The 72,089-nt window shown below is 39.2% G+C and overlaps 3 protein-coding genes across 3 annotated transcripts; 2 read left to right on the top strand and 1 right to left on the bottom strand.

Moving 5' to 3' along the window:
- The first annotated feature begins 18,860 nt into the window (after positions 1–18,860).
- Positions 18,861–23,070, top strand: LOC124114884. Its single transcript, XM_048392082.1, has 7 exons — positions 18,861–18,936; positions 19,372–19,497; positions 20,154–20,288; positions 20,555–20,671; positions 21,445–21,579; positions 21,895–22,011; positions 22,456–23,070. The coding sequence occupies exons 2-7, from the start codon at positions 19,429–19,431 to the stop codon at positions 22,468–22,470; spliced, it is 588 nt and encodes a 195-aa protein (XP_048248039.1). The 5' UTR covers positions 18,861–18,936; positions 19,372–19,428; the 3' UTR covers positions 22,471–23,070.
- Positions 23,071–27,353: 4,283 nt separating this feature from the next.
- On the bottom strand, positions 27,354–32,524 carry LOC124114877. Its single transcript, XM_048392081.1, has 7 exons — positions 32,348–32,524; positions 31,879–32,085; positions 31,321–31,542; positions 30,156–30,505; positions 28,685–28,778; positions 27,799–27,878; positions 27,354–27,469 (listed from the first exon to the last, which is right to left on the bottom strand). The coding sequence occupies exons 2-7, from the start codon at positions 31,964–31,966 to the stop codon at positions 27,443–27,445; spliced, it is 861 nt and encodes a 286-aa protein (XP_048248038.1). The 5' UTR covers positions 31,967–32,085; positions 32,348–32,524; the 3' UTR covers positions 27,354–27,442.
- Positions 32,525–54,697: 22,173 nt separating this feature from the next.
- On the top strand, positions 54,698–67,007 carry LOC124114883 (SCO-spondin-like). Its single transcript, XM_046475680.2, has 18 exons — positions 54,698–54,705; positions 55,137–55,227; positions 55,923–56,108; positions 56,290–56,472; positions 56,801–57,007; positions 57,580–57,771; positions 58,501–58,686; positions 58,869–59,051; positions 59,380–59,586; positions 60,160–60,351; positions 61,081–61,266; positions 61,450–61,632; positions 61,980–62,186; positions 62,760–62,951; positions 63,687–64,033; positions 64,442–64,535; positions 65,485–65,564; positions 66,734–67,007. The coding sequence occupies exons 2-18, from the start codon at positions 55,161–55,163 to the stop codon at positions 66,776–66,778; spliced, it is 2,937 nt and encodes a 978-aa protein (XP_046331636.2). The 5' UTR covers positions 54,698–54,705; positions 55,137–55,160; the 3' UTR covers positions 66,779–67,007.
- The last annotated feature ends 5,082 nt before the right edge of the window (positions 67,008–72,089 follow it).

Raw genomic sequence — 72,089 nt, 5'->3', positions numbered from 1 at the left:
ATTCTTGAGACTTTTCGATTGTAAATATCTTTCCTGTTCCCATGTTCAAACACCCGCTGTAATCAATAACTTTCAGTGACCATTCTCATCATTTTCACCGTTAATTTGCATTTTACGCCAAGTGGGACTTATTTCGTTGTAAAATCGAAGCTTGTTTTTCTCTGGTGTTGACATTTCAAATTCATTCAACACTGGTTGTTTTCGACATGAACGCAACTTCTGTTCGGTTAAAAAACGAAATACAATGTTGGTACGTCTGTGCTGTCTGGGTTTTGTTTGACATGAATTATTTATATTGATATTGATATTGGATATTGACCGGACCGCACCTCTAGCAAGAGGTAAGCTAATGTGGTTTAAATAATATGTGATTCAGGTAGCAATAGTTACAAATTATTAACCTAAACAGACAAGCCAATATTTACATTTCCGTTTAATATAACGTGTGTATTAGTACACCGAAAATGTTTAACAAACGATACTGAAATGATGACGTGTTAATTAGGCGAGACATTTAAAAACAATATGCAATATAAGGGGTTGAAGACCTTTTTAAGTTGATGACAAGTTAAGTTGAGTGCACATACCTTCAGCTATATCAGATTATTCATTTTGTTATCTTTTCTAATACCCATGTCGAATATTAATCAACGGACACACGCAACCGTTTGTATTAGGATGATTGTATTTAAAACATGAATACTTTTGACAGACGACTTTTGTATCTGTAAGACTGAGTTTAAATAAATGAAACGGGGATCAGCAGAAGACTGATTATTCTGATAACGTCCAGTAATGTCATTCGAGTTGTTGAGGTAAAACCAGTAGGAAGTAAGACTACTAATGTCAGACAAGTTGTAGAAGTAAGACAAGTAGCGTCATACTAGTTGCAGAAGTAAGACTAGTAGTGTCATCATTGTTGCAGAAGTAAGACTAGTAGTGTCATCATTGTTGTAGAAGTAACACTAGTAGTGTCATACTTCTTGTAGAAATAACACTAGTAGTGTCAGCATTGTTGTAGTAGTAACACTAGTAGTGTCAGCATTGTTGTAGAAGTAACACTAGTAGTGTCATCATTGTTGTAGAAGTAACACTAGTAGTGTCATACTACTTGTAGAAGTAACACTAGTAGTGTCATACTACTTGTAAAAGTAACACTAGTAGTGTCATGCTACTTGTAGAAGTACCACTAGTAGTGTCATACTACTTGTAGAAGTAACACTAGTAGTGTCATACTACTTGTAAAAGTAACACTAGTAGTGTCATGCTACTTGTAGAAGTACCACTAGTAGTGTCATACTACTTGTAGAAGTAACACTAGTAGTGTCATACTACTTGTAGAAGTAACACTGGTAGTGTCATACTACTTGTAGAAGTAACACTGGTAGTGTCATACTACTTGAAGAATTAATACTGGTAGTGTCATACTACTTGTAGAAGTGACACTAGTAGTGTCATACTACATGTAGAAGTAACACTAGTAGTGCCATACTACTTGTAGAAGTAACACTCGTAGTGTTATACTACTTGTAGAAGTAACATTAGTAGTGTCATACTACTTGTAGAAGTAACACTAGTAGTGTCATACTACTTGTAGAAGTAACACTAGTAGTGCCATACTACTTGTAGAAGTAACACTAGTAGTGCCATACTACATGTAGAAGTAACACTTGTAGTGTCATACTACATGTAGAAGTAACACTAGTAGTGTCATACTACTTGTAGAAGTAACACTAGTAGTGTCATACTACTTGTAGAAGTGACACTAGTAGTGTCATACTACACGTAGAAGTAAAACTAGTAGTGTCATACTACTTGTAGAAGTAACACTAGTAGTGTCATACTACTTGTAGAAGTAACACTAGTAGTGTCATACTACTTGTAGAAGTAACACTAGTAGTGTCATAATACTTGTAGAAGTAACACTAGTAGTGTCATACTACTTGTAGAAGTAACACTAGTAGTGTCATACTACATGTAGAAGTAAATCTAGCCGTGTCCTACGAGTTGTAGAAGTAGGACTAGATTGGAAATACTTGTTGTAGAAGTAACACTACTAGTGTCGTACAAGTTGAAGAAGTAAGACTAGTAGTGTCATACTAGTTGTAAAAGTAAGTCTAGTACTGTCATACAAGTTGTAGAAGTAAATCTAGTACTGTCATACTTGTTGTAGAAGTAGGACTAGTACTATCATACTAGTTGTGAAAGTAGGACTAATAGAGTCATACTAGTTGTAGAAGCAAGTCTGGTAGTACATACTAGTTATAGAGGTATGTCTATTAGTGTCGTACTAGTTGTAGAAATAATACTAGTAGTGTGATGCTAGTTGTAGAAGTAAGACTAATGGTGACATACTTGTTGTAGAAGTAAGTCTTGTAGTTACATACTAGTTGTACAAGTAGGACTAGTACTGTCATACTAGTTATAGAAGAAAGTCTTCTACTGTCATACTACTTGTAGAAATAACACTAGTAGTGTCATACTAGTTGTAGAAGTAACACTGGTAGTGTCATACTTCTTGTAGAAGTAACACAGGTAGTGTCATACTACTTGTAGAAGTAACACCGGTAGTGTCATACTACTTGAAGAAGTAACACTGGTAGTGTCATACTACTTGTAGATTATGTAGATTACATTTCTGATTATGTGTATCCCCGTGAGCTTTGAATCACTTCAGCACTCGACAGTCGCGTGAACCCGGTAGCATCGCGTGAATCACTTAACAGTTATTAGAACTGAATACTACTACTATTACAACATATCATGTATATAATCTCTCATTACTTGGTCTAGTCAATCAAGCTTGATAAGGATGTAAGAATCTACATTCAACCGTCGATACATGCAATAAAGTTGTTATCGATAGAGTTGTATGTTTTATTTTTTACTCTTTTACTCACAAACTTCTAGATTGTCTATCAAACTGTTATTAACCTGATTTGACTGTAAGAATTGTTATACCATGGACATTATTTGTGCCAGTAGATACAATTCATTCACTCTGTTCAGGTTAGAATAGGACCCAAACAACCTATGCTGGTCGGACAAGGCAACTACATGGATCGGGTGGTCAGGCTCAGTCATTGGTTCACAGCGTGTCATCGTGACCCGGGCAGCGTGGGACGTTGGCGGATGGATTACCTGCTTCAGCAAGCATGACTCGCGAGAGTTTAACGGGCTTCGGTCATGCCGTACACTGACGCATGTTACATGTGGCTTCTCCGGTCCTTAGGCAAGTAAATATATGTACGATTAAAGATTTATTATTCTAAAAATGACCCCCATATATGTGAAATTTCTTCGCGCCTTTAGCACAGGGGTCAATGCAGAGCACTCTGTCAAAACGTTACTGATGCCACATTGTACACATTATATAATCGATGAACCTATTTTAATGCGTGACTGTTGCAAATTGTAAAGACAAAATGCAACGGGTAAATCATTACATGAAGTCTTTAACAGTATACTGGTGATACAGATGTAAATCGTTCATGTTCATCGGGGGATGTGTAACCTGCAAGTGGGGTGAGGTGAAATGGGGTTTAACGTCGCGTTTGAGATTCTTACACTTATATATCGACGTGCGTGCACACAGTATACTGACTCCGAGCCGACCAGTCCTTGTTTTAGCCCCGTAATGCCGAGTGCCAGACAGGGTAACAACAAGTAGGTCTTTTGGTATGACGCGGCCGGGGATCGAACCCCGGACCTTCCGCTGTCCGGTCTACCACTAGACCACGGAGGCTGTTGCCTGCAAGTGAGATTAATTGAGAGATAGCGAAATGTTTTAGTGTTTGTCAGGCCAGCTGACTTGGTTGGTTGATACATCTCACCGTATCCCAATTGCAGCACTCAGCAATATTCCAGCTATATGACGGGGGTCTATAAATAATTAATCTTGACCAGACAATCCAGTGATTGACATTATGAGCATCGATCCACGCAATTGAGATCGATGACATGCATCAACCAAGTCAGCGAGCCTGACAACCTGACCCCGTTCCACCGTCATATAACTGGAGTGCGTTGGTAAATATCACATCTAAACTGCGAAGAGACGACAACACGTATACACGTATTATAATTCAGGGATCGGCCGTCCTCTAAAGCACCGCCTTAAGATGACACTAGACACACTCATTATTTCTAAAGATCACCACAACAGAAGCAAAGTTTTTCAATAAAATGTACGAAAGCAAAATTTACAAGTACCTAGTCTTCAAATGAAAAGGGTATTACGTTTCAAATAGATAACATTGTTTAGTCGGGATAACCCCCCCCCCCCCCCCCCCCCCCCCCCCGGGATACCCCCCGCAACCAACCCCCAACCCCCAACCCCCAACCCCACACACAGCCGACCCGACTGCAGTTAACGTTATCAATATCCATGGGTGTACTCGTTATTGAAGAACCTCCCAGATACGAACCTATGTGACGCTACTCATAGGCAATTGATCCCACCTGATATAACATTGTGTTTGGGTAACGTGACCCATTCCTTATGCATACAGCATTAGTTAAGACGATCTTCCGTGTGGATTTCACCTGTCACAAGATTGCACATTAAACAAGTTTTCACGATTACTTTGTTTTGATTTGTGTGATTTGGGATTAACTCTCTGGACGCTTAAAGCTGAAAGAAAGACTGAAGTAACGCAGGCCGTCAATATTTATCATATCGGTGAATCAACGTTTTGTTTTTCACTGGTAATAGTCCGACAGTGTTATGGACACCATTTTTAAGGAATTAAACATTGCTATAAACTGTATAACAACACGGGGGTGGAGATTAAGCAAGTGCAACACAGACATGTTCAATAGATTACCAGGTGTTCTTTACTCATAGTACAGTTCTACCACATTCTCACATTTTGTTAGAGGGGCGGTCGGGTAGCCCAGTTAAAGCGTTCGCTCGTCACGCCGAAGACCCGGGTTCGATTCCCTACATGGGTACAATGTGTGAAGCCCATTTCTGGTGTCCCCCGCCGTGATATTGCTGGAATATTGCTAAAAGCCGCGTAAAACCATACTCACTCACATTTTGTTAGTACATTTACAGGGTTTGCACATGTCACACGTAGGTTTTATGATGCACGAAGCACTTTATACTTGTTGAATATGTTTCACATTCCAATTAAATTCATCAGTCAGCCTATTGGTAAATACTGAATAGACTACAATCTACAAAGAATTACAGAGTATCTTCTCCGAGGAGAATAATGTTTAAATGCTCCGAGCCTTGACGGTGGCCTTTGCTTATTATTTCACGAGGAAGCATTATCGGAATTAATGAGAACAATAACGTGTGTATAGCTACCAATTGCAGAGGAATAGTTTCAAATGTGTAATTGCAGTTACTATCGTTGTAACAGCGGTTCTCCTAGAAATCACCACACAGCCGCTATTGGAACCGACAACATCGGCAACCGAACACATTCTGTCATATCCGTTAAATTCCGCATTTCGCCGAACTACACTTCCTGTCGTTAACCTGTGAGATCCGGGATAGATTAGGTCTTCAGTATCCCATGCTTGCCGTAAAAGGCGACCATGATTGTCGTAATAGGCGACTAACGGGATCGGGTGGTCAGGCTCGCTGACTTGTTTGATGCATGTCATCGATCCCAATTGCGTGGGTGGGTTCTCATGATGTCAATCCCTGGTTTGTCTGGTCCAGACTAGATTATTTACAGACCGCCGTCATATAGCTGGAACCAAACAAACGGACTTCCTGTCGCCACAGTGCGTGAAACATGGCTGACAGTAGCGAAGCAGGGAAACGGAGAAGTAAACGCATGGTTTCAGAGAATGTTACAGAGCTATGATACTAATACGCCTTCATTTTTAACCCATACAACGCTTCCTTTGTTCAATAGAGAGCCTGTGTGCTCCACATATGTGTGATAACCTAATTAGTATCAGGGATTGAGGTGAAATGGTGTGCTGAATGCTTGATGGCCATGTATTTTATTGTTAAACAATGATTGTAACTATGTTTCGTTGGTTCTGTTAAGATTTGGTAGACGCTCATTGCATGTATTTGGGCAGTGATTAGTCGTCACTAATGTAGTGTCATATTGTAAGCAGTCGTCAGGAAGTTACTATATTAAGATGCTAGTGTTGTGTGTAAACGTCCGGTGTACCGCGGACGGTGATAGTGTGTTATAGAAACATGGAATGTTCTAGTGCCGCTAGACTGGTGAGTGCAAAGTGGCTCTTTGGACTTTATAAATAGTGGACCAAGAGCGTGTTTATACATCCCTCACACAATTCATCACATCGAAACCGGCTTTCTTGTGAGGATCGCTCATCATCCCCGAATCCTCGCCTAGGCCCATCTCGGAAGCTTGACCGCTGTCGCTGCTGGGTGAATATATACTATTTTCACTGATTGTTGCTATCACCACTGTATTTTGGTATTTAATACAGAACACTGCCATCATATTTTATCTTGCTATTGGATATTGTATTACCTCTCTATTGTGTACTGCTACTGTAATTGATGTGCAGTAACTTGTATTTATTTGTTAACCTATTTAATATTGTAATACATTTGTTGTTTGTATACCACTTGTTGGTTGTTTCTTGGTTTCACACCAAGTTCTTACGGTCAGATTTCTGGGTTGATGTATTGTTTCAATTTGGGAATCGACACGTAACAATGTCACTACATACTATATTCAACGAAGATCTTAAACATTTCAATAGAATCCCAATCAATATATACATTCAATAATTTTCTAATTCATCGCCTTTCAAATAAACAAAAAGCAAATAAAACCTGGCATCATCACAGTTTCATTGTGATTCATTAACACAAGCTACTGATATAGTCAATAATTATGGAAACGTTTTGTCGCGCTTATTTAAGGACAATGTAGCTGGCAACATTGATTTGAATGCATTAAAAAAAGAAGATTGTTCCGAGTATCAAACTATTAATGAAGACAGAGCGGATTTCAACTTCTCTTTCATTTAATGCGACGTTTCGGTGCAGGTAACAGGAGCTTATGAAAACTAGCACTTTTATATCACTTGTTTGAAATATCTAGTACTTTCTTCCTAACTCTTGAAATAAATCCCCCAAAGACTCGCTTGCAGTTTATAAAGTGCATTTGTCCATGCATGTATTCTTGTGTAAAGAAGCTCCTAGATACGAACCAATGTGATCCTATTCGAGGCAATTTATTACCCCAGCTGGTGTATGGCACAATATGGGTAACAGGACATGTTGATTGTACATACAGCATTAGTCACGACGTTCTTCTGTTGGGATTACATCTGTCATGTTCTACAGGTTGAACGTTAGTATTTTAGATATCAGGATCATCATAACATCGGATATGATATACAGAGGAGACAAACGTGGTACATTTGATGGGGGTTACGCTGCTCTTAATATTTCAGTTATATCATAGCGCGTCAGCTCAATGAAAAAGTAACGTTTTATTCGAAAGTCAAAAAGGTTTATCAGTTTGGAGAAATGCGCGAGCACGGCTGTAGATGTGAGAAGCCATGGGCAATCATAAGGCCGGATATGCAATTGGAGCCACAATCAGCAGATCCTCAGGCTGTTCGTCGCCATCCATGTGCATTTTTATTTTGATTCTTAAAAGTTATATTAGCTCAAAATATTTACCAACAGCCACATTGATGTCTAATATTATGTATTCTAACGAAAGATCCTTGAACCTCATGTGGTAAATGAGAGTAGCACACCTTTGTCCAAATGGACAGTCGTGAGAAATGTCCTCATGTGAATCGATGAAATCTTGTGTCGTGAATTGTTCCTGCTCCGAAATTGAACAAATGTGATAGCTTAACGATTATGACATCCAATTTCTTAACTTATAAACCATCTGCTTAGCCCAATGAAATCACATAGCCGACATTTCATGACCTGACACGATGAATCCATCTCCTCGTTGAAAAAAGGCTGGGCACATTTTGCCAGGCTTCTTCTTGCGAGAACAGCCTTTGGTCGAATCATCAGCTGATTATAAGAATCTTGTAAAGATTATTGTATGCTTATAACGAAATACGGTTATAACTAACTAGAATTAGTGGTCCACGTGAGTTCGTTATACCCGTAGTATACTGTACTACACTCGTCTTCGTTTTTCTAACAAATCGTATTTAAGGCTTTCGCTCGTCAAATACGTTTTAAAATACACTCGTCATATAATAAAAACGGTATCTAACGGGGACTCATTTAGTTATCTGTTTTTATCAACTTTTTTATCTTATACTAAGAATATACTTTTACTTTCCATATACGAACCCTAACGAGCAACCATTACACACCATTAAGGAAATAAACATTGTTGCACTTTAGTTAAACATGCACTCAGGATCTTAGCAAGCGCGACAGAAACACATAATCAATAGATTACTGGGTTGTCGTCAACACATACATCGTAACCACCACGCGTGTTAAAGGTAGTCAGAAGGGAGTATTTACACAATCAGGTTTTGTTAGTGCATATATAGGGATAGTCAAATTTCTATAATCATTAGAAAATAACTCATAGACTTTTAAACAATACGGATTATCTTTCCCATTGAATGAATTGTGAAATTTAAGAAACACTAAATGAAGATCTTTTCAGGTGTGGACGAGCAAATTATCCATTTTGTTCATGTAATAAATTAAGAAACTGCTTCGCATACTACGGAAGCGTAGTAGGGCCACGGTGAATTTTTTTTTCGTCTAAGTATCTCGTACGTAGGACTTACTATCTCCTACGTAGGACTAAGGATTTCCTACGTAGGACTTACTATCTCCTACGTAGGACTAAGGATTTCCTACGTAGGACTTACTATCTCCTACGTAGGAAATCCTTAGTCCTGCGTAGGACTCAATATCTCCTACGTCAGACTCACTATCTCCTACGTAGGACTCAATATCTCCTACATAGGACTTGATATATCCTACGTAAGACTTAGTATCTCCTACGTAGGACTTAGCATCTCCTACGTAGAACTTACTATCTCTTACGTAGGAGTCAGTATGGCCTAGAATCACTATCTCCTACGTAGGACTTAGTATCTCCTACAAAGGAGATAGTAAGTCCTACAGAGGACTTCGTTTACCTAGAATTACTATCTCCTAAGTAGAACTTAGTATCTCCTACGTAGGACTAAGTACGGACTAGAATAACTATCTCTTACGTAGGACTTAGTATCTCTTACGTAGGACTTCCTATCTCCTTAGTCGTACGTAGGAGACAGTGATTCCAGGCCATACTAAGTCCTACGTATGATATAGTAAGTCCTATGTATGAGATAATAAGTCCTACGTAGGAGATATAGACGTTATCACGCGAGAGTGTTTGGGAATGGTATGCCTTGGCGATCTAAATACATAGTGTTTATTCCTAATACAGGATATTTACAATCCCTAAACACACAAGCGTGATAACCTCTTTATCATATAATGTCATTCGTTAATTTTGTGCTTTTAAATCGCTTTCCCTCTCTCACAACATTACCGAAACATTGCGCGTTTTCCTGGAATGTGCGCGTTGATATGTATTACGTCACAGGGTAAGTGATGTTCCAGTCGGACAGTGACAGTAGCCAATATAGTTCCAACTGAAATCTGTTTCTTATACAGTTGCGAAGCAACATATACGCAAAACAACAGTTGTTTAAATTGCCTTTCGCCGCAATCCATCGGTCTGTCCGCTAAAGTCAAATTGAAGCTACTCTAACCCTTGTCTTTGAGACGTCACGGCCACGGTCAGACGTTGTTGACAGTCGGTCTGTCCTGTCAAAACGTTAAGAAGTGTAGTCAGATGTACACACAGCGACAAAACGAAACAAGGTAACAATTCAAACATATTTCGGCCAAATCCAATTATTTTAATTTGTGGAGAAGGTTTCAAGCCGCAGAGGTCTACAAGGACAGATATGGCTACTGATACCGCTTGGCTAGGCCTCGTGCCCTCGCAAAATTGTTTCGAAATTTATATCTCCAAAATTGCCAAAACTTATAAAATGCCTTAGCTACGTCACAGTTAGACACTGATTTAAAATATATTAGACTGTTCTTTTGATAATAGTGGCAATTATCCCTGTTGTTTATCCAGATTCCCGATGGTTAATTCTGACTCGATCGCCGAATGACGAGGGCAACGCCATGTTTGTTTATAAACAGTGAAAGTAGTTCCTACTTAACCTTTGATGTTTGCATCTCTGTCCGCATATGACCCCAACGGATATATCGTTTTTATCTGTTGGCTTTATCCTGCCGAGAAACCTACCTATTATATGATAAAGTAAGTTTTACGAAGGAGATACTAATTCCTATGTAGATGATAGTAAGTCCTACGTAGGAGATAATAAGTCCTACGTAGGAGATACTTAGACAAAAAACTTTACACCGTGGCCCTACTACGCTTCCGTAGCATACAATACAACCAATGGAAATATCAAATTATTAACAGACAAAACTATCATAATAGTGTTCCATGAGAAGTACTGAAAAAATACCCGTGAAGATCCGAGGTAGAATACATGTAGATCTTACAGCAACCCATGCTTACCGTAAAAGGCGACTGTGCTTGTCGTAAAAGGCGACTAACGGGATCGCCTGGTCAGGCTCCCTGACTTGGTTGAATCGATGATCATGATGTCAATCACTGGATTGTCTGGTCCAGACTCGATTATTTACAGACCGCCGTCATATAGCTTGAATATTGCTGAGTGCGGCGTTAAACAACAAACAAACAAACAAATACTGAAAACTGTTCCATATCCCTGTCCCAACTGGTAATATTGCCTGGTGTCTCTTATTATGAACGATATTTTTTTAGATGCACTGGCGTTGGTATTTAAACAGGGAATTACGACTTCATTAGCATATTCATCATATAATTACATTTTCTGTGAAGAGTTAAACATCTGCCAGCATACTGTAACACAAAATATGATGATTTATTCTTTGATTGACAGTTAAGCATTCGCCCGAACATTGAGATACCTAATGTTTCTGTGACTATATCACAGTGAACTCGGGGCAACCATAGAAAAATATGTTCCTGGTTAGCTATTTAGTACTTTTGTATATTGTGATGATTAAAAATCAAAAAAAGAAAATACGCAGCTGTTACAGACTATACACACAGGAACCACTGTGTGTGCTCATATATAAACTAAGCGGCAAAAGAAAATATAGATTGGCAATTTTTAATTTTCCGAAAACAGCGATACTTAGTGGAAAGTGGGTATTGGATATGAATATGACTGCCCAGGAACAGGACCAAAAAACACCTCACCCGAACGCGCCATCTTTGACGGCGCTCCTGCGGTGACAAAAAAATGGTGAAACAGGTTTCCCGCCTATGGCATAAACTGCACGTGCATTTTTTGCTGTATAAATGCGTTCGTCTGCAGGGTATACCCACACGTGATGAAAGCACACAAAAGAAATGCCACGACTGTCACAGGAGCAGAGAGAGAGAGACATCGGTATGGCCGAAATGGAGGCAACACAGGTCGAAATTGCCAGAAGGTTTCGTTGTACACCATTGACAGTAGCCAGGGACATCCCATTAGCCAACGTACAGTACTACGACGACTTCGTGCTGCTGGACTTCGAGCGTATCGTCCTTTCCGAGGAATAGTACTGACTGCTCAATATCGACGCCTGAGATTGCGATGGGCGGGGCAGGTTCGACGCTTGCAAGTGAGAAATTGGCGTCGAGTGCTGTTTACTGATAAAATTCGGTTTAACTGGTTTCGAAATGACGGCAGAGAACGTGTTTATGGACGCAGAGGGGAACGTTTGGGTCCGGCGTGTATTCGAGAGGTCCATCCATTCGGCGGGGGAGGTGTCATGGTGTGGGACGGTATTAGTGGAGATCAGAAGACTGATTTGGTGATTATACAGGGAAACCTGAACGCTGTGCAGTACAGAGACCAAGTGTTGGAGCCAGTTGTTTTTTACAAAACCAACAGCAGGGGACATTGTTTCAACACGACAATGCCAGGCTCCAATCTGCAAGACGTACGTGGTTTCTAAACCAGCAGAACGTTGACGTTTTGCCCTGGCCTGCCCACTCACCCGATATGAATCCTATTGAACATCTGTGGGACCATCTTGACAGACAGATTAGAGCACGCCATCAGCCTCCCGTCAACAGACAAGAATTGCAGCAGGCCCTGAGAGACGAGTGGCAACGGATTCCAGTCCAAGTCATCAGAAGACTGACGTCATCGATGATGCGGCGTATCACAGAATGCATTAAGGCAGTTGGATGTCATACACGCTATTGAAGGCAGCTGTGTCGACAATGAACTTGTTGTGTGTCTGACAATTTTTGGGTGACATTTCAGTCAACTTAATACTTAATACCATTAACAATCAAAGTGTTGTGGTGTCTGTGAAATATGTCCTTCTCACATCAATTACTGTTTTCGAAAACTATGCTGAATCACCCCGAGCGCACGTGACATAAAACATTACTTTGTGCAGATATAGCTTATCCACTCAAGTGTTAAGACAGGTAGGCATTGAAGAGGTGCACTTCAAATGAACTATACCCGAAGACCTGAGCCCAACATTCAAAATTAATGGCAGAAGAACAAAGGTTGCAGGCATTAGTTTGAAAAATCACGGGATTAACCGTACGGGACCCAAAAAAAGGATCATAAAACATTCAATACGACACCTCTAGACTCCCGATACTCTGCAAAATTGTTATCTGTACGTACAGCGTTTTATCTTTTAAGTTGAGGCCTCACTGTAAAGACTCTTTCTTACACAAGGACAATGTTAGTCGCTGTAATAAATACTTTTGTGCACATGATATGCTCAACAAATGAGACATGTTACGTTTGATTATCTCTCTGTATTGTATTGAATTGATAACTGCATGGCATACACATTTATACAATAATACAGACGCTTCAGTTACAAAACTACAGATTGTCGTGAAAATCAATTAAAATCCAGAAACTTCGAAAATGTCTATCACTATCATTTGATTCGGACTCGTTGCCGTTAATAAAAAAACATAACTGAACATTTTGAAAAAAAAAGATTATTTATAAAGAAAATTCTTCTGAGGGAACAGAATACCCAGGAAGCAGACACTTTGGTATTTGTTTCTCAATGGGTGAGTGAATAAATGAGATATGAATCATGAAGGCCTGTAAATACCACTGATCGATAGTGTTGGCAACGTCACACACTGTCGGGGCACTATGACACAATAGTGGAGCTGATAACAGATATAAATTGTCTGAATTGTGATTAAAGCACAGAAATATGCATGATCAGTTGTCTTGGGTTAACCAAGAAGAAAACGTATCTAAGATGGACGCCATGTTACTGGCAAAAGCCCATATTAGCCAATATCTTAAATTATGCACACTTGAAATATTTTTGGCGTGGATATTTATGTTTGCCGGCATGGTGTGTCTAATTCAGAACAAGACAAGTCTGTACTTGGCTATGTGATAACTGTAGTTGTTCAATTAGATGTAACCCAGACTGCGCTATATCTCTTTCGCAAACTTATCAATTTACGTTAAATGCCCGAATCAATTTGTGATTAACATTGTTAAAATTATTTGCAATATTTCTTTATTACAACAGCTAAATCATATTCATTGACAATAATATTCTCAAAAGTCAATCATATTCTACAAATGAATATGTCATAATTATCAATATGTATCTATGGACAAATCAACCTATTTCTATTTCAACAATTTGTATTTTCATATTAGTCTGAAGCCATATCTTAAGAGATTATCGCACACTTACAATCAAAACTCAAACAAACTGATATGAGCCAGTGTCATACAAGGCTGTCCGATCACTGACAACAAGCAGGTGGGACTTGAGACTGTCTCAAACTGTCGTGAATATTGTCGTGCTACTCTAAATATACTGAACCGCAAAAGAAACGTCATCCCAAGTAACATTGCATGAAAAATTGTCATTTAAATATCTGGGTACTTTTGTCAAAGTTTCTAAAATTTAATTTTACCTTGTCCGGAAAATGAAATTTGATGATAAAAAAACAAAGCAGATGACAGTAAAACCGATCTCCCAAACGCATCACGGCAACGGCCATGGTAACCCGATGCACGTGAGTTCCGTGCAAATTGAAATGCACATGCGTTCCCCCATTTCTTGTCCTATAAATGTCCACCCAGATCGGATAACATTCATTCGTTATTGAATTACTACCACATGCCAAGATTGACAAGAAATCAGCGACACCAAGCCCATGGATAATTGCAAGCTGGACAAACCGTCCGGCAAATGCCCAATGCATTTAAAGTCCACATAAGGACCATATACAGGCTCCAGGAACGGTACCAGACCACCAAAACTACAGATAACCGACCACGTAGTGGAAGACCAAGGGTCACCACCCGACGCCATTATCGTCAGATTGTGCGACAGCATCTTCAAGATCGCTTTGTTACTGCTGCGGAAATTGCTCGACGGACCATGGGAACACACCAGCGACACATTAGTGTGGACACTGTGCGTCGACGATTGACGAGCAGACACCTCCACTGTCACAGGACACACCGAGGACATATTCTGACCCCACTTCATCGCCGTGACCGTATCTCAACAGCAGATGGCAGAGAGAGAGAGAGAGAGAGAGAGTCTGGCGACGCCGTGGGGAACGTTATTCAGATGATTGTGTTGTTAAGAGAGACTCATAGGGTAGTCAGAGCATCATGTTGTGGGGTGGAATTGATCGTGCGGAGAGGGTCGGCCCTGTGGTCTTCCAGAACATCAGTCCAGGGAGAGGCAATGGTGTCACATCAGCTCGGTACACTGATCAAGTCTTGAGACCACACGCCATACCTCATTCGGCACGTCGCCGCAACCACGATTTTCAGCATGATAACGCCCGTGTCCACATTGTGAGAGCAACAAGAGACTTCCTTCAGCAGAATGGCATCAGAACCATGCAATGGCCTGCCCTTAGTCTCGATTTAAGAGCTGAAAACTGCAGCTGAACTGCGTCAGGCGTTTCTCAGAATGTGGACTCAAGTGCCTTTGGCCTTCATCGACCGCCTCATCCATTCCATGTATCGACGTTGCACGGCGGACACACGAGATACTGACTTGTGATGCCATTTTCTCAGAGACTGGTGTTGTGTTTCACTTTAAGAACATTTGACACTTTACTTTCAACCTTGATGATCAGTTTTGCCAAGTTTCATCTTTTTATTATGTCTCAAAGTATGTTTACAGTGTTTGGACAAATAAGGTTTCTCATATATCTTTCCATGGTGACGTTTCTTTTGCAGTTCAGTATACGTATATGGGCCAACAAAAAGCCATGCAACCAAGAACTATAGACTCAACGTCAAATTGTCAAAGATGTTGCATTATATTTCAAACTAAAACACAATTCATTCCCATTTTACGACATGCCGCATATTTATTGCTTACACAGAATTGAATTATTGTCGAAATTATCACGTCACTGCATTGCACTCAGTCATAGTACATAACGTCCAAACTGGGGTAATCGTCGTCATGGTAACGCGTCATGTTTTCGGATGAGTCCCTGTTCACTTTGCACGTCCTTGATAGGCGTGATCGTGTCTAGCGACATTGAAATGATCGTCAAGTCAATGTCACCCCGAAACCTCAAGGCAGATTCTGCCGTGGATCGGTTATGTTGTGGGGTGGTATCACTATGGCTGAGCGAATCCCACCCCATATTGTGTATGGAAGGGTCACTGGACAGTATTGTTGGGACCACACATATAAAGTATTTACAGCTAAGCTTGATGTTCACATGTGCTTAAAGTACTTTTACAACTTAAATATTCTTAATTGCCTATTTTTTCGAAACTATTAACAGTGAATGACTTCCCAATACCCTCATAAAATAGCAGCAGACATCCTTAAGTACATTTAAAATCATTTAGATTATGAGGAATTTGAAAAGTGTGCTTTTATTAATGTATTTTACTGGATCAGAATTTTTGTACGTAGTTCAGTTGTTACTTTGATTACAATTCTACCTCAATGTCAGAACGATTGACAACTTTTTAGCTACATTGACAGTGATATTTTTCGGTTGCCCAAATCACAAGACATAACGATATTTATTCTTACATGAATGGGTCGAACATGTTATGAGCTACTATCGGTACTACGTCAGTATTATAAATGACGTTAGCATTGCTACAAGTGTGCACTCAACAAATCTGCAGAACATCAGGAGATTACACTTGTCTTATTGGAATTGACGTTTTAGATGTATTACTTTTGCTTGAGGTTACGTGTGCGCATTTGATCTCGTGGTATTATCTTAACGGATGACAAATCTCTTTGTTCTACCCCTATAAATCAAAAACCCGTGCAGTGGTGGACTTAAAGGCTTTGGGATAATCATGGACAGTTTATTTGAAGAGCACCTCCTCAATGGCTGCTAGGATGAGTGCTTGATTTCGTGAAAAGGGTGCACGCCGTACATGTCTTAAGCTCCAAGTGTTAAAATAACATTCTGAGATGACTTCTTTGTTTTGAATACCATCTGAAAAGTTAATAATTCAAATCCATTTTGTATTTAAACATCATGTCTTATGATCTAGATTTACAAACTTGGCAACAGCATGTAATCTTTATGTTAGTTGAATACATGTTTTGCACAGACTAACATATCGTACATGATCCATCAAGAGCTGAGGACTTGACTGACAGACAAGCTTAAGAGTACATTCAATGTCTTTTTAATGCACAGTGGGATCAACAAAAAGCATTCTTCCCTCTCTCTTTCCCTACAATTATAACCTGTGTGTAAACACACAAAATGCAAAGACATCTTAGACATCTTTTGGTGGCCATTTGGGTACATTTGTATCAAGAGTAGACACCAAAAAACTTTAATAAACTCAGAATTAAGATTTGAGTTGTGTGTTGGTAAACACCACACTATGATAAATATGAACATAATCACAGTTACTTTTGTCACTGCGTATATTATTTGGTATCTTTCTATATTTCACCATGACACAATGAAACATAAACTCTCTGGTGTTTGCGAAAGTATTGAGTGATATCAGACCAATGTTTACGCAAGTATATTGAAGAAGCTATTGTTCGCCAATTAACGCTCTTGAACAAAATATACCTTTTTGGTTAACATTCAGCTAGCAATTCTTCACATTTAATCACATGTACTAATCACGACAATGATGTAACTATGGCATGATCAGAAGTCTCCAAAGGTAGTTCATTGTATTAGGTTGTTATGTACCTTCAACACCACAGGCTTGAACATGTCTGAGGTAATTTACAATAGTTTAAAGTACTTTAGAATAGGATAGTATTACATATAGGAAAGTCAAATATCTTCGTTGCATAGCGTCTTTACAACAAAACCTCACAACAATGATTAGTAAATCTCACACTCATTGACCAAGGGAGCATTGCTATTCATCATAGTTGGGCCCAATTCATCTGACATGTTCAACAACGTAGAAGCTGAGTTTCTACATCCTGTGGAAAACTATGTTCTGTTGTCTTAGATACGATTACAGGGGGCCGTTTGCCGCAACAGTGAAGAAGAAATGTCTTCTTAGTTGTGTCAAAAGGTACATTTGGGTAGACTCTGATTAAGCAGGATATGATCCCCTTTGTATCGAGCAATGGTGCAGCACCTCCAGCCATTGGTGTCTGCATTTCATCACTTTTGATGTACAATCGAGCATACTTTCGAAGATTTTAAGAACTTACTCTTACTTAAACATTGTTTCATCACGGTTACATATTTTCAACATGTGGAGTATATTTTTATTTAGGATAAATGTAATGTAATGTAATGCATACTTACATATCAGAATGTTGAAGTAGCTTATTACAGTTTCAGAAATAATTGAAAGGGTATTCGATATAGGGTATCCCAATACTGTGGCATAACTAATAAATAAGCGACAAAACCCTTTCCATATTCATAAGAAATATCTGAGTCAGAATCAGAATACATGTTTGTTCAACTGATCCCTTATTACGACATAATCATACATATCCATGACTTTGCAGTTACACGGAGCATCGTGTTCAAGCATTTTCTTTTCCCCCAAATCCAACATGACATCCACTAAAACTACAAATGCCCACGTAGTATATGGTATTTCGATGGTCAAATTAGTTGCTTTAGTTGCCCATGGTTCGGTAAGTGACCACATCAGATAGACTGCAATGCTGGTTAATTTGCTTCTACATTATTATTTATTCCACAAAACTCACTATACTGGTGACAAACATTGTTGATAATTCATTATATATGCCTTACTTGATAAAGTATGTTTGGCTTGGCGAGGCTGTACGAAGCACAGTTGCACCTATCCTTCTGGTAGCACCAGTATGACCAAATAAATATCGGTCTGAAAAGTGGATAGAGCTATCGGGAATCATTCAAGAAGGATAGCATAGGAAATCTAAAAAAAATAGATATAACAAAAAAATGTGTTAGTCCCCTGAAGAAGTAGTTTCAAGTTGATAATATAAACTGCGTTTTCTGTTGTCTTGAATCTATGGCTCATTCTTTAACGTTGAGCTAATTTACCTTGCTTCAATGACAGCCTACAGAACACATCTCAGCCAATGCATTGTCAGTGCCGTCGAAGAGAACTTCCATACAGGCAAATATGTATGTCTATTGGACAAGATCCTATCCAACTAGGTTTTACTTCAACTGGATATGCTATAATATGTAAATAGGAATGTGTGTGTTTTGTATGTGGTCACTAGGTATAAAAAGTGACACGATTAATTAGGTGTCTTATCACACATTGTGGGCGTTGTCTTCAACACGGATCTCCAACTATATAAAGGAGTGTAGGCTACGAACTATCGGATCGTCATAAGAACTGAGGATCATTGAACAGCGGCTGAGAGACCAGACATGGCGATTTTAAGACTACCAGTAATCTTTCTTAGTGAGTTCAATGTCGATATTCAGTTTCCATCATTTATCAACAAATACTTCTTGTCACTATTTGTCCTATTGTTAATTATTTTTTTATTTTGAGGAAGATTAGTTGTAATTAAGAACAGTTCCTCACGTCTTCTGGTAATAATGCTAACAATAATTATATATGAACTTTTTGATAAGCATTTAGAAGTTGGAAGAACATGAATAAATGACACTTTTTTATGGATAACAACTTCTTTTTATCTTTGTACGACGTTTCAGAGCTCCTCCATGCTTCTTCATCAGGTGAATGCTGATGAAGGAACAAGCAGTAGCTCTGCTATCCATAAAAAGGTGTCATGTATTTAATAAGAATATGTATTGAACTAATTGATGATGCCGACCTTATTCACAACATTATTCAAGAGAAATCACTACCTATCTCATCATTTCTTGCCAGTGTTGTGCTCGATAGTTGGAGTCATTGAAGGTTGCAGTGATACAAGCGAATGCCAAAATGGAGGAACTTGTCATACAAGTGCTTGCAAATGTGCGCCGGGGTACACGGGAACAAGCTGTGAAACTGGTAAGTGTGTAGCTTGACTTATACATTACATCTCATGTTTATGCATTGCTTTGGGGCATAAAATGAAAACCCTCAGGCGAGGGTATCAGTATCGTTACGTTTGGTTTATCCACAAATGTGAATTTAGATGTTTCAGACATTTAGAAGAAATTGATGGCACAACGGGAGCACAATGTGCAGTGTGACGTTTAAATATATATCACGGTAAAAGATTCCTTTGGAGCACAACTTGAAGATCCCAAGACGAATTCGAAACTAATGTGGCTGATTTGTTCCGGAAATAGTTCAATTTCTTTTCATATAAAATTATGCTTAAATTCACACGACATGCATGCGCGTGACAAATGATCTAAAGCAACGTTTATAAAGAACACTCATGAAATTGACAAAAATATTGTGTTCGACTGCAGGTGTGATACGGAATATTTTGTTTAAGGCTATCTCCCGCCAATCATAAACTACCTCCCTGATAAACAAATATCTTATCCACTCAGAAGTTGATCAAGGCTTTTGAAAAACGGCATTGGTGTAACAATGAGGATATGACTTGTTCTAGAACAACAGAACTCAGGCAACACACACATGCGTGACAAATGATAAACAACAGCGTTTAGAAAAGTACTCATTTATTTTGACGTTTTTAATCATATTCGTAGATATCGACGAATGTGCAGCAAGCGGGGCCGACGCTCCCGATTGTGATGCGAATGCTGCGTGTACGAATACGCCTCCAGGTTCTTTCACCTGTACGTGTAATCACGGTTTTGTTGGGAATGGAAAAACTTGCACTGGTAAATATGATAATTGCATAGTCGGCATCGCACCATCAATGATATGAAATCCAGTTGGTAGAAAATCGTTACATGTATGAGCATCTGCATAGAAAACAAATCGCATATGGTTGCTTATAACAAAATTGAACATGCCTAGCATGGACAGCGTATTAGGTCACCAACATGTAATTCATAAAAACTAGTCATTTCTTTCGAAGGTTTGGAATTACTGATGCTTTTTTATGAATTTCACTGAAATGTGAAATGGAACTTTTATGTTTCAGAGGGTGTGTGTTCTGATGGTGGGAACGAATGCATCAACGGAGGAACATGTGACACACACGCCAAACCCACTACGTGTGCCTGTGTGGAGGGTTACACAGGAAACATCTGTGAGACTGGTATGTACACACTGAGCAATGTTATCCTACGGATAAGCACAAAAGTCTATTCCATGCATCTTTGGTGATGAAATGACAAAATACATGAAGCATTTACATTTCCAGTTATGACGTGTATAGGATCTATCTTATATGAATATTGCGAGAAATTTATTATATTTCATGATACTGCCATTTTTTCATAGGTAACGTTATTTTTTCCTTTACCTTCTAAGTCTAAGTTCTAAGATGCATTGAAAACAAATCTTGGTACAGATAACAAAATCGTAAATTTCAGTGCTAATGAAAATTGGAAATAGATATCAGAATTTGTTTAAAACATTCACGAATCAGTACAAGCCGACACACACAAGCGCACAAAGACACACATATACACGTATATATATATATATGTATATATATATATATATATATAAGGTAAAGCAGTTGCCGTTAAATAGAAGTTAACGGTTATATAAATATATATATATATATATATACACACACACACACACACATATATATATATATATATATGTGTTTGTGTGTGTGTGTGTGTGTGTATATATATACATATATAACCGTTAACTTCCATTTAACGGCAACTGCTTTACCTTCCAGGTTCTAACATGCCTTTCATTTTAATACTTCTCAAAGAAACGCATTTTTTTCAAATAACTATCATTGTTAAATATGCCTTTTGAACACAACATGAAGGCCTTCAGACGACAATACAGCAAAGTTTAGAAAGATGACCGTATTTGTTTTATGTTGTCAGTAAATTATATTCGTAGACATCAACGAATGTGAAGCAGCCGGTGATGACGCTGACGAGTGCGATACGAATGCTGCGTGTACGAATACGCCCCCAGGTTCCTACACCTGCACGTGTAATGAAGGTTTTGCTGGGAATGGAAAAACTTGCACCGGTAAATATGCACAAAACCTAGACTAGATATTTACCTATCTTGCCTTGTACCATATGCTCCCGAGTTGGTTAGGTAAACAATTAACTTGTCTTTGCATGTGTTTGTGACGGGTTCGCGAACACTTGATTTCGGGATATTTGATGGTAATTCATAAAAAGATACGCATGATATAGTGGGAATCGTGCAACCGACTATGCTTTTGGTAGAGATTTCTTATGAATATGGAAATATTTTTTGTTGCTTATATATTCTTTTTGCTTTTGTTCCTTTCCATTTATGAATATTGTGACACTAACTGAAATGGGAATGTTTCAGAGGGCGTGTGTTCTGTTGGTGGAAACGAATGCATCAACGGAGGAACATGTGTCACAAGCCCCACCCCCACCACCTGTACCTGTGCGGAGGGTTACACAGGAGATACCTGTCAGAACGGTAGGGAAACATGTTCAATGTTTACAAACCAAATTAAAACTGTAAAAATATTTGATTGTCATTGTGTTAAAAGATCAATTTTAGGAAAATACATTAATATAAGCTGTTGACAAAAGTAATAAGCAATGAACACCAAGTCTAATTTTACATGTATGTTGATGTCGATGTCATTTATAACTAGTGACATATATCAAAGTTCCTGTTTGTCTCATCGTATACCAATCACTAGCATGCATTACATGCACATTTACAGAGAACAAGAACCGTTTTGAAAGTGATTCGTTGTTTGGAAGAGAGTTGTCATGTCCTAAGCGCTACAACTGCGTATTTGTATAAAACGTTGATGCTCTCACAAGTTAAATAAGTTAAATTTCACAACTCCTTTTTTAATATTATTTAAATTATTTATACGGATACAATAACACAATTTTTGTGTTATTTTAGATGGAGATACAGTGAAGATTTCTACATACTTGATGACGTTGACTGTTTTCACTTTCTTTGTCATCCTGTGAAACGATCATTCCCACACTGACTGCCACATCATGTTTGAAACTACTTGTTGTTTATAATGTTGATATAAGCAAATAAGGGAACATTTATTAAGCGAATCATGAGATTAATCCTCCATGTTTTGAGCAAAGAGAAATTTAAATTTTATTCTTTGAACACATTGTTGATAATAGAAGATAAGAAGATATTTTTATTAGTAAATTTTGTTCATTGGTATATCATTAATAGATTGTGCTTTTATTCTATATAGTAGATGTATTGGTTGGTGTGTGTGCTTTTGAATAGAATTGATACCAAACGATTCACAAGAAATTATCATTGATTCCGTACTGATCGTTAACGTCTCACTATAGGTAAAAAGACAAAATTCCTCTCGTTTGTCGTTTCGGCCGCTGATAACATGTTACTGATGACGTGGACCTCTCTCCCAGTGACCACTGACACAGAGTAAATGTTATCTACTTTTTACTTACAGTGATACAACAATTCACGTTAAAATTAATAGTATTATGTTATTAAGTAATATTTGTACTTTATTTGAAATAAAGATCATCAGCAAGTTATAACGCTTTGTTGACTTCTGTTTATAACTTGGCATTTTGATTTTAAGAGTCGTCTTTGAAAGGGAGATATGACTTAATGTCGCTTCACAATGTCTCAGCCACGCAGCGATGGGAACAAGTTACATGTACATATTAATATCAATTTGTTAATATGGGCACTAAAACCGGTACCGAAATATTACAGATTCGGTGTGAAAAACGACAACAAAGTAAAGTTGGTGTTTTTTTTGGTTGCTTAATATTGCGAATATACAAGCTATGCGACGACGACCTTTTAATAATCGAATCTGCACCAAGCTGAGAGCTGTGTCACTTCGGATTTCTTTTCACATTGAACTTCCACGCCGTGTTATAAGTGAAAAACTGTTGTGAGCGGCGTAAAACAAAACTAAGTCAAACTCACAATCCAGCCGTCAAGCATCATACGGGTATCTCTCAGCCATCTCAGGGTTCTGTGGTGTGAGGGATGTGTCAATAGCGCTATTACTGAAGCTCCATTTTTGATGGCACATTTTAGTTTGGACCAAACGTACTTTGTTGTTCGTTATAAGACAGTACCAACACGCCAGACATATATCTGGTGATATTGTGCTGATAAGTAAATGCATTTTCATAAATTCTGATTTCTACCTGATTTTTGCTTTGAAAGTTTACAACACTTCAATCAATACTGAGATATTTGTATATACCTCTTTTCTGTCGGCGTGGAGATGTAAAATGGGTTTCAATGTCGCAACGTACATGTACATGCGGAGTAATGCCGTTTTTATAGTGGTAGCCAACTGTGATACCATGCAACAGTTTCACATGAATATCCTACTCAGACATAGTATACTGACCGACCAGCACTTGTCTTATCTCCTAAATCATGTTAATGCCAAGCGCCAGGCAGAGCAGAAACAAGAACAATCTTTTAACGTCTTTGGGTTTGTCGGGGCCGGGGATTCAAACGCCGATCTTCCGCTCTCCTGACAGATGCTCTATCCACTAGACCACGGAGGCGGTGGCATTTCATATGTTTATGAAGCCAATGAAACATAAATGATACTGCATATGGTGACGTGATACTTTATAGTGTGGATGCTCCTCCTGACTAAGACTCCTTCTACATGACTACATTTGTATAATTAAATTGAGTGAGCGAGTCAGTGGGGTTTAACGCCGCTTTTAACAGTATTCCAGTTATATCGCGGCGTGTCAGCTTAATGTGGGAGGAAAGCCCGAAGTGATGGCAGGTCTCAGACGGTTACCACTTCGGTGAAACCCACAATTACGGGTATGGTGCTGACAAACCTAGAAACATAATCGGGGCGAAACGGGATTCGAACCCACAATGATAGGTTCTGGCGTGCCAAAGGGACGCAACTCTGCACAGCGAATCGCGGCGCCTTAGACGACTGGGCCACCCGTGCCCCCATTGTATAACTAAAAGAAACTTGAATATACTTCGCTAAAACGGATCCCCATAATATAATCGCGTTATGTAAGAAGCACAAACTCGTAAGTATGATTATATGAAGTGAGTAACACGTGTATCTACCCAACAATTTCACAATATAAACCTAACATTATCAAATTCTGCAATAAATGCAATATAGCCAAGGTGTGAAAACACGCGGAAAACACTAAAGCACTTTAGTTCACGGATGGTAAAAATTACATTATTAACAGAGGTAACTACATTTGAGTAACCTGAACATTCTTAAAATGATATTTGATAATCTAGACTTAATTGGAACTTTTTATTTGTTTTAGCTTGAACCGACAGTCCACAACATATTGAACACTGAGGTGTGAAGTCAATTGAGACAAAATAAATTCGAGTACGAGAGAACAATACTCTTTTCTTATGTCTACACGGAGTAAAGGTCGTTTACCTTTAACTTAAAGTGACACACTATCTACTTTAAACTTAACAATCTTCAGATCTGTGGTAATACACAAATGTTATTTATCGATATTTGTAAATCTTTATGAATATACATCACTTGCAACTTTGTAACTATTATTGGGTTGAGTTTATTTCTCGGCGTTGTCATTAAGCAGTCGGCTGTTGAAAGTGAGGTAATATTTGTCAATGTCTAGGCCATATAGCGACGAGAACAAATTACATATTCATAAACATTAATATAAAAAGAAACAAGCAGAATGTGTTTGTTTGTTATTAAATCTACACTCAGCAACATTTCATCTTTATGACGATGTCTGTACATAATTTGGGTCTGGACCAGACAAACCAGTGATTGATATTATGAGCAACCTGTCACGTCGTCGACGTACGATGACACGCTATGAACGACGTCCCCAAGCCTGACTGTCCGATCAATTAAGTCGCCTCGTACGGCAAGCATAGATTGCTCGGGGCCGCATTCCCCAGGGAGAAACAGGTTAACTATGTGATCTACCATTAAGACCATGTACGTCAAACACATTCATGATTTGTCATACAAATCAATTATATTTAAATCTTCCATGAGTTCTCGAGAGATACACCATCATCGAAAATATTGTTGTAGGCCATTTAGACATTGACAGTCTCGATGATCTAGTAACTTGAGAAACCTTATCACCTGACGCTTCATTTTATCCATTTCGTAATACGTCTATTTAGCTCTTGGTTGTCTGCACCATACCTGTTCTCGTAGATTTCACCAAAGTGAAAATGTTTGACACAAGCGCCAATTCGAGATTTTCTCCCACAGTAAGCTGACTGGGCGTTATATAACTGAAATACTCTTCAGAGCATTCAAACCTAACTCATCTATGCTAACTTTCCAGCTGTCAAGAATAATTAACGTGTACAATGTATCACCCCGTTATCGCAGGGCACCGTGTTGGAACGTGTCATTAGCGATTTTACTGACCCTTCATTTGTTTTGGAATATTCATTTAAAATTTCCCAAAACGTATTTTGTTTTAGTGTTTGAGATAGTAGAAACATGCCGTGAAATATATGGTATTTTACTGATATGTACACTATTTTTAAATAATTTTAATATTTAGTCCTGGTTTAACGAGCACCTGATGTTAGCATTTTAGTTTTACGACTCTTCATTCAATTCAAGAATTGCCTTAAGGCCATCTTATATCTAAATTTGAAGCCTGTGAATTACAGCTGCATGTGTTGTTTGTTTGTTGTTTAACGCCTCAGTCAGCAATATACCAGCTATATGACGACGATCTGTAAATGCTGTAATTTGGACTAGAAAATCCAGTGATTGACATTATAAACTTCGATCCACGCATTTAGGATACCACTACATGCATCAACATTGTCAGCGAGTCTGACCACTTGATGCAGTTAGTCCCCTCTGACAACAAGCATGGGTTGCTGAAGACCTATGCTAAGCAGCATGTGCATTTTGTACAACAATATGCCTATCCTATGGTCCATTATGTAGAACAAGATCTCACGTCCTGTGCTCCATTGTGTAGAACAGTATGCCTGCAATATGCCCAATTCTATGGTCGATGATGTAAAACAATATGCCTACATGTAACTTATGTTCCATTTTGTACAACAATATGACCATCCTATGGACCATTATGTACAATGATATGCCCATCCTATGGTCCATTATTTAGAACAATATACCAATCCTATTGTCGATTATGTAGAGCAAGGTATTCCATCCTATGGTCCATTATGTAGAACAAGATATCCCATCTTATGTACCCTTATGTAGAACAATATGCCCATCCTATGGTCCATTATGTAGAACAAGATCTCACACCCTGTGCTCCATCATATAAAACAATATGCCTACATGTAACTTATGTTCCATTTTGTAGAACAATATGACCATCCTATGGACCATTATGTACAATGATATGCCCATCCTATGGTCCATTATTTAGAACAATATAACAATCCTATTGTCGATTATGTAGAACAAGATATCCCATTTTATGTACCCTTATATAGAACAATATGCCCATCCCATGTTCCATTATGTAGAACAATATGCCCATCCTATGTCCAATCTTCGTGGAACGGAAAAAGGCAAATCATAACAGTTCAGTTGGTTACTCTTACAGAACCAAACGCTGTGTACAACTCGTTAATCTGCGATGGTTTTCAGACACGACACGGCGTTAACGTTGCCCCACATAATCCTTGAGCGCAGGATTCTATGTAGCGTGATTTTGTTACGGTACAGAGATATTACTTTGGATACCGACTTTTCAGTTAATTCGTTTAGTTAAGACAAACATTAAGGGATACGTAAAGAGCAGTATTTATAACAAACATGACAGAATAAGAAATAGTGTACTATACATTTTAATATTGATATCGAGATAAAAGCAGCACTTCATGGACCCACGTGATGAATCACTGTGTTGAACTACCGGCTCTATGGATCGCAGATGAAAACTTTGAACTGAAACACAAAAGCAAGATACACTACTAGTTCGTCATTGTTTGGTTTTTAACGTGGCTGCAATATCCCACCTATGGATAAGCGAGGATATGTGTGGCATCTTCCTCTAATAACTTTGCACACCATGATCTTACTGAAATACTGTTAAGAAGCGTTAACTTACTTTACTTCACTCACTCTCTTACCAGCATCATTAAGTATTACATTTTTTAATATACCCTGGAACTGTTCATATCCAATTGACTAAATTTATGTTTCAGGCTAGCAAGTAATAATAAAACACTAGTTCGGACAACAAATGTATAACTAAGAACAGGTAAACGACGTACTTCTTCCAGGACACCGTGGACGAAGTCGAGGCCAGTACCGTACCCAATCTGCATTGCACACTGGCTTTTCCCGATGTTACCTGCAAAGTATTCAAGAAATGATGAAAGGGGAAGAAGGTATAGTCATAATTTTAATCACTTTGAAAGCTTTTTTCAGATAGATAAACGGTCGTCATTTAAGCAGAATTCGTATTTTCCGGAGGCTAAATCGACAAAAGGAATAATAAACAAGATAAAACTCATGAAAGGCATGAAAGTATTCAGGTTTTTCGTTTAAAACAAAACAGATTCAAGTGGTTCAAGTGATTATCTTCACAAATAGGGATGAACAGCCGGGCAAAAGAAACTATATATGTTTAATAGTGGCTAATAGAATATAGTGAACAAGAAATGGTTTTTCGATGGTTATGTATTTAACGGGTGTCATCGTTGTATTTTTTAGTTTCTGCGATTGTTTTTAGCCCAGTAACGCTTTGATAACATTTGTAATGTTTTGGTAAATTCCAGGTTTCAAGTGTATACTTTCCCGGCAGTTTATATTTTTACATTTCATCTGAATGCTGGAAATTACATTGTTAAAATTGAAACTCTCCAGTGCCAGTCAGGTTGTATAATTAATAAGAAAATGGGTCCGTAAAATCTTTGATTCCATGTCGTTTGTGTCCGCATTCATACCTTCATGAAAAATTAACCGCTGTTAGTGATTTTGGCAATTCTAAATACGGTAGACCAGTTCCGTGATGGTCAATGGTGATTCCCTATCTTTTGCTAATATCTCAAACACAATTTAGGTGCCCTAACCACAAAATAACGGTATGTCTCATACTGTTGAAGTTGGATTCTTTTATATAGGAAGTATTTTAAACGACCATCCAAATGTTTGTACCATCAAATGCCCTCTGTTTGCTGGAGCTATTGACTTCTGCTTTCATCAGCCCATTCTTGATGATCAGCTTCACCTCATTCAGGGACGTCGTGGCCTGAAATGTACCCACACACAACTGTTCAAACCCACAATGGATAAGATCAACTGTTAACTTGTCCATAAACTTCATGTTTCCTCGCAACTATTGTCCCCTAGGTTACGATGTTAATAGTGTGAGTAACATAAAAATTCATGACGTCAAATAAAGAATATAAGATAGCGACGAGACCAATTAAGCGTGGTTAATTTCACGACAAAACATTTTCCAATCATGACGTCGTTACTGGAGATTCGAACGGGTGCTCGCAAATTGATGACGTCGTATGTTGGAAGTTATTTTTAGAGATATGTGCCTTGTGTGTTGTTCCCGATAGATTTAGCTGGGCAACGCAGATTAACGCAGTGGCCGAACGATCGCATCCAATAGTTCGAGAAATATGCAAATCGGTACTGGGCGAAGAGGTACAGATAGGGTGTTGTGAGAATATTCGGAAATACCAACTTTACACATCTGTTCATAAAATGGACTTGTCCGACATAGCTGAATAGGATTCTATTCAGGGTGCCATCATTATTAAATACGGTAAATATATTAACAGCTTGGATATTTTATTAACATGCTTAAATGGGTTCTAAAAAAAAATGTCGGTACTCATATATGTTGCGCCCCTTATGGTTTATTCTCCCTGAGGTGTTTATTTCTATAATATAGACATTCATAAGAGCGTCTGGAACAGGTAAACCAGTGAGTGAGTCAGTGGGTTAAACGCCGTTTCTATTAGCAATATCGCGGCGGGGGCTTCCAGAAATGGGCTTCACACTTTGCACCAAGTTGGCAATCGAACCCAGACCTTAAGGGTAATGAGGGAACGCTTTGAACACTTGGCTTACAAACCTCCCCAAGAGGTGTGAGCATCGATCACAAACTAACAGTGTACGATGCCAAGCAATAAATAGACAGGTATGGGTACAGGGTAGGGCGGGGACGGGTAACTCGGGTACTCGAGTCGGGGTGGGTAATCAGTAGGATCCGGGGACCCAGAGGAGTGTTGTTTAAAGACACAAATTATCTAGGGCTGTATGATTAACTACAAGTCACTAATGTTTGCAGTTCTTCCTGACTACTTTGCCCATTCCTTCTGACTTTTATATGTTCGAACAAAAATTATAACTTCAGTCAACTTCAGTGTATACACCAGATCGTTTTATACGTGTATCTAAACACATTTTGCCAGAGCTACGGTCAACATCTTCTCAATCGGACAGCTTGTACCTACCTCTTGAGACCTACAGCGGGTATCCGGGTAGGATCGGGTAATAGGGGATGGGTACCCAGGTAGTAAATTTGGACTCGTCCCAGCCCTAGTACAGGGGACCTCTTCCTGTATAAATACGATCTGATAGAGTAAAAGAACAATGTTTTCGTACTCACTGTGTAAGTTATATTCAAAGTATGTGTGACGTTGTTGCTGTTCACAACACGAAAGTAGACAGTTGACCGCTGGGTGGTGATGTAGATGCTGCCCCCGTGTCCGCAGTCGTCGTTGGTGACGATAGCCTGTGTTTTGCTTGTTGTCTGAGTTTGTTTGAAGGAGAAGGAGATGATTAAGGTGTTACCGAAATGCATGTTGGAGAAACGCAGGATGCGGAGTTGGGTGTTGTTGCTGAAGACGCCGTGGCCTCTGCTTGTAGTAACAATACCAGTGTTTTGTACGTAGTTGTGGTTGGCAGAATTGTCATTAACGTCGCTGTTGAAAGGAAGGTAAACCTCGGCCTGACAAACTGAAATGAAAATGATATTCATAATGTTGTGATCTATATTCACATCATGCAACCTTCTTCACACTTGTTTCATGCATGTGTACCTCGTTCGCTCCTATAATTAAGTTTGCAAGAACCACATAAATACCTTAAGTCAAAAAGTTATTGAGTATAATATCTTCATCGTTGGTCTCACCTCATGTATGTTCATATATATTAAGCAAAGATAAATTGTCAGTGCAGGAGATTAACCAGTCTAGATTATCCAGCCATTCATACAATTTGCACAAAGAAGCAAAGCTGTTCTCCTGCCATGCAACGGCGACCTGTAAACAAACCAGACAATCAAGTGATCGATGGACCTGCAATTCCAGTAACAGGATAGTGCATTTACTGATTTCAATGAAACTGATAAAAACGATATGTTAATTTTCAATTACGTCTGTGTACAAGCATAGTTATTCTGTTTCTTGTGAGTAAAGAAAAACCTTAAAAAAATATATTGGTTTTGCAACACAGTGGAACAGTGCAACACAACAGATGTACCAAACTGAGTGAGTTGTGTTAACGCCGCTTTTAACAGCATTCCGGTTATATCCCAGCTTAATGTGGGAGGTGCAGGTCTCAGACGTTTACCACTTCAGTGAAACCCACGAGCACGGGTATGGTGCTGACAAACCTAGAAACATAATCGGGGCGAACCGGGATTCGAACCCACAATCATAGGTTTCTGACGTGCCCAAGGGACGCAACACTGCACAACGAATCGCGGCGCCTTAGACTACTGGGCCCCCCGTGCTCCCTAAAAAACTGACTATCTACAGGTGCAGGGTTACCTGGGGATGCGACATTCTTGCCAGTGATGCAGCTGCAACTTGCACTTGAGTACACAGTTCCGGGAGCGCAGTATCTAGTGATCCAGTTTCCATGAATCAGCTGCTGATACTGAGCAGTATTGCCAGACTTTGCCTTCGTAGAGCCGTCGCACAACGACGAGGGAGCAGAAGTCAGTGGAGCAGATGTTGACGGTGCAGCAGTCGATGGGGCAAATGTTTCATCTGTGATGAAAAAAAGCAAAAACAAATTCTTGGTATACGATTGTTTGTATATGTCAGATATTATGTCTGAAAATTTTTGACTTGCCTTTGCATGTGTTTGTGATGGGTTCGCGAACACCTGATAACAGGGCTATTTGATCGTGATTCATGAACACATGCTTACAGTATAGTCGGAATAGTACAATGGGTATCTCTCATGATTATGGAAATGGTTTTGTCGCTTTTATTCACAATACCTTCCCCGGTCGTAAACTTTAAGGTCATGGTGGTGTCGGATGAAAGGATAACAATGAACTAATATTCTCGTATTTAGTATGTATAGAGTTAACCACGCACCTTCAGCTTCCACTGTGCAGACAACATTAGCTGACCAATCGCACACCAAGTGTTGCTGGTTCCAGTACAGACCCGGACTACATTGCATGTTATGGAAAATAGCACTGGTCCCTGGTCTGGGTTCCTGGCACTGTATGAACCGGGCACAGTCATCGGGGTCTGGCAAATATCCAATACCGTTGGCATACCGACAACCTCTGCATGGATCTAAAAAATACGACTAATGTGTTTCGCTGAACCTTCAGCTTTTTACATCCGATTTGATACTTGTACCACATCTGTATGTTGGTGTAATTAACACAATACTTTTCTAAGCTATCTACAACGCATCACATTAAACTTTAATTAATGGAGAAAGTTTCCTTCCTAACTGAATCTATTTTTACATAAATCTTAGCACGAGTGAAAGTTTGAATCCATGTACAGCCTGTGCATGCCACTTAGGTGGGACTAGGGGTTAAGACCTTACCTGAGCATCCCCCTGTGTTACACGTTTCTGTGTATGTATCATCAGAGGTCCCTACACAGTTATTGCCGCCGAATCTTGGAACGGGACTGTTGCAGCGTCTGGTTCTGGACACCGTTCTAGATCCACCTTCACACGAAGCTGAGCACGTGCTTGTGGTGATGATCCAGGTCGACCAACCCCCATGAACTATAAATAATCGATGGTTATCGAAATACTGATGAACATATCAATTCAGTAAACCGTAAGATACACTGGATCAGAATGATGAATTCAGCTGAAACTTTGAAAGATGATGCAGGCATATTGAAAAGCGATTTATGTCAGTAGTCGGGATCAATTGTGATATTTGAAAGTACAATAGCTAATGCTCATTACACAGTGATATTGTTTGAAATTTGATATATATGTAGTTGTGAATGGGGCCATGTAATGTAAACGATTTTACGATATTCAAACTTTGGACCTGTATTTGACTATTTACTTTGCTCTTATAATTTCTCAAAATGCATTTCCTCATGAGTGCATCTCCTTAGAAACCACTTGACCAAAAAAGCTGGAATATTTTGCGCAAATTTCGAATCCGATTTTCATTGTGGTGGCCATATGTCAAAGGCTTTTCATGGCCCTTACTCAGTATTTGTTCATCAAATGTGATGAAATTTGGCACATATGTAGTAAGTACTTGGGCTCAACATACATGTATATGATCCGATTTGGGGCGTTATATTAAATATTTACAGTTGACCTTTGCACACCTACTATACTATACTTATGGCTGTTACTCCATCATTTATATACCATAAATAAATGCCATTTGTTGAGTGTGATGTTCTAGTTCTTTTGCACAATGTTGATCTTGTTTTGACCGTGCTTCTTAATTCTCTCTCGCTATTTGGCTATGTGCGTGACCGAGAGAGATGGAATTTAGCATGTAGGTTTCTCCTCACGATGCCATCATATTTTGTTCACAACATTTGAATTTCAACGCTAACAACAGCTCTTTTTGTGAAGTGACTTTCCTTGACTACATATAATTGTCTACAAACCCAAGAGAGCTACAGTATCGTGGAGCTATCTGTCAGAAACATGAACGGTATTTGTGAACAAATACTTACTTTAACTTGAACAAATGTTACGTTGACGTAATATCCATTGGTAAACGGAGTGCACAAACACTGCGATATTCATGTCCGCATTTACTTGACGTGAAGCTGATTACAAACTCACCTTGACATCCTGCTGCGTTGCAAGTCTCTGAATAATGTCCGGTAAAAGCTATATGTATTTCGTCCAGTGTATACACCCCAAAGAGCTGGCACCCTAAGACATGTTAAACACTCCATATATTCCATATATGACGATGGGTTGGAAGTAGCCAAGACGCATCATACTGTTACCAACGTTTGTGTCATATAATCACAGGTGACTTTTGTTGACAAATCAACAAAGCTGTCATCCAAAGTCTGGCTGCTCTACGTGAAAAGTTTGTTGTTGTTCTCACCGACAAGGCCTTAGATAACATAACCATTATATGTACGCATCATTACATTATTGTGTGAGTTGTAACAACTGCAATAGCGTCATTTACGTGAAGATGTTACATTTAGCAAAGTCATTGTAACATTGTCCATTGACACACAATCATGATAACATATTCAGTGTTTCAATTGAACGGCGCATGATCTGAAAACAGGAAATAAGACTGATATTTAAAGGGCAAAGTGTTAAGATGGTTGTATTGAGAAGTAAGGATGATCTTTGAGACAGGGATTTGGTGATATATTTGCTTGACTCTGCATTGAATCTACCATTGTACTTTCCAGTACAAAAGACGAATGCCCATGACTTTGGAACCAAAACATGATAGCACTGATACACGGTTTGGACGGAGTTTTTCCTCAAATTACACACTCGCCACTATTTGTTATGCCACTTATACCCAGTTCTTTGATCAAACGATTAATGTAATGATGCGTACATATAATGGCTATGTTATCTGAGGCCTTATCAGTGAGAGCAACTGCATACTTTTCAGCTTTGTTGATTTGTCAACAATAGTCACCTGTAGTTATTTGACTTAACTTTGGTAACAGTATGACGAGTCTTGGCTATTTCCAACCTTTCGTGGGGGGCACTGGTGGCCCAGTTGTCAAAGGCGCCACGATTCGCTGTGCAGAGTTGCGTCCCTCGAGCACGCCAGAAACGCTTGATTGTGGGTTCGAATTCCGTTTAGCCCCGATTATGTTTCTAGGTTTGCCAGCACCATACCCGTGCTCGTGGGTTTCACCGAAGTGGGTAACGTCTGAGACCTGCCATCACTTCGGGCTTTCCTCCCACATTAAGCTGACACGCCGTGATATAACTGGAATACTGTTAAAAGCGGCGTTAAAACAAGCTCAATCACTCACGCAAAATGCCAAAAGGAAATGACAGCTATAAACGTTTAATTGAGATAATCTTTACCGAAATATGCAAAATATTGTTTTCCCGGTAAAATGCATTACTTAACTTGAAAAGGTTTTGATTTATGTTAGTGATCCATTTCCCAGAGCTTTCCATATGTCTATAACACATGATATGGTTTCCATAAGGGTCACGTGACCAGCGCCTGATGCACTGTTTGGACGTGCAGAAGTTGTCATGTTTGAATAATTTTACAATGTCAAATGTATTATTCAAAGCTTTTGAGAGAATTTGAAAGTGAGCAGTATATTGTTTTGGTTTATCTTTATGATTGCTGACATTGACACCATGCACCGGAACCAAACATGAAATCTACAATGTGACATAAATTTGTCTGCATCCATGTAAGAAAGCACACTTCTTAGTATATTTAGTGTTGCATTCCGTTTTTCTGCCACTTGAGTGGTGATGTTTTCCCCTTTTTCGGTATTTTGACAGATTGATTCCATCATGACAACCTGCGACAAAAAAACCCGAAAAAGTAGCTCAATCTATGACCTAAGAATTTCATGTGAAAAAATATGTAGCCAGAGAATGATTATTGTTACCAAACATTTTTCTGAAAAATGTGTAATGTATTGACAATCACGTCACTGTCACGAAACAATGATGTGTACTCAGAGAATGATGTTTGTCGTAAGAGGCGGCTAACGGGATCGGGTGATCAGGCTTGCTGACTTGGTTGATGCATGTCTTGAAGATCCGGGGTAGAATAGGTCTTCAGCATCCCATTCTTGTCGTAAAAGGCGACTATGCTTGTCGTAAGAGGCGACTAAGGGGATCGGGTGGTCAGGCTTGCTGTCTTGGTTGAAACATGTCATCGTATCCCAATTTCGTGGATCGATGCTCAAGATGACAACCACTGGATCGTCAGGTTCAGACTCATTTACATTATTTAGATCTCATTATTTACAGACAGCCGTCATATAGTTTGTTTGTTGTTTAACGCCGCACTCACCAATATTCTACCCCGGATCTTCAGGGTAACACCCTGTCATATTGCTGGAATATTGCTGAGTGCGGCGTTAAACAACAGACAAACAAACAAACTTATACTTAATTCTGGAACGACGTTAACATTCTTCTGTTTTGTCTAATGACGTTTGCTTGTTGTTTAGAATGGAATTGAAAATTAAGAAAAGGTTGACATAAATATTATTAGTTGTCATAGTTGACTGTATGGCTGGCTATTTTATGTCGTCAATGCAATGTGCATGTCAATTGTCAACTCAGCAGAACAGAATACAACGTTGAGTATGTTTTTATGCCGCTTTTAACAATATTCCAGCAATGTAACGGCGTGGTCACCAGAAATGGGCTTCACTCATTGTACCCCCCTGTGAAGTTACACACACACACACACACACACACACACACACACACACACACACACACACACACACACACACACACACACACACACACACACACATTAGAGCCGTTCAGCCATTTATTGTCTGTTTAGCAGGCTCAAATCCCTTAAATATTCACTGATTTGAACCAAGGTTTTGACTGATGGAATCAGAATTAGAATTAATTTAGGATTCGAAATACGATCAAGTGATCATAAAACGACAAAGAACGCAACAGGACGCAGCGAATCGTGCCACCCGTGCCCGGGCCAAGAGAAGAAATACACGAAGACCGTGTCTCAGTCACACACCAGTTGTGACGTCGCTCCCAGTGGATTGGTGTCGCGGCAATGATGCGAGTTTAAACCTCAGTGTGGGATGTCATGACAGTATTGGAGTATTTGAACAGATCAATATACCTGATCTCATTAGGTCTAGTTGCAACAAGTACGTTGTCATTAAAGTTCACCCACCTTACCCAGAGGGTGCTGATTCGATTGATCAATGCTAATCCAATAATGAGTTGAGGTGTTTCTTCCTTGTTCGGTTCAAGTCGATCAGCGCTTTGACATTGTGGAGAAAATAGACTCGTTGAATATGATTGGAGGGTTGCTTGCATGTCATAAGTCAAGTACAAAGCAGTTAAGGTGATTGTGTTACAGAGATGTAGGGTTTGGGAGATCTCGACCGTGTGTAGCAGATTGACGAGCGTGTAACCGAGCGACATAATAGGGTCTTTGTGAGTACAGACACCCGGAGTCGGGGCAGTCGGTGGCGTCTCAGCCAAGTATTCAGGCCTCACTGTTTCCATTTTATCGTAAAGGCCCAGAGCTTTCCTCAGAACTACCTATCTTTGGTAGGTCGGAAAAAAATCATTGTGTACCCTTATGTTTATGCCTTAATTTTGTTTTATTGAAGTTGTTTTGTCGTATTGATGGAAGCAATAAATCATGTTTATTCTATATTAAGTGAACAATATTAAATATTTGACATTTTCACAAAAACGCGTGGTTACCATACAGTGAAGGATTTTCTGCTTGTGACACAGAATGCTTTGTTCATAGATACTATGTTCAATCATTTTTTATCAATTATTATATTCCTGTTTGTTACATTATAGATTGGCAGTCCCAGCTAAATATATATATTCAAATAATTCATGATCAAATTCCCACTATGTTTGCAAACCCAGAGGATTTTGTACGACCAAATCATTTTATGGCCCACGAGATATGCATAATGTATGAAAAGAGTCACCATTCACCTTTACGAATCCACCATGCTGGTTATCAGCTGTTTATCATGTATGAGGTCCAGTGGATAGAGCGTCTGCCCGGGGAGAGGAAGGTAGGTGGTTCGACTCCCGGCCGCGTTATACCACAAGGCGCTAAAAGATAATTCTTGTTGTTTCCCTGCCTGGGGGATAAAGCAAGGAATGGTCGGCATGGAGTCAGTATACTGTGTCTCTGGGTATTCATGTTTAACTGTGGCATGGTTTCTCAGTGGGCTAGCACAATAAAACCGGGATTAGTACAAGTACAAGTCGCGCACGCACACATTAATAACAAGGCCTAGGCTAATACAGAAGTTGCGCATCGGACTGGAGTGTCCCTTTAACAGTCGTCACTCGGTTGAAAGTTTACACGATAACCATATGCCGCCATGAGTATCACGTGTCCAGATGCACATCACACAGGTACATACTGCTATCGGTCTCATCAGCATCCGCTATCAGCATCACAAAAGGTTACACTGACAGACGCAAAAAAGAAACAATTATAGATTTCCGAGAAATGGCAACAGAAATGCATTAGGCAATGTGCCAATGGCTTTGTACCACCGTTAATATTTGCATTTGTTCTTCTCCATGCAACACCTTTATCTAAATCTTGGCCAGAATTGAAGAAAATATGCTATGCCTGGTGTTCTGTTCAGGGCCAGTTCACTGTCTGTAGTGGTATACACAGGGCCACACGGGGCCGACCATGGTATACTCTTGTGTGTGTGAGTAAGGGGCTGATATCATATTTTTGGTCATGCCAAAAGAGTAATCTAAATTTTTTTTGGAGTCGCATCAAATTTACTCAGTGCATTATTTTAGTATAATAGTATTGTTTGTTTGTATGCGTATTTTCACGTGTTTTTTTGTGTCTATGTATATTTGAATGTGTGTACACGCGTGAGTGCGTGTGTATATTTAAGTGTGTGTGTGTACGTATCTGTGTGTGTACGTGTGTGTGAGTGAGTGGGTTAAAAGCCGCTTTTAACATTATTCCAGTTTTATCACGGCGTGTCAGCTTAATGAAGGTCTCAGGCGTTTACCACTTCGGTGAAATCCACGAGCACGGGTATGGTGCTGAGGAACCTAGAAACATAATCGGGGAACCGAGATTCGAAATTCACAATCATATGTTTCTGACGTAGCCAAGAGACGCAAATCTGCACAGAGAATCGCGACGCCTTAGACGACTTGGCCACACGTTACCCCGTACGTGTGTACAAGCATAGCCGCCCTTTACGGCAAGCATGGGTTGCTGAAGACCTATTCTTCACGGTAGTCAATACAGATCTAATGGGATCGATGACATGCTTTAGTCATGCCTTTAGTCCAATATTACGACAAGCATAGTCGCCTTTTACGGCAAGCATGGGTTGCTGAAGACCTGCTCTACCCCAGATCTTCACGGGTCCGAAATATATGTACACAAGCAGGTGACTTGAGGCATACGTAAGAACGAATAACAGTTATGTGTGCTGTTAATATACGGAAATAGTGAAAAGTGGGCTGTTGGATCATATGAATCACATATCACGGTACAAATCAAACACTACACCAGTGCTTTCACTGTTACGGATGTTGATGAATAAACTATGACATCCACCAAATACCTTGAGGACAGAAAGACATTATTCTTTTCATATTTTTTTAATTCTCTTTCAGTGAACAGCGAGTGGTCAGCATGGTCTCCGGGTGAGGAGGACGGGTATTCGGCATCGTGTGGGGGAGGTATAACAACGGTCACCAGGGTGAGACCCTGCACCAACCCAAACCCCAGTAATGGCGGAAACGACTGTGAAGGATCGAAACAGCACAAGGACACCAAGATATGCAACACTCACGAATGTCCAGATACCACGTGTCTCTAAATTTGCTTCATGGCCGACTTGACCGTTTTAACCCTAAAGCTAGGTTCACAAATGAGTGAGTGAGTATGGCTAAGGTGACTGTAACTCGAATACCTTAAAATAGACTTGCAACAATCGTAGGGCTAAGGTGACAGTAAGTCCCATACTGTAACATGGAACTACGACTGTCGAAGCGTTACGATCGCCTTGTCGTGACTGATTATTCCATCGCTCACCGACTGTTTGGTTTTTCTTTTCAAGGCTTTATTTCGTACGTGTCGCCTGCGACACTGCCACAACCACACACTTCCACTGAGCCACTTTTTAAGTAACTTCGGCATCTATGTTCCAGTGCACAGGGTATGGGGCCGATGGTCACCCGTGAGCAAGGGGGACTGTTCGGTGACCTGCGGGGGTGGCACGCGCGTCAAAACCCGCGCACGATTCGGCGACAGTCCCGTCCCCAGCAGCGGGGGCGGAGCCGTGAGGGGCCCGGAACCAACACGGCAGATCACATAAACCCACACCACAAGGGGCCACCTCACAAAAACCCACACCAGCACACGGCAGATCACATAAACTCAAACTATCCCACACCACCAAACGCCAGCTCACATAAACTCACACTATCCCACACCACCAAACGTCATCTCACATAAACTCACACTATCCCACACCACCAAACGTCATCTCACATAAACTCACACTATCCCACACCACCAAACGTCATCTCACATAAACTTACACTATCCCAGAACCCCCAAACGTCATCTCACATAAACTCACACTATCCCACACCACCAAACGTCATCTCACATAAACTCAAACTATCCCACACCACCAAACGTCATCTCACATAAACCCACACTATCCCACACCACCAAACGTCATCTCACATAAACTCACACTATCCCACACCACCAAACGTCATCTCACATAAACCCACACTATCCCACACCACCAAACGTCATCTCACATAAACTCAAACTATCCCACACCACCAAACGTCATCTCACATAAACTCAAACTATCCCACACCACCAAACGTCATCTCACATAAACTCACACTATCCCACACCACCAAACGTCATCTCACATAAACTCACACTATCCCACACCACCAAACGTCATCTCAGGTAAACTCACACTATCCCACACCACCAAACGCCAGCTCACATAAACTCACATGAACTCACACTATCCCACACCACCAAAAGCCACCTCGCATGAACCCACACTATCCCACAATACAAGCAAACAAAACCCAATAGTGTTTGATAGTGATGCATATTCGCACAAAATTGTTAACCTCCGACAAATGATCTGCGGTCGTATTAGTGAACGCAGGTCATTGGACTCGCTACACAAAACCATGTCAGCTCGAAAGATTGCTGTCCCTTTGTGCAGATGGGCCCAGATGCAGGTATATCCACAACCAAAGCCCCGTTCATAAAGCGACCTTAACGCTAAGATGACCGTAACTACCACACTTGAAACATAGGTGTACGGTAGTCGTAGTGCAAAGGTCGCCTCGTGGAAGCGGGCCCTGGACTGTTGTCGTTGCTTTTACCAACACGGTACTTGTGTTCGTATGTTTCACTACAGGTGAAAGATGTTTTTGTTTGTTTGTTTGTTGTTTAACGCCGCACTCAGCAATATTCCACCTATATGACGGTGGTCTGTAAATAATCGAATCTGGACCAGACAATCCAGTGATTGACATCATGAGCATCAATCCACGCAATTGGGATACGATGACATGCATCATCCTGACCACCCGATCCCCTTAGTCGCCTCTAACGACAAGCACAGTCGCCTTTTGTGGCAAGCATGGGTTACTGAGGACGTATTCTACCCCGGATCTTCACGGGTCGATAAGTCATGTGGCCTGAACCGCGTATACACACTGTCCTCCTCCCACGACAAGCATGGGTTGTTAGGGACCGGCTTCTGGGGATCTGTTCAACCCCTGAATCACTGCTGCTTACCTTACATACCCTCGGATCATGGGAAACCGACATTCGACCAGATAATGATCTTCGCCTTTTCACACCTTATTTTCAAACTTGTTGTCCTTTGACTTCAATATAATTGGTCCATTTATGATCCAGCTCTGTTGGCCCTGTCCTATAGAGGTCTATAACGTACTCCCCCTCTCCCCCCAAAAAAAACATGGAAAGAAAAAGAAAAGAAACGTCCCCAAACAAGCAACAAAGCAAAGCAAAACAAACAAAAACAAACAAAACCAAATCAACATTTAACAAACAAAAACAACAGCAAACGCTTAGATGATGGTTAAACGACAAAACAAACACAACAAAAACACCCCTCCCCACAAAAAACAATTGATTGACATCATGAGTATCGAACCAGGTAATTGGGATACGATGACATGTATCCACCAAGTCAGCGAGCCTGACCACCCGATTAATTTTGACATGAATTAATATCATGTGGATTCTCAAAACGCAATGCGATTCCCGACATGGGTACAATGTGTGAAGCCCATTTCTGGTGTCCCCCGCCGTGATATTGCTGGAATATTGCTAAAAGCGGCGTAAAACCATACTCACTCACTCACTCACTCAAAACGCAATGGATTTGCTTGAAATTTTGCAATCGAAACAAATACAAATCACCGCCTTGATGCATGGGGCATTCGTTACTTAACATGGTGACCATAGATACAACTCTATCTCCTGAGGTTAAGGAACAGTTTTCAAAAATACAAGCAAATGTCATCTGAAGTTCACTGAGAAAATAATATATGTGAAATGCTTGACTTAGTCATTGATAACATCTCCATAAACTTTTGGGGTAAGACATTACGGCAAGAAGTAGACATCCCCATGGGCACCAGCTGTGCTCCCCTTCTTGTGGATCTGTTTCTTCATGCATATGAATCGGAATTTCTGCTCGGATGTGCAAAGTCAAAAAAGGTCATTTAGCCAAGAAGTTTAACTTAGGCTACAGGTATATCAATGAGCTGATATCGTTCAATAACAGCCAAGTAGCCAATTCCCTTCCACTGATTTACCCACCTGAACTAGAAATAAAGGAGACAAGTGAGACCGCCTCATCTGTTTCATATTCAGATCTATGCATAACGAGTAAGAGTGACAAAACACTCTCCACAACATTGACTCTTTGACAAAGGGATAACTTCAACTTTCAAACAGTTAACTTTTCCTTCAAAAAAGTAATATTCCACCAGCTCCAGCCTTTGGTGTTTACATTTCACAACTTTTGAGATACAAATGAACGTGCTCTTTCCACCAAGACTTTTCCTCAGAAGTTGTTTGAGCAAGGTTACAACATTCAAGGCCTCAGTAAAGCTTTCAAGCGTTTTATGGTAGACACGTGCAGGACATTTCCAAATTTGACGCATCAGTGACAAACATGATGTCCGATGCAATTCCTTTTTTTCACTTATTTCCCTGTGTTGTTTTTCAGGTGAACAATTGACTTGCCTTTGCGTGTGTTTGTAACATCAATAGCGTACATCAATGGATCTGTCACAGACAAGATATTAGAATTGTGCTTTAATAATGTTATTTGAGGCCTTGTCAGTGGCAAGAACTACAAACTTTGGATGCCAGCTGGATAGGACAGAATGGGATTATCCCAATTCAGTTTCCTCTTTGTAAGTTTGTGCACTCTTCCAATGACAACACCCACAAGGCGAAATCCCAATATATACAAAATATACAATTTTGTATATATTGTATATCCAAAAATATACAATTTTGTATATTTGGTATTTCCAAAAATATACAATTTTGTATATATGAATTGATCTTACCTCTGCTCCATTCAGTTTCTTTACACTACAGACATCAATGCTCACAATATGTGGTTGCTATTGAAAATATTACTAAGAATACCGTACAGTATTATTGTATGTGACAAGTGTATACTATTGTCATTATGTCAAGTCTGTTTGGAGTGTTATGAAATAATTTGTATTTATTTATGTTGACAGCATTTTACATAATAAAGACGTAGAACACTTGAGCAGACAGTTATATCAATAATATATTATAATAAGTACGCCATCTGTTTACAAATAAGAAGATCTATACATACAAGTCGTTCGTAGTTTTAAACAATGACGGTAAAATAAATATATCATAAATATCGGCAAATATAATTATATACAATTTACTATATATGTTTCTGTTATGTCATGGTATGGTGATTCTAAATCTAAAATGTTGCTTGATATTGTTTTGACACAGAGTTTATACACTGTCCAATGTGATACTCCTACGAAAGTTTATAAAAAGGATGTTCGTGTTGTCAGTTGACATGTGTCCATTTTAAACAAGTATTAGTGTGACAGGACAACTAATTATAATATAAGTTTGTCATCTGGTATCATGCACTTCCTCGATTAGCATAATAAGAACAGAGTTTGTAATTAGTTATATGCGGACTCCAGTTAGCTAAGGCAGCCAGCATCAGTGGAGAGTGTGAACAGCTGGAGAAGAGGCGAGCAACTCAATGTGATTTATGAATTTGTGGAATTTTAATAAATAAACGAACGCCTGTTGAAAAATGTAGTTGAACATAGAACACACAGAATAGCAGGTTTTTCTATCGTACATTTGAGGGTGAACGTGAACGAAGCCGTGCAGGGTGCCTTACATCGATGTTACTTCAGAACACACAGTGAGCTCAGGTAAGTTTATTAATGATGGTATTTTCATTCATTCGTGCAATAGATGCATGTGTTTGCAATAGAACATTTGGAAGAAATAAAAGATTGACTTACAAGTCTAGTACACAACAAAGCCATTAAGTGTATATCAAATAAATTAATTCACAATGTTACAACATCTTATCTTAAAATTGTTTAATGCAACAGGTTTAAAGCATTCAGAATTGTACAATTAATATTATAAAATACAGCATGTTTATATATGTGTGTCGCTACCTCTCTCATGTTAAATACATAAATGTATAAGAATATTTTAATATAATTTAAAATTACTTTTAGTTTTACATTATAAGTAACATTATGGACCCTAGCATGTCGAGCCAAGAAACAATTGTATATATTATTCACCTTGGAATGTCTGTTTACTGTGTTTGCGGCGGGGTCCAGTCAATTCCCCAAGTGGACAATTCCAAATACTACTGCGTAAAATATTAATGCCGATTTGGAGAAAATTACCAAATGGATGAAAGCAAGTAAAGTATAATCCAAAGAAAACAGAAACTATTCAATTTCACGTTAAAGTCAGTCTAAATGCAAAACCTAACCTTAAAATGAAAATATTTTTTATCAATTGACTTTTGGTTAAATGTTTCAGTCAGATTGTTAATAGCTTTCTGATATTGACGATATAGTTAAAAGGTAAGCCCTGTGATTAATTGCCTTAGAAGTCTTAGAATACCTCTCTGGTGTCCCCTGTCATGAACCACACTCACTCACTCAGTTAAATACTTCATTTCACATAAAACGTTAGAAGTTACGTAAAAGCTAATTGCCCATATCTTTGCTCCAATATTTGGGATAATTGTACAAAAGAACAAGAACCAATCCGAGAAAGTTTACACTGCATTAGTGACTATTTGTGGGGGCACAAGGGGTACAAGCCATGAGGAACTTTATTGAGAAACTAACATTGCCAAAAGAAAACACTATTTTACAAGATGGAAAACATCTCTTCTGTTAGTGATTACATTTAAAGAAATCGAACCAATTTACAGGATTTACCAGTTGTAGAACAGAATGCTATGCCAAATCATTCTTTCTTGATACCATTAATACTTGGAATAGTCTTCTGATATAGTGGATTATTAAACTTGGACAATGTTACTAATATCCAGTTGAACCATGATTTTGTCACATATCCTTTATCGCCTCGGACTCGGCTGTAGTGATTTAAACTTCCATCAGCTTGAAAGACACGTCTCAGATGAAGCATCATGCATGCTCTCTGGCTAAAGTATTCTGCATTATTTTTTCACATGGCCTTACTACATTTTTTAAGAAACGAATCGTCTTTCTATTCTAAAGGTTAGACTTTTAATTCAGTGCTTTATGGGAAACAATCTGTCCATATAGAAATTTTAAATTCAGTCCATATCTACGTTCTGATGGATTTGCAATAAAGTAATAACTTACGGATTAATTCATATTTTAAGCTACGTATTAAGCATTAAATAGTTAAATAGCTTTTCTTAATAATTGAACACCAGTCCATCAACCGCACTAATTTGTTGACCACTCGTTTTTGTTCTCTTTTGATGTATATATGTATTATGTTTTATAATATGTATGTATATGTATAAACAAACACATATCAATATTACTTGATAAATTTGATTTTGTTTCTGGAGCAATTTTTACCAATCCCGATTCATTTACTGAATAAAAATTTGTTAAAAGCATGAACAATATCCCATTCTTAGTAGGACATCTCACAAAATCCCACTTTTTTGTTGTTGTTAGAATTAATAAGAGGACGTTTGGTGGGGGACCTTTGGGATATGAGAAATGAATACAGACTGCCATGTTGTCTGAGTGTAGATCTTAACAATCACCGTGTGTGACCATGTAGATAGGATATCATTCGGGTTTCTGATTTTGACAATGACTCCATGAGCATACTGAGTATTGTTGCTTGGGGATATCAAATGTAAGAGTTTGTTATCAGAGGAGATTGATAGTGAACTTTTAGTACAGGTAGATATGATAGCTATAGGATTTATGTTCCTTTCTTTCTCTTTGTCAAAAGATTGTGGGTATATGTGTAGGTAATTCTCTCACGCTGAAGGCAGAAAGTCACTCAACCAGTTCATGTATTCTACGTCAAAGAAGATCAGAACCCATGTATAATTACAACATCCTCAGAATACCAATAACAACGAAATGTAGAAATTAACAAACATGACCAACATTATTATTTCATGTTAATCTTTGTGCCATGCATGTAACTGTAGCTAGATAAACATATGTATACTTTTATAGTCTGTGTGAAGTCGTGCATAAATACAGTTGATTTTTAAGGGTATGTTTTTGTACTGTCATCCCTAAACAAAAGTTTCACTTTTATCCTCAAAAGCGCAATAATATTCATGTTATAACCTTTTAAGTCAACTTTTCATTTAATACGAATTACGTAACATTCATGTTACTTTGATTTTATAAAGTTGTTACAGACCCATGGACTGACTAGGTTCATTAAGTGTAATAAAATTGCCGGGACAAAATGTGGTGGCAATACATTCTCTAATTAACACCTGTCACAAACGGACAGGCCATTTGGGTTTGTGCTCTGTGTTACGCAACATGTGTATTCACCAAATAACATTCAACGAACTATGTACTTAGTCCTGTGATGTTGGTGTCTTTTGGCATTAATCAACATGTAAGTAGATACAACGCTGGCGGATCGATGCATTCGTACTTGGTATGAATAAATGAATTACACTTTAACTGTGTGCGACATACGCATAATGTCGGAAAGCGCAAGTTAAATCCCCAATTACTGACTTCGTTCGTAAATAAATAACAACCATTTATAGTCGGATCACTGTGTAGATTCTTTTATATTTTAACGATGTAAATCACGCCACTTTTAATGTAAAATACGTCACTAAACCAGTTCATGTACTCAACCATGAAATTTTCCACTATTATTTTCACAAAAGATCAAAGATTAAAAACAGTTATCAAGATATATCGTACAAATCTTTAGAAATACATAATCTTTACAGGGAAACTGCCATCTTGATCTACTATTCTGTATTGTATGACATTAGATATATGCTCCTGTAACGCCGCTGGTGGTTTAATTTATGACAAATAAACATAATTTGGTTTGCACCCAACCATGCGCGTGCTGAATTATACAGCGCCAAGCGTTCAGAGCGCCTACGAAGTTTTTCAAAGTAGAAATTAAGCAAAACGAATATTTATCATTGCTAGAACATATGCATGAACAACAAGTACTATAATCGGAAATATATTACATGTTATATAGGCACCCGGATTCTCAAAATCACAATACAATGCTAATATCCAATATTTGTGTTCCAGCGAGACACAGACTCTCTCAAAGGCAGCAAGGTGCATTATACAGTTAAATGAAAATTGGTCTGTATCGCATCCGCTCGTGACTGGATAAAAATGTCGGATAACTATAACATACATAAAGGTGTCTCGTCTGTTATTTCAAAAGACAAGATTTTATTCTACCAAAACATAATATGTCAGTTGTGATGCATCTCATTCGTGACAGGCTATATAATGCATGCACGGCCCTTTATGTATCTTTCAATCTTGAAAAGAGGCGATTAATAAAATACGAAACGAGCCATAATACCTTGTTTTATGAACCTAGCAAAACCAAACAGTTGATACCAAACTGTTCACTCGTTTCCTAGAAATGGTAGGGCACGGGGGATCATTTAGTATCCTATTTACGAAATGAGCGATACTGTTGTTCTCTCATCTATTTTAATCAGACACAATATATCTCATTTAATATCTTGAAGCTGCCAATGAAAGTATGAACTCAATTACTGTGCAAATATAAGAATTCATTTTGTATAAGTATAAGTATGAAGTTATCATTTTTTAACTTAAAAAACTACGATGGGCCCACTGATACCGTCATTATGTTGACGGCCTGATTGTTAACAACCATGAGTTGCGATATGTTATATGATTGCTTTGTATAACATCGGGTCATGCATGCTGTTCACTTTCATTGGTACTGGATTCTTCTTTGCGCAATAACCAGAGCATCTTCCCGAGGCAAGTGAGTTAACTGACTATAAAAGTCCAGTTTCCACCCTTGCCCAACTAGGCACACATTCTAATTTGAAATAATGACATAAATAGTTTCACCTCATACTTCAATATTTTTCAAGGTCGGGTTAATCACAAACATATTTGAATATATACAACAGCTATACTTACTTAACTTTATACTTAAAAGCATTACGTTTGTCTGTCATACAGACCCTGAAACAAATATTTCCAATACAGCCCAAAATTGGCAAACTGAAGAAAGTCTCTTGGCTCCTTTTTATTATATTTTATAACTATTGTTTAACAACTGGGTTTTTTCTGTAAAATATGTTCATTTCAGAGATTAGATGTTATTCTAGCATCAGGTCTGTGGTTCGTTCACTGCATCAGCGTTGACATAAAACGATATTTACATATATAAATACATACAGAGGAAATGCTTAGCATCTATCTTTTAAGGAAGAATGTGGGACTTGCTTAATACATATATATGTGGACATACATGTATATGTATGTAGACATATATGTATGGACATTTGGATGAACATAGATATACCTCCTTAATACCTCCTCTATACCACATATAGAGCTAAAGGAGATAATCGCTTAATGCGCAATAGCTTATTCTTACAAAATATAGACCGGTCAACTTTAGCGAAAGGAGATATACACTCTTCGAAAAAGGAAACGCACAGGTAGATTAGTAGTAAATGTATTGTACCTAATAAAGTTGATATATTTAATTTAATATCATAGATACAAATATGAAATTTTGGAGTCCGATATTCACATGTTGTTGTTGTACAAAGACTTTGACAACTGTTCATTGTCATGTCACACAAGGCCACGAGAGTGTGCTGATCTCAGAATCTCGTGGGACCGCCCTTGGCAGCAATCACGGCTCTGCATGTCACCAGCTGTCAATATACAAAACAGAATAATACATCAAGATGGCAGTTTTCATGTAAAGATTAAGTATTTCTAAGCAAATTAAAGATACATATATCTAGATATTGAACATATATTTAAATTGCTTGGAAATACTTAATCGTTAGATGGAAACTGCCATCTTGATGTATTATAATGTATTGCATATCGACAGCTTGTGGTAGCTGTTACCAGCTGGGGTAGCAGACGACACACTTTCCAACAATGGGGAACAGGGTAACAATATGAGCAGGCTGGTTATCATCGAACTTTAACTGGGCTAGCAGACGACTCATCAGTCTAAGGTTTATTGAAAAAAACACTATTAATTCTCAACCTTATCTAATGTTAATTCAACAATTTATCATATACTTAGCAGTGGGATATTCTGTTAATAATCTCTCACAATTCTATTGAATGGTTCTGTACATTCTATCAATGTTTATTTGTACAAAGCTGTTTTATGTATGTACAGAAGTGAGACACTAATAAGTTATTGTCTGTCTGTCTACAATGTATACCGTACAATTAAACCTATTACACACAGATTCTTAACTTTGAGCTCCTTGTTTTCTTTAAATACCGCGATCTGAGACAGTACAAAGTGATATATAGGTAGATATTATACTAATTGATAGATGTGAAACCATCTGATGTTACATCTGTGATGTTTAAATGGATTTTGACAGCCCGGGCCAAATCGGACCGAACACTTCATATAGAGACTATGATGAGAATGTAGAAGGAAAAGGGCTTCACTTTGAGCACCTAGTTTTCTTTAAATACCGCAATCTCACACACTATAAAGTGTTATATGGGTAGATATTATACTAGTTTATAGATGTGAATACATTTGATATTACATCTTAGAGGTTAAAGTTGATTTTGACAGGCCGGGCCAAGTCGGACCCACCACTTCTGATGGCTTTTCTAAAGAAAATACAGTAACAGTGCTTGACTTTTACGGACCAGTTGTTTTTTTAAATGCGATGTACTGTGACATTATAAAGTGGTATATAGGTAGATATTATACTACTCTATCGATGTAAACATATCTGAAGATACATCCGTGAGGTTAATGTTGATTTTGACTGCCCGGGCCAAGTTGGACCGAACACTTCATATAGAGACTATGTTGAGACTGTAGAAGGAAAAGGGCTTCACTTTGAGGACCTTGTTTTCTTTAAATACCGCGATCTGAGACAATATAAATTTGGATATGGGTAGATATTATACTATTCTATAGATGTAAACACATTTGATGATACATCTGTGTGTTTAAAGTTAATTTTGACAGCCCGGGCCAAGTCGAACCCAACACAAGCCAAATACTTCTGATGGACTATGTTGAGGATGTTGATAATGTAGACTGAGAAGGGCTTCATATTGAGCACCTTGTTTTCTTTAAATAACTGAGACACTATGAGGTGGTATATAGGTCGATATAATACTAATCTATAGATGTGAATCCATGGCATGATACATATATAAGGCTTAAGTTGATGTTGACAGCCCGGGCCGACTCGGGGCAAACACATGTCTTGAGAATGGACTTTATTGGACCCGTTTTCTTTAAATGCGGAGTTCTGTGACAGTTTAAAGTGATATGTAGGTAGATATAATACTAGTCTATAGATGTAAACACACTTGATCATACATCTGTGAGTTTGAAGTTGATTTTGACAGCCTGGGCCAAGTCAGACCGAGCACAGACCAATCACTTCTAATAAAGGACGTTGAGAATGTAGAGGTAAATAGGCTTCCCTTTGAGCACCGCGTTTTCTTTAAATACTGCAACATGAGACACTAAAGTGATATATTATAAGGGTAACGCTATTTTTCAGGGCTTCTGCAAATGATAATGCCCTGAAAAATAGCGTTACCGTTATTATAGATAAAATGGATGGAATTTGTTATCAAATAATAAAGAAACAACAATATCGGTTTTGAAACATTTACTGCAATCAACACGAATGTCACTGACCCACTTTTACAAGTATGGAAACGTCATAGAACAAACCAGATGACGTCACTATTGAACGTGACGTCACCTATGCCTATCCTATGACGTCACCTAACAACGGGCTTGATAATGGCCCGTCGTCAAGGGCATTATCAAGTTACAGTGGCCCGCTCATTCCTGATAACATGCGGGCGTTTTAAAGATAATTCCACCCATTTTAGCTATAAAGGTAGATATAATACTAGTCTTAAGGTGTAAAGAATGTTCAGTAACTTTAGAAGTGTCAGGACAGTATTTAACACGTGTCGTGTCAGCCCTATGAGATTCGCGAATATCGACTTCCAGAAAACATCCTGTGTTGGTTTAACATGAATTAGTAAAGGTTAATTAGGGAAGTCTAACACGTTAATTAATGAAAGAAGAGTAATCAAAACACTGTCATTTCCTGCCCAGGACATCACACCCCTACACCCTACGGTCGGTGAGAAGCCTTCTCATCAAAGACAACATACAGTCAAGACACTGACTTTTCTACGAGGACTCACGGTATGTAGTCATAATTATAAATTTATTACATTGTTGAAGATGCGTTTTGATTCAAATGAGACAAACTATGCGTTTGTGGACATTTGAGATCTGTCGAGATCTGTACGTTTCATTATATTATTCTGCAATCCATTTTTAGTATTATCCGCTGGTCCGGCCCGGCCCGACTTTTAGGCAATCCCGGCAAACATCTCATAAGGGGTGTAACAAGGTCACAGTTCAGGCGAGCACTCGTCAGTTGTCGTATACGTTCAAGAGAAAGATCTTCCGGACGATCACTGCACTGGAAGAATGTGGATTGTTGATGAGGTGAGGTGAGGTGAAATTGGGTTTAACGTCGCGTCCAAGATTACTGCACGTGCATGCACGTGTGTGTGTGTGTTTGTTTGGATTGTTTGGAAAGCTTCCTGTTATCGATAATCGAGTAAAGACTAAATATGTGCTCCTGAGTCCCGCGGTTTTTTCGAAAACCGTTTTGTTCATCAGCTAATACATCATTTTCTTCTAACCAATGACTAAGTCGACAGTTCAGAATATCGGCGTATATCTTACACGGTACTGATAGCAATGAGATTCCCCTGTATCCAAGTGGGTCACGGTGATCCATATTTAGTTTCTTAATCGGATTTATAGCGCTTGACCGCCAAGCAGCGGGACAGGCGTTGTTATTAAAACAATAAGAAATCAACTTAAAAAGAATGTCAATACAGTGTTTATTCTTAAGAGATTCAGCGGGTATAGGGTCGGGACCGACCGACTTGCCACGTTTAGCACGTGCGACTGCGGCTTCAATCTCTTGACGCGTTATCGGTCAGTAGTGTCATACACGGGATTGTCTCTCGCGTTACGGTTGTTTAAATCGTCGATAACATTTTCAAAGTGGGGCTGGTCAAATTGTGGCAAGTCCTCCTCTACAAAAAGAGAACTGTAATCGGATTGCCATTTGTCAAGAACAACATTTTTGTAAGTACACAACTTGTCATCTTTAACACCTCCCAGGGGACTCTGGAATGCCTATCGTTACTCATGCCAATCTTACCTTATAGCCTTCCAAAATGATGGAGAATCCTCGCCTTTAAATCTATCGAGCATCCGCTGCTGTTCACGAAGTTGGTAGATGCGTTTATGTTTTCTCAAAAGTCTATCAAAGAATTTCCATTTTGTCAGGTAAATCTCTTTTAGTTTCCTATCGTTAACCATGGACCTATCCCGCAGCCAAATACGTTCTGCCGTGCACAGATCGTCCCATTTCTCCTGAAGCTCATCACACCAGTAAGGTTTGTATTTAGATTCAGCATTCAGGTTTCTACTTACTGACTGTCGTGTTAAACACACGCTATCTAACTCATGATGCATAAAACTAACAAACTCGTCATACGCAGCGTCAACGTTATTTGAAACAGTCAATTCTCTCTCAATTTTATGAACGACGGCTGTTACTTTACCAATGACATCGTCTAGGGATAAAAACGAGTTGGTTATCTTACCAGCGTCGTATCGTTTGTGAGACATGGACGGAGCTGGCTTCTGCCCATACGTGTACATCTGCAGACACAGAGGTAGTAGGTCAGTCACGTTCCAGGTACATGTAAGTATTGAGTGGTCAGGTAAAGTATCCGGCACGTTACCTCCTGTAACTAACGACGATGACCGCGTGACGGCGAAATCTCTGAAAAAGCTAAGATGTTCATGAGTTGAGACAACATAATCAACCACGAAAGATCCGTTTTTTATGTATGTATAATCATGTTTACCTATGCGTCCATTCAGCATACAGAGATTACACTCGTTTAAAAAGTTAATGAATAAATCGCCGTATCTGTTGTTTTTAAGATCTATTACCTCCCTATCAGCCACATTATCCACACCTTCTATGAAATCACACTTGTCGCCCACTCTCGAGTTGAAATCACCGCATAAACATACCAGTCCTTCATTTTGATAGAGGTAAAACTCAAGCAGGGTTTCAAAGAAGTGTTCAGCATCATTAGCTCGAGATGAGCTTTCCGGGGACAAAAAACAAACACATATAATTAGACTAAAATCTGAATCCGCATTGGAATTAAGTTTAAACCATATTATGTCTTCATGTTCATTATCTAAAACACTCACGTCAAAAGTTTAAAGAAAGGAGTTCTTAAAGAATGCGACGACTCCGCCGGAGCCCCTTTTGCTCTGCTATGAATATTTTTCCTGTTGTTACCGTGCCACGTAAACCCGTCTAAAAATAAAATTTCGTCCTTTTGAAGAAAGGTTTCGCATACCACGAATACATCACGGTCGAAACCTTTGACTACACAATCCCTGAATTGACGGCTACTGGAATCCTTCTGCGTCCATCCATCCGCGTTCCAGAGTCCTAGCCACACATGATCCTAGGCTTTTCGTAAGGCGATGAATCTCTTCCCTTGGAATCGAAGTGTGTTGTCTTTGCCGATCTCTTTAATCAGAGTCAGAATGTTGGCCCAGGCAACGAGTTCTTCGTGTGACAAGGCGGCATCAATATAAACCTTTGAAAAAGTTCTACTATTCTTCAACTGTCTCTTCTGCTTTAACAGCTTGCTCCTCTGTTCGGCGGTTTCCAACGAAAACACAACACCCGGTTTGGCGTCGCTCCTTTTCTTCCGTACTGCACGTACTGCACGGACATCATGCAGTTTCAGCCCGTCGCAGATGACTTTGTTGACCATACGACATGTCTCTAGTGGGTCATTTGTTTCGTCCTTAGAGCAGGGAAGATTTCTCATCACAGCACTACATGCAATATCATTGTCCTTCTTGCCCGCAACAACATCAGCGAACTGTCTCTCCATATCACCAACGTTTGACATCATGTCGTTCAAATCGCTTTTAACTGAGTCTATTTCTCTGAAATTTGTCTGTTCAACACTTACTATTTTCTCGCTCAAATCTGCCAACTTCGACTCGAAATCGTGGCGGAGCTTCGTCGTTTCTTCTCTCAATAAATCACTCAACTTATCAGTCACTCTTTTTTTCTATATCGACCAGCTGACCTGATGAGGTACAACGTTTTTGGAACTGGGAGTTGAACACTAAGCACTTGTAGAGAAGAGTTCACCATAAAACGTTATGGACTCGCGGACGGACTTGTATTTTCAATTCAAGACGTACATGTATCAGGTTGAACGTCTACGACAGCTATAACTTGGTTACCGCTCCCTAACTGTAACATTAACTGAACTATTTTTATAGGGTAAGGTTATTTAACAAATACACCTATATCTATCATAAATTTGAAGGATTTCATATTCTGTTAAGTAATTGGTTTATAGTTTACACGAAGAACACTTAAATTGTAACAATTCATATTCACACTCGTACTGGATTCACAGTAACGTGTTTCGTCAATTTGCTTTGACATAGGTTTTATGGTGAATTCTGATATACTAATGTTAAGGTCAAGATCATCCGTTTCTTTTCTATTACTGTAGTGTATCTGTCACAGACAAACTAGAGTAGTATGAAAGAATCGGATTACCCTCACCGTTTTTGAAATAGTATATACTAGTATTATATATCTTCAATATTAATCATTAGACACGAAAATTTGTAATGTTACATGTATTTGTTTCAAATCAACTTAAGCTAAGAGAAAGATAAAGATGAAAATATCTTTTCGTTTAGTATTTCATCAAGGGGCCAAGGAGAATGAACTTGTTTGCGCTGTTTGCCTTTGTGGTCGGTGTAACCGTGACTACTGGCCAAATAACTCCTAGTAAGTATTAACAGTTACTAAGTTATCTGTCCATAATTAGTATGTCATCTGCCTATCACTTCTCCATCCATTCATCCTTCTAACCGTACTTCATGTGATACATGATTCTAATGAAATGAAGAGATTCGACCTGATAATGTTTTGTCATCACCTTGTTCCTCAAAGTGGTAAATGTCTAAGATTTGAATATTTTGGGTTTACCCTTTTCGCGAACACGTTGAATAACTGCTGTTTGTAGATTGACAGCGTTAATGCTGATTTTTAAATTACTTCCGCGTCTATTCGGCCTATTTTTATAATCACTTGATCGGAGGATTTAACAATGTATCCCGGTCAGTGCCATTTTGAAAATCTCTCTCGGTGATCGTGTCGGCTATGCTGATGTTGTGTTGTAGACACAGTCAACGACTTACTGCAGTAATTCTTCCTAACAAAGCGACGTGTGTATTGTTCATGTAATTATGACATAACCACTGTGTACAATAAAGTACATTACCGGAGGGTAATTATCATTTTACCAGCATATGGATCCCAATGTGCCAACGAGGCCACAGATACCATTCGATTTTTTTACACATCCTACGGGAGAGCAGATACAAATATCATGTCCCAAGTTCATAAATTTGGCCCCCATTCTACGAAGGTAAAAAAACTCCTATATAGAAAGTGAAAGTCTATTCTATTGTTGGTTACAGTTGATGGAAACTGGACTGAGTGGACGGTTACAACCGGAAATTGTTCAGCGTCATGTGGAGGAGGATCTAGAACCATATCCAGGACCAGGACCTGCACCAACCCTGCTCCCAGCAACGGCGGAGCGGACTGTGTGGGATCCGCAACCGGAGATTATTTAGAAAATTGCAACACTGTTGGATATCCTGGTATGAAACTAATATAAAAAGCATAGACCTAATCAAATTCAAATGCTGTACAGATGTACTCTTTACAAAGTGATCAATAAATATATTCAGAAGTAACGGAATAGGGTTGCCATATATCTATTGAAATACCCCAATTCGCTCATACTAAATATAAATCAATTTGTAAATGCTTCGCCTATAGTTGACGGAAACTGGACTGAGTGGGCGGTTACAACCGGTGCATGTTCTGTACCCTGTGGAGAAGGCTCTAGAGCCATCACCAGGACCAGGACCTGCACCAACCCTGCTCCAAGCAACGGCGGAGCGGACTGTGTGGGATCAGACAGAGAAGATGATACAGAGACTTGTAACAGTACATGTCCAGGTGTGAACCAATAAATATACAAAACACTGATTTAGATGTGTATACGTTTAAGTTCACTTTACAACTTAGTTGGATACAAATATCAGCATTGAAAATAGAAATACGCCTGCATATATGTCTGTTAAAGAAGTTGAATTATTGAAAAAGTATCATATTGGGTATTTGTTTTGTTATACATTACTAAATCGTTTTTTGAAAAACACAACCCCTCTTTCTAAAGATCCGAGAAGTCTCCACATGACCGGAAACAGACACCTTGCATCAGATCAGTATCTGGTTTCATTCAACCATGTAAAGTTCTATATATTATATTATCTATATTTTCCAGTTGGTGATCCATGCGATGGGTGTCGGTATGACAATGGTGTGGGATACATGCCTGACGAGACGGACTGTGCCCGTTTTTACCAGTGCGTGCGACCTGGGACAACCGTTTCATCCCACCACAAGACCTGCCCCCCTGGTCTTTACTGGAACCAAGGAGTCCTGGTTTGTGATTGGCCGGCTAACGTCCAATGTACCGCAGGAAGTGTAGGTGCTTAGTTAAATTTTATCCCCATTATTTTGCATACTGCCGTGTTGAGTGTTGCCTTCCCGTAAGTAGTGCTGGCATCTAACTACATTCACGAAGTGTCTATTCCGTAATGCATAAGAAGTATCTCCAAAATATTTATATGCGAACAGAAACCAATGCAGGTTGAAAACAAGAATCCATGGAAATGTTCCAGGTCTAATATCAGGCTACAGAACATAAAACTCAATACTTTATATGAATGTAATTGCAGGAGTACTGCTGTCCGGCGTTAGGCAACAAACAAACACTTACCTTTTCATGCAAATTGTGTGAATGGCGGGTGCTAACGGTAAAGCAGGAATGCTTACCCTTTACACGAACACCCTATGTTATCACTGATTTTCAGTGGTCCATTCATTTTATATTCACAGCTATTTTGCTGTTATTGATTATAACAGTTTCGAGACTGGTTATTTTATGGGGTTGACTTTTTTATGTTTAAAACGAACAAAGAACTTTGCATTTTGTAGAATTTTGTCATTTTGTGAAAATGATTTTATCGGGGTTTTTTATTGCTTATTTATTATGTGCAGCTACCACATCCTCCACAGTGCAAAATAACGTACCTTCAGCCTGCGATGGCTCGATCAGGGGTTCGTCTGGGGATCCGGCGAAGTATGAGAAACTTGACCATGGTATTTGGACTGAAATGCCCTGTCCTCCAGGAACTACATACTCGAGCACCACCTGCACCTGCGTCAGTGGCGGGTCGCTATTGGCAGCAGGTACGTCCGAGCACTTTTGTTAAAACTCCGTATGGACCCGTGAAGATCCGGGGTAGAATAGGTCTTCCGCAACCCATACTTTTCGTAAAAGCCGAGTACGCTTGTCGTAAGAGGCGACTAGCGGGTTCGGGTGATTAGGCTCGCTGACTTGGTTGATGCATGTCATCGTATCCCAATTGCGTTAATCGATGCTCATGATGTCAATCATTGGATTGTCTTAATACTTTGGGTTTACGCTTTTCGCCAACACGTTGAATAACTGCTGTTTGTAGATTGACAGCGTTAATGCTGATTTTTAAATTACTTCCGCGTCTATTCGGCCTATTTTTATAATCACTTGATCGGAGGATTTAACAATGTATCCCGGTCAGTGCCATTTTGAAAATCTCTCTCGGTGATCGTGTCGGCTTTGTTGATGTTGTGTTATAGACACAGTCAACGACTTACTGCAGTAATTCTGCCTAACAAAGCGATGTGTACATTGCTCATGTAATTATGTCATAACCACTGAGTACAATAAAGTACATTACTGGAGGGTAATTATCGTTTTACCAGCATATGGATCCCAATGTGCCAACGAGGCCACAGATACCATTCGATTTTTTTACACATCCTACGGGAGAGCAGAAACAAATATCATGTCCCAAGTTCATAAATTTGGCCCCCATTCTACGAAGGTAAAAAATCTCCTAAATAGAAAGTGAAAGTCTATTCTATTGTTGGTTACAGTTGACGGAAACTGGACTGAGTGGACGGTTACAACCGGAGATTGTTCAGCATCATATGGAAGAGGATCTAGAACCATATCCAGGACCAGGACCTGCACCAACCCTGCTCCCAGCAACGGCGGAGCGGACTGTGTGGGATCCGCAACCGGAGATTATTCAGAGAATTGCAACACTGTTGGATATCCTGGTATGAAACAAATATAAAAAGCATGGACCTAATCAAATTCAAATGCTGTACAGATGTTCTCTTTACAAAGTTGATAAATAAATATATTCAGAAGTAACGGAATAGGGTTGCCATATATCTATTGAAATACCCCAATGCGCTTATACTAAATATTAGTCAATTTGTAAATGCTTCGCCTATAGTTGACGGAAACTGGACTGAGTGGGCGGTTACAACCGGTGCATGTTCTGTACCCTGTGGAGAAGGCTCTAGAGCCATCACCAGGACCAGGACCTGCACCAACCCTGCTCCAAGCAACGGCGGAGCGGACTGTGTGGGATCAGACAGAGAAGATGTTACAGAGACTTGTAACAGTACATGTCCAGGTGTGAACCAATAAATATACAAAACACTGATTTAGATGTGTATACGTTTAAGTTCACTTTACAACTTAGTTGGATACAAATATCAGCATTGAAAATAGAAATACGCCTGCATATATGTCTGTTAAAGAAGTTGAATTATTGAAAAAGTATCATATTGGGTATTTGTTTTGTTATACATTACTAAATCGTTTTTTGAAAAACACAACCCCTCTTTCTAAAGATCCGAGAAGTCTCCACATGACCGGAAACAGACACCTTGCATCAGATCAGTATCTGGTTTCATTCAACCATGTAAAGTTCTATATATTATATTATCTATATTTTCCAGTTGGTGATCCATGCGATGGGTGTCGGTATGACAATGGTGTGGGATACATGCCTGACGAGACGGACTGTGCCCGTTTTTACCAGTGCGTGCGACCTGGGACAACCGTTTCATCCCACCACAAGACCTGCCCCCCTGGTCTTTACTGGAACCAAGGAGTCCTGGTTTGTGATTGGCCGGCTAACGTCCAATGTACCGCAGGAAGTGTAGGTGCGTAGTTAAATTTTATCCCCATTATTTAGCATACTGCTGTGTTGAGTGTTGCCTTCCCGTAAGTAGTGCTGGCATCTAACTACATTCACGAAGTGTCTATTCCGTAATACATAAGAAGTATCTCCAAAATATTTATATGCGAACAGAAACCAATGCAGGTTGAAAACAAGAATCCATGGAAATGTTCCAGGTCTAATATCAGGCTACAGAACATAAAACTCAATACTTTATATGAATGTAATTGCAGGAGTACTGCTGTCCGGCGTTAGGCAACAAACAAACACTTACCTTTTCATGCAAATTGTGTGAATGGCGGGTGCTAACGGTAAAGCAGGAATGCTTACCCTTTACACGAACACCCTATGTTATCACTGATTTTCAGTGGTCCATTCATTTTATATTCACAGCTATTTTGCTGTTATTGATTATAACAGTTTCGAGACTGGTTATTTTATGGGGTTGACTTTTTTATGTTTAAAACGAACAAAGAACTTTGCATTTTGTAGAATTTTGTCATTTTGTGAAAAATGATTTTATCGGGGTTTTTTATTGCTTATTTATTATGTGCAGCTACCACATCCTCCACAGTGCAAAATAACGTACCTTCAGCCTGCGATGGCTCGATCAGGGGTTCGTCTGCGGACCCGGCGAAGTATGAGAAACTTGACCATGGTATTTGGACTGAAATGCCCTGTCCTCCAGGAACTACATACTCGAGCACCACCTGCACCTGCGTCAGTGGCGGGTCGCTATTGGCAGCAGGTACGTCCGAGCACTTTTGTTAAAACTCCGTATGGACCCGTGAAGATCCGGGGTAGAATAGGTCTTCCGCAACCCATACTTTTCGTAAAAGCCGAGTACGCTTGTCGTAAGAGGCGACTAGCGGGTTCGGGTGATTAGGCTCGCTGACTTGGTTGATGCATGTCATCGTATCCCAATTGCGTTAATCGATGCTCATGATGTCAATCATTGGATTGTCTTAATACTTTGGGTTTACGCTTTTCGCGAACACGTTGAATAACTGCTGTTTGTAGATTGACAGCGTTAATGCTGATTTTTAAATTACTTCCGCGTCTATTCGGCCTATTTTTATAATCACTTGATCGGAGGATTTAACAATGTATCCCGGTCAGTGCCATTTTGAAAATCTCTCTCGGTGATCGTGTCGGCTTTGTTGATGTTGTGTTATAGACACAGTCAACGACTTACTGCAGTAATTCTTCCTAACAAAGCGATGTGTACATTGCTCATGTAATTATGTCATAACCACTGAGTACAATAAAGTACATTACTGGAGGGTAATTATCGTTTTACCAGCATATGGATCCCAATGTGCCAACGAGGCCACAGATACCATTCGATTTTTTTACACATCCTACGGGAGAGCAGAAACAAATATCATGTCCCAAGTTCATAAATTTGGCCCTCATTCTACGAAGGTAAAAAAACTCCTAAATAGAAAGTGAAAGTCTATTCTATTGTTGGTTACAGTTGACGGAAACTGGACTGAGTGGACGGTTACAACCGGAGATTGTTCAGCGTCATATGGAAGAGGATCTAGAACCATATCCAGGACCAGGACCTGCACCAACCCTGCTCCCAGCAACGGCGGAGCGGACTGTGTGGGATCCGCAACCGGAGATTATTCAGAGAATTGCAACACTGTTGGATATCCTGGTATGAAACAAATATAAAAAGCATGGACCTAATCAAATTCAAATGCTGTACAGATGTTCTCTTTACAAAGTTGATCAATAAATATATTCAGAAGTAACGGAATAGGGTTGCCATATATCTATTGAAATACCCCAATGCGCTCATACTAAATATAAGTCAATTTATTAAATGCTTCGCCTATAGTTGACGGAAACTGGACTGAGTGGGCGGTTACAACCGGTGCATGTTCTGTACCCTGTGGAGAAGGCTCTAGAGCCATCACCAGGACCAGGACCTGCACCAACCCTGCTCCCAGCAACGGCGGAGCGGACTGTGTGGGATCAGACAGAGAAGATGATACAGAGACTTGTAACAGTACATGTCCAGGTGTGAACCAATAAATATACAAAACACTGATTTAGATGTGTATACGTTTAAGTTCACTTTGCATCTTAGATGGATACAAATATCAGAATTGAAAATAGAAATACGCCTGCATATATGTCTGTCAAAGAAGTTGAATTATTGAAAAAGTATCAGATTGGGTATTTGTTTTGTTATACATTACTAAATCGGTTTTTGAAAAACAGTTTTCTTACTTCGATTTCAACCCCTCTTTCTAAAGATCCGAGAAGTCTCCACATGACCGGAAACAGACACCTTGCATCAGATCAGTATCTGATTTCATTCAAACATGTAAACGTTCTATATGTTGTATTTTCTATATTTTCCAGTTGGTGATCCATGCGATGGGTGTCGGTATGACAATGGTGTGGGATACATGCCTGACGAGACGGACTGTGCCCGTTTCTACCAGTGCGTGCGACCTGGGACAACCGTTTCATCCCACCACAAGACCTGCCCCCCTGGTCTTTACTGGAACCAAGGAGTCCTGGTTTGTGATTGGCCGGCTAACGTCCAATGTACCGCAGGAAGTGTAGGTGCGTAGTTAAATTTTATCCTCCATTATTTAGCAAACTGCTGTGTTGAGTGTTGCCTTCCCGTAAGTAGTGCTGGCATCTAACTACATTCACGAAGTGTCTATTCCGTAATGCATAAGAAGTATCTCCAAAATATTTATATGCGAACAGAAACCAATGCAGGTTGAAAACAAGAATCCATGGAAATGTTCCAGGTCTAATATCAGGCTACAGAACATAAAACTCAATACTTTATATGAATGTAATTGCAGGAGTACTGCTGTCCGGCGTTAGGCAACAAACAAACACTTACCTTTTCATGCAAATTGTGTGAATGGCGGGTGCTAACGGTAAAGCAGGAATGCTTACCCTTTACACGAACACCCTATGTTATCACTGATTTTCAGTGGTCCATTCATTTTATATTCACAGCTATTTTGCTGTTATTGATTATAACAGTTTCGAGACTGGTTATTTTATGGGGTTGACTTTTTTATGTTTAAAACGAACAAAGAACTTTGCATTTTGTAGAATTTTGTCATTTTGTGAAAATGATTTTATCGGGGTTTTTTATTGCTTATTTATTATGTGCAGCTACCACATCCTCCACAGTGCAAAATAACGTACCTTCAGCCTGCGATGGCTCGATCAGGGGTTCGTCTGGGGATCAGGCGAAGTATGAGAAACTTGACCATGGTATTTGGACTGAAATGCCCTGTCCTCCAGGAACTACATACTCGAGCACCACCTGCACCTGCGTCAGTGGCGGGTCGCTATTGGCAGCAGGTACGTCCGAGCACTTTTGTTAAAACTCCGTATGGACCCGTGAAGATCCGGGGTAGAATAGGTCTTCCGCAACCCATGCTTGTCGTAAAAGGCGACTATGCTTGTCGTAAGAGGCGACTAGCGGGTTCGGGTGATTAGGCTCGCTGACTTGGTTGATGCATGTCATCGTATCCCAATTGCGTTAATCGATGCTCATGATGTCAATCATTGGATTGTCTGGTCCAGGCGCGATTATTTACAAACCACCGTCATATAGCCAGAATATTGCTGAGTGCGGCGTTAAACAACAAATAAAACTCCCTCCTGGATTAATTCAATTATGTGTTACCCTCCAGGTTATGAATAACCGAGTTAATGAAAATCGTTGTGCACTGGTGTAAATATCACATCCCACGCACCAATGTATTGTTCCCCTCATCCGGACGGCATTATTGATGTCATTCGAATGTTATTGTGACGCAAGGACGGAATGACGTCACACTAGAAACGGCGTTAAAGCTTAAGATTGTTGATTTTTGTTAAAGTTAGCGGCCGTGATCAGTGCATATTTCTAAAGAGAAGCTCAAACGGATTGCGAAATAATGGACCACAAGGAAAATTAAACTCGTGAGAGAAATTGTGTATTATCCTCGCTCTAGCTCGGGAAATACAAGAATTCTTACACTCGTTTCGTAAAATCAGCATGACACACATGCTCTTATAATAATCTCAATTTGGAATCTTTCTTAATTTCAGTTTGCAAGGCTGAATTGTACCTCCCGTTCAACGGCACCGTCCAGGACTATTCCGGCTACAACGTCGCAGTTCAGAACGTTGGTGTTTCTGCTTTCTCCGGCTATGGCATCTTCAACAACAACATACAACTCCGCATCCTGCGTTTCTCCAACATGCATTTCGGCAACGTTCTGGTCATCTCTTTCTTGTTCCGACAAACTCAGGCCACGAGCAACGCTCAGGCTATCGTCACCAACGCCGACTGCGAGGAGGCGGGCAGCATCTACATCACCACCAGCACGTCAACAGTCTCCTTCCGTGTCATCAACGACGGTGGCGTCATACATGAATTGTCCGTGTCTTACTCAGTAAGTGAACAAAGCGTAATGCAGAGCCTTCAACAAGAAAGTTATCTGTATCATACACAGTGGTTATGTCATCCATGCACAGTTTAAAAGTAACTAACTGATTGATGGGGGTCAGACATCAGCATTTTTAATACAGTCCTCATAAAGAGATGAACCGTGCGCTGCTGAACACCTGAAATGGGTTTAAGGCTCTATGGACATTATATCTGTTGTATCACACACACACACACACACACACACACACACACACACACACACACACACACACACACACACACACACACACACACATATATATATATATATATATATATACACGTAAAAACAACAAAAACAACAACTGTGTTTGGGTTATTTATGTCGCAAATTTTAGTGAGTCCGTGATTAATAGTTTCTTATCTATTGCAGAACACCATCGCCATGAACAGTGTCAAGTTGACGGTTAACAATAACTTGATGAAAGCTGAAGTTAACAGTGTCTCCGACCAAAGAACTTTCTCTGGTAAAACACGCAGGATATTCCAATATTACTGATTTGTGTTATTTCCCTGGGATTCTTAGATATATTGACATGTTGAATATGCAATGAGCGAAACGTACCATTATCCTCGGTCCATGGCGGTACCACTCGGGCAGGACATATTCATGGTTTTGCCAACATTGGTATGATTGCTCTATTTTTGATAGTGATTTCTCAGTTTGTTGCTTCCATAGGCAAGCATCACTGTTCGTACCATTAGCCTGATGTTAATGTGATACATTGTATTGTGTAGCGACGATATCATTCCAGGAGGATTATGGTAGATATTCAGAGACATATTCGGTCTGTAAATAATCGAGTCCGGGCCAGATAATCCAGTGATGGATATCACGAGGATCGATCCTAGCATTTGGGATACGATGACATGCATTAACCAAGTCAGCAAGCCTGACCAACCGGTCCCGTTAGTCGCCTCTTACGACAGGCATAGTCGCTGGTGTCATAACAGATTTTCAGAGATCCATACATATACTTATGACTGCTAGTTTGCCTTTGACGCCCAATGGAATCTGTTTATTCCCTCGCGTTTACGTTTTATGTTTAAGATTTTAAGATTTTCAATATTGTTTCAATCTGAACACCCTTCTAGAAACCTAATTTTCCGCCATATTGTTGTTTTCAGAGGGTTATTTGTAATCTCGAGCAGATTTAACTTAATATCTACAGTACCCCCGGTATGGTAACCTGAAACCGTCTTAACGTCTTAACCATAGCACTCATACGAATCAAACTGAATCATATCCACTGCAATATAACGTTGAGACTAGAGAATCGGGACTCATTGTTCTGTGGCGTTGCCGTTTTGAATTTCAATATGTCCGGGTATAAATATTATAATGGTTGTGTAAATAGCTGTTACCAACCATAATGTTGATATTCGCATGACGACGGACCTTTTCTGTATCTCCAGGCAACATCAGACGGAGCCAGTGTGCAATCCAAGTGGGTCATGGGAATGGTTATGACTTCTTCCATGGTCAACTTGATGAAGTAAGTTAACCACAGTGTTATATATGTTACAGTCTATGTGTAAGATGACTGAAATTTCACGAAGACAATTTGCAAAACGCCAAAATATTTAAGAATTTGTTTGTTTGGACTTTGTAAAAGTTATACAGGGTTAAATACATCACAACAGACTAATAGTGCGGGGATTAGAAACTAAAAATTAAAAAAATAATTTCCTTGAAAATACAGTGAAAATTTCAGCCATTTTATGCGTTTTCTACAATTGCCCCTTGGAACATTTAACGTTAACACACGCATAATTGAGTTGTTGTTCACGTCGACCATCTTGTTTAGAGAGAAACCCCGTTAAACCGGACCCGCTAGTCCGCCGATTTTACCTTCCAGTTGACTACTGTTTGAACGTCTATCTATTACAAAAAGGCATTCTTCGTATCCATGATTCGTTCATCTGGAAATGTGTTTAATCGGGGACATTTCAATGGGAGCAGGCCCGGTTTGATCAACAGAGGTTTATTAACAGACATGTTTATGTAATACTCATTCATACTTTATGGAATAGGCGGATAACATGCTGATGCTAAACTATCCATAAACAGTTCGACCTTAACAGTTACAAAAACAGCTGGTTTCAATATACGTGCGTAATAGTACCATGTAGGTGAGTGAGTGAGTATTGTTTAACGCCGCTGTTAGCAACATTGCAGGGGCAGGGGTAGCCTAGTCGTCTAAGGCGCCGCGATTCGTTGTGCAGAGTGGCGTCCCTTGGCACGCAAGAAACCTATGATTGTGGGTTCGAATCCCGGTTCGCACCGATTATGTTTCTAGGTTTGTCAGCACCAGACCCATGTTCGTAGGTTTCACCGAAGTGGTAAACGTCTGAGACCTTCATCACTTCGGGCTTTCCTCCAACGTTAAGCTGACACGCCTTGACATAACTTGAATACTGTTAAAAGCAGCGTTAAACTCACTCACTGACTAGCAACATTGCAGCAGCCGGGGCTGCACACATTGTTCCCAAGCGGGAAATCGAACCCGGGTCGTCGGCGTTACGAGCGAACACTTTAACCACTAGGCTACCCCTTCGCGTAGTTGTATAATGTAACTCTCAAGGAACACATGCTCTACAAATAAATGAATTTATTTCGAAATTTAATTACGATTTTTTCATTCATTGTTTCATTCTGTTTCAGCTGAAGGTGTATACATGCATCCCTACCCCTCTGCTGACCAAGTAAAGCAGCTAGAGGATGTTGCCCTCACACTTTTAACTACTTCATAGTAGCATATTTTACATCAATATGATTATATACCCAGTGAAACTACACAAACAGTATATTTTACATGTCCACTCTGTGTTGTACATAGTGCGCGTAAGTTTTTCAACCCGACATGAATTGCTATCTTATTTACTTATGCACAAACTATTACTTATAAGTTGTTCAATATTAAAGCAATCTTGCAATATTTATCGTGTTCATGTCTGTTGTTAATAACATCTTCTAATGAATTGTTGGTTTACACAAATACATGATAATTACTTATGTCGTTCATGTTCGTAAAGCAAAGCTGCATTTTCAATGTAGCATACATTTAAAGAAGCGATGTCACGTAACGGTCTTTAAGAAGGTAATACCATGCAAAACTATTGTTAACATACCACTGATCTGTGTCGATTCAAGGACGAATGAGGAAAATGACACTTGTCCAAAAAACGTTCTCTCAAAACTTGAGGTAGAATATTTTTTTCATTCCAAACTTTCAATATTGTTACGCGTTAACTCTAAGATCATCTGAATAATTGCGTAGGGAGGGAATGTGTGCAAGTTTGTTTGTTTGGTGTTTAACGGTGCACTCAGCAATTTTCCAGCTATATGACGGCCATCTGTATATAATCGAATCTTGACCAGACAATTCAGTGATTGATAACATGAGCATCGATCCAAGCATACGATGGCATGCATCAACCAGGTCAGCGAGCCTGGCCACCCGATCCCGTTAGTCTCCTAGGCCTCTTGCGACAAGCGAAGTCGCCTTTTACGGCAAGCATGGGTGCTTAAGACCTATTCTACCCCGGATCTTCACGGGTCTCTCGACAGACAAAAAGATATTTATGAATTTCATTATCATATAAAACGTGAACGCTGGAGAATTATCAGTCTCAATTTTCGGCCGAAACATATTCCATCGTGCGCAAAATGGTTAAAAGAATGAAATGATTACAAATGGAAAATCATTGATGAAATGATAATACACTTTTCTCCCCATGACTGCTTCGCCTCTTATAATCATGTGTTCGGTGCCAAACACTTCCCGCAAATATACCGGCAAAAGAATGCATTATTGAAAACGTATGTACCCGCACGCATGCACGCACGTCCCAATTTTGTGTGTGCATTCATCAATAGCGCCTGTTACGACGTAAATTGTAATAAAAAGGTAAATTGTAATACTTGCATGAAATTGTAATAATTTTGACGTAAATTGTAATAAAATTTGACGTAAATTGTAATACGTAAATTGTAATAAAAATTGACGTAAATTGTAATTATCTCAACTTGCGGTAAAATGTAATAACTTTTTACGTAAATTGTAACAACCTGATAAGTTTAGTGTCAAAGGCGTTAAATGACTAGAACCTATCCTTTTCAGGGTTGGTACAGGATTTATCGTACAATCGTCATTAAAGTATGGGTGTGGGGGATGATTGAGGTCGTTATCCAACATTGTTGTATAATTATATGTATATATAAACGCATTGGAATTTCATTTCTATGGTTGTCCAGAAGAGGATTAATTACTAGAATGAACTTGGTTTTCTTATTTATTTATAATACTCTGTGTGTTTTGTACTTAATTGTAATATATCCTATTGACGATTAACCTAATGGAATCATATTTCAATTGGTAAAGTAGGTAGTAATATACACAATGGAATAATTATAACGTAACAATCTTACAAAAATATATTGATGTGTAAATGTGAAAAGTCTGACTTTTACTGACTGAAGCAAATTTTTTTTTGGCAACTGTATATTTGTACATATTTTATGCGGAGAGGGGTTTACTAAGTTGCAAGAACTTGTCCCCAATACAATTCTCATTTTGTTCTGTGAATATAATATGTTAAACTAAAGTAAACTAGCAAATGGATGACATTTCATTCTGCAGTAGTCGGTGTGCAAGCTGATTTATACATGTTCATATACATAATATCAATTTATTATTATTCAAGTTTAAATTTGTTAACGTTGCTCGGAGGATGTAAAGCAAAATATGACAATGTCCTGGGGGATGTACATGTAGGTATGTGAACCCGCAAGGACTACCTTTATCAATTATTTTACGTGCAGCTTGTGTCATGTCTGTATTGTTAAAATGATACTCTAGCGACTGTACACATCGAAATTTATGACTGAAAGATCCATCCTCGGGTTAAAAATGATGGATTATACATTAGGTACGTCTATTCGACAAAAAGGTTAATTAATTTATCATCCACTAGTAGCTTAGCTAGGAGTCCATTGCAAAAACATTGAGTTAGGCGTTACCGAAGAGTGTTCTGTGCAACCAGACCCTGAAATTATGTCGATTTGCATTGGAGGTTTACTTAATTTGATAAGGAGCACATGACCGTTTCCTTGAAACAAACGAGACAATTCAATCGCATTTATAAATTATATTTTGACGAAGAATTCAAATACAACAAATGAGTGACATATCTCCTATGCAATGTCAAAGGAAAAAAAACAGTCGTCAACAAATGCAGCATACATTTCCCATGCATGGGAAAGGAGAATACTTAATACATAACATTATATACAATGTTTTTATTAATATCAAAAGAGGGGCGTGGATATTCTTTACCTACATTGCATGTACTATTAGATATTGTGTATTCTCGATCTCTGTGAACTTCTCACAGATAAAGAAATAACAATAAATAAATGCAAACCATGTTAACTTATGCAATATTTGTAGCAATGTATGATAATTAATATAACATAAAATATTTCCTTTCATAGGAAAAAGTATATTTAATGAAATAAATTATTAAATGTAACTGTCTGGATTCCTTTCATATGTCATGAAGAACTAACAACAACTTACAGACAACTTTTGCTGGGATAATAACTCCTTGCCCCAACAACAAAAACAGAATCCATCATGATAACGGCACGAAATCATAATTCAAAGCATACACAAATAATATCCGGTATCGTCGGGCATGTCTTGTTGTGTTTCAAAGAGCATCAGAATGTATAATAAATTTGGTGCAATCAATCATTGCTGAAATATATCTGTTTTGATCAAAATTGAAAGGATGGAAAATCTATAATGAAAAGGGTTTTGTCACTAACGTAAATATTCTCTTTGACCTTATACGAAGAGTATTCTAAGATCATTAAACTCGGCAATCGTTGGTGGATTGCGCCAAGCAACCTTGATACCAAATTTGGTACCTCACGTATAATCCGGTACATAATTTTCGAAACAGATAATTACGTTTTTCATAAGTTATCACTAATTTCTGACATATATATACGGACAAAAATTTACCTCAGAGGATAATCTTCTCTGGGGGTTTAAGAGGTTTAAAATAATTGCAACCCACGCTTGCCGTAAAAGGTGACTAACGGGATCGGGTGGTCAGGCTCGCTGACTTGGTTCATGCATGTCATCGATCCCAACTGCGTGGATCGATGCTCATGATATTGATCCATGGATTGTCTGGTCCAGACTCGATTATTTACAGACTGCCGTCATATAGCTGGAATATTGCTGAGTGCGGCGTTAAACAACAAACCAACCAATGATTCATCGATCACTCGATTGTCTGGTTTGTTTACAGGCCGCCGTTGCATAGAAGGATTGCTTATGCAAATTGTGTGAATGTCGGGTACCTTTCAACTCTCTAATGCAAGATAATAACCATTCTTGAATATCCTCCGGAAAGGTTTTCGTATGACGTAAAGGACCAAATAGCTCTGAAAATTATTTAAATGCACCACTGACAGCAGTGATGACACCCTGTGTCCTACCCTATTGTTAGTACACAATTCACACAATTTGCATAAAAAAGTAAGTATTTATAGCTTGACTCTGCACATAAGTACAACTTCAAAATAACGAGAATGCTGTAATTTATTTAAGTTTGTTGATAAATATATTAGTTCAGAAAATCTTTGTCAGAATTTCTACAACCCGACATCCGTACAGTGTGGCATATGCCATGTTGATTTCCGAGAAACGACTAATTGAGTTGCAATTCAGCATTCTAACTCTAATGAGGAATCCGCAGTGCCATTTTGCTTTAAACGGGCTGTATGTTATGCCCTATTGTATGTTATCTGTTATTGATAAAGAACTGCTGCGCCAACAAACCAAAACATGGCCGTCCGTGGCAGGAATATAGAGGTTTTATGTGCGCGTCAGATGTACGCCACACGAGACGACGTGAGGTGAAGTTAACGTCGTTACAGTTCTATGCAGGTACGTAGCGACGTGCATGCACGTGTGGCCTGTGTGTGGTGTATGTGACTATATAATTATATGTGGTGTGTATTTCGCACATTGTTGTATATCCTAAATAATTTATTACAAACGGTATGAAGGAGTGCAGTAAAATATTAATCACACTTTAAGACGTATTACTGTTATGTCTTAACAATTTGTCCTGTCGTATATTTTAAATAACATTTATCACAAACAACATTTAGGAGAGAAGTCAAATATGTGTTACACTGTAAGACGTATGCCTGATATATCCTTGAATAATATTTGATACAAACGGCATGTAGGTGTGCAGTAAAATATGTATCACAGTTTAAGATGTATCCCTGTGTGTAACTTATCGTCGTGGACGGTGAGTGAGTGAGTATGGTTTTACGCCGCTTTGAGCAATACTCCAGGAATATCACGGCGGGGGACACCCGAAATGGGCTTCAACCATTGTACCCATGTCGGGAATCGAACCCGGGTCTTAGGCGTGACGAGCGAACGCTTTAACCACTAGGCTACCCGCCCGCTCTTCGTCGAGTACACGATATAATGTAATCTTTGAGTAAAAATGACAACGAAACAAGTAACTCCAACCATGCTCATGCATGGATCTAGGCTGTACTACTATACTGGAGGTAAATTAAACTAGATACTCGGAGAGCGAGAAACTGGGGATTCGACTGCTTTCCGTGTTACTGTCCAAGTGAGTGAGTGAGTTATGTTTTACGCCGAATATTGCAATATTCCACCTATATCACGGAGGGGGACACCAGAAATGAGCTTCACACATTGAACCCATGTGGGGAATCAAACCCGGGCCTTCGGCGTGACGAGCGAACGCTTTAACCACAAGACTACCACACCGCCTCTCTTGCCGCCCAAATAACTAGCGCACGCAATAAGCTGACACGCCGCTGATATCTTGGACTCACAACTGGTGTCTACACGAGTGATTGCATGCTTTTTCTCTGCGCCACAGTCAGCAATATTCCCAATGTATCAGGGGGATCTGTAAATCACCTACATTGGCAAGGCAGCCTAGTAATT

The sequence above is a fragment of the Haliotis rufescens genome, unplaced genomic scaffold (assembly GCF_023055435.1).
Source record: "Haliotis rufescens isolate VD_foot unplaced genomic scaffold, xgHalRufe1.0.p SCAF_109, whole genome shotgun sequence".
NCBI classification, from domain to species: domain Eukaryota; kingdom Metazoa; phylum Mollusca; class Gastropoda; order Lepetellida; family Haliotidae; genus Haliotis; species Haliotis rufescens.
Note: the sequence above shows the minus strand (reverse complement) of the source record. Positions and strands in the feature narration are given on the sequence as shown.

Bases quoted from the DNA above. Each gene is read 5' to 3' on its own strand.
- LOC124114883 (XM_046475680.2), top strand. From the start codon at position 55,161: ATGAACTTGTTTGCGCTGTTTGCCTTTGTGGTCGGTGTAACCGTGACT. The intron at 56,109-56,289 runs GTATGAAACTAA...CTTCGCCTATAG, and splicing joins CAACACTGTTGGATATCCTG to TTGACGGAAACTGGACTGAG. The intron at 56,473-56,800 runs GTGTGAACCAAT...TATATTTTCCAG, and splicing joins TTGTAACAGTACATGTCCAG to TTGGTGATCCATGCGATGGG.
- LOC124114877 (XM_048392081.1), bottom strand. From the start codon at position 31,966: ATGCAATGTAGTCCGGGTCTGTACTGGAACCAGCAACACTTGGTGTGC. The intron at 31,543-31,878 runs GTGCGTGGTTAA...TTTTCATCACAG, and splicing joins CTGCACAGTGGAAGCTGAAG to ATGAAACATTTGCCCCATCG. The intron at 28,779-30,155 runs GTGAGTACGAAA...GGTACATTTCAG, and splicing joins CTTTGAATATAACTTACACA to GCCACGACGTCCCTGAATGA.
- LOC124114884 (XM_048392082.1), top strand. From the start codon at position 19,429: ATGGAGGAACTTGTCATACAAGTGCTTGCAAATGTGCGCCGGGGTACA. The intron at 20,289-20,554 runs GTAAATATGATA...TTTATGTTTCAG, and splicing joins GAATGGAAAAACTTGCACTG to AGGGTGTGTGTTCTGATGGT. The intron at 21,580-21,894 runs GTAAATATGCAC...GGAATGTTTCAG, and splicing joins GAATGGAAAAACTTGCACCG to AGGGCGTGTGTTCTGTTGGT.